The 70,610-nt window shown below is 47.9% G+C and overlaps 2 protein-coding genes across 2 annotated transcripts; one reads left to right on the top strand and one right to left on the bottom strand.

Moving 5' to 3' along the window:
- Positions 1–10,695: 10,695 nt before the first annotated feature.
- RBPJL (recombination signal binding protein for immunoglobulin kappa J region like) lies at positions 10,696–38,690 on the bottom strand. Its single transcript, XM_077832506.1, has 12 exons — positions 38,570–38,690; positions 37,829–37,943; positions 26,842–26,967; positions 24,194–24,264; positions 21,349–21,464; positions 17,245–17,419; positions 16,090–16,227; positions 14,494–14,603; positions 13,090–13,230; positions 12,239–12,394; positions 11,690–11,793; positions 10,696–10,969 (listed from the first exon to the last, which is right to left on the bottom strand). Exons 1-12 carry the CDS (start codon positions 38,688–38,690, stop codon positions 10,696–10,698), a joined length of 1,647 nt encoding a protein of 548 aa, XP_077688632.1.
- Positions 38,691–53,153: 14,463 nt separating this feature from the next.
- MATN4 (matrilin 4) lies at positions 53,154–64,928 on the top strand. Its single transcript, XM_077832191.1, has 10 exons — positions 53,154–53,229; positions 55,062–55,631; positions 57,623–57,745; positions 58,152–58,274; positions 58,964–59,086; positions 59,716–59,838; positions 60,872–61,285; positions 61,783–61,935; positions 64,028–64,132; positions 64,870–64,928. The coding sequence occupies exons 1-10, from the start codon at positions 53,154–53,156 to the stop codon at positions 64,926–64,928; spliced, it is 1,869 nt and encodes a 622-aa protein (XP_077688317.1).
- Positions 64,929–70,610: the final 5,682 nt, after the last annotated feature.

The raw sequence follows: 70,610 nt of genomic DNA, 5'->3' as shown, positions 1-70,610 counted from the left end.
TGCCTTAGTGATAGCCTAACAGCCTGGCCATTTTCCTTTGTGTAAAATCCTCATCACTGGGACAGCCAGGTGGCAGCATTTGCTGACTCTCATGATTTTATCACAAGTCTCGTGGTAGCTGATTATTTTGAAGCTCCAGCTCATGGAGTCATGTGATTAGGTGAGACTCTCAGCTTTTATTTTTAATAAAACTGAGTTTTTAGCCTTCGCTGTTGTGGACAAAAGCTTAAAAAATACATCCTGGGTGTGACACAGTGGCTCAGGCACACCAAGATGAATACCAGGAGCCCCAGCAGGTTTCTTAGCTTTAAAAAATTCCTCATGATTATTAAGCTGATCCCATGATTTTTGAAGAAGGAGGTGTGATTCTTTATGAATGTGGGGGGCTGGCAATACTGGGGGCAGCATGTGCAAGACAGGCCATGGGCATCTGAAGTGCAGGCCTGAGAGGAGGAGTTTGCTTTGAGCTTTCAACGCCTGCCATGGGATTAGCCCTCCAGCGCTGCAGAACGTACAGTGCTGGCTTCAGCTTCAGAGGCAGGAGTCCTGAGAGCTGCAGAGAGGTGGGCTGAGAACTAGGGAAGCCAGATGGGCACACTCTGTGCTCATGCTGCCTAACACTTGCAGCTTTATGTTACATTCCAGCAGGAAACTGGGGGCTGCTGATTTACAGTTTGGGAGTGAGACTTTATGACTCGAGGGCAGGCATCCATCAGAACCCGTCTGTGTTCATCAGCGAGTATGCTAATAAACAGTGTACAGGGCCTTGCCAGCGCCTCCGCTGAGAGGCCGAACACACAGTCCCCCCAGTGGCAGGGAAGGAGCCGCCCCTTTAAGAGTGGTGGACTTCTGTTTACAAATGGCTTGCAGGGCTTGGTGGGAAAGGCAGAGGGCAAAAACGCACCCAGGCTGTTGGCTGGTTTAAGGGAGGATGAAATCGATCCTGCCTCGATGCAGGAGGACAGGCTGGGCAACCCACTCTAGGTTCCTTCCAACCCAAAGGAGCTGCTGAGTTTTCCATTTTGCCATGTGATTCAAATTACTGCAGCTGTTTGCTTAATCCATTGGGGTTTAAGAATGTGCCGCTTTTCTGACGGCTCCAGCGAAGTGCTTTGCAGTAAACAAAACTAAACAAAACTCTCTATTGTTCAAACCCCTTGATGTCTAGTAAAAAGTGTCACTTCTTCCCCACAGAACACAGAATACTGCTAAATATAGTGGCGGGCTCTTTCCATTCACAAAATCTGAATGGCACCCCATTCTGTAGGGAAGCTTCAAAGGGAAGGGGGAAGTGGCTCCAGCAGATTGTTTATTCCGTCTCTCCCATTGATAGAACCAGAGAATTAAGACATCAACTTAAAAGAATCTCCCGTCCTTTCATGCAATTCCAGCTCTTCTCGTAGCAGATCTGGGTAGGAAATAGTTTCAGGAGGGGATTACAGGAAGAATCCTTAAAGCAGGGACTTTGTCACGTGGTCATCGATTTAAGGGGTTGTCTTGGGCCTGATGCCTGTTTACACTAAGGCCCCTTTTCACCACTCTGGTGCTCTGTAAAGCACCCTTCAAGTGGGTATAAATACAACTCTAATATCAGTAAAGCTCCGCTGGTTTACACCAGCTGAGAATCTGGTGCTGATATCCCCTGAAGAATAGGTCCAGTGCCCATATGGAAAAGCCCTACATAATTTACAGGGGATTGTAAAATGTAACCGGGTTCTACCTCAGTTACATTAAACACCTAGTAACTGGAAATGTAACTGGGTTCTACCTCAGTTACATTAAACACCTAGAGAAATTAAGGGGAATCCCATTCTCTTTCTACAGACGTTTTCTCTCTACATCAGTGATACTCTGACCTCAGTGGTTCAGGAGCCAAATTAGCAATCAACATTACCCAAAAGAGCCACAGTCGTGTGAATTTATTGTTTCATTTACTATAGTACTATTCATATTTAAACAGTATGGCAGGGGAAATACTTAGTATTTGAATAATAAGTATTATTATTTTATCAACCACAATTGTAGTGACAGAACTCTTAATGCTTATTCAGAATCATGTGTTATCCAAACTTCAAATGATGATCCTTACCTGTGTGGCTGTCACCGAGGCACTCTTATAAAACCAGCGCTGTGAAGTTGGGCTCTATGCTGGAGACAGCAGTTCAAAGGCACTCTTTCGTGTGTTGGAGACTGATTAATTGGTTAATAACACAGTAAAAGCTTCCCAATTGGTTAATAACTTAGATTGGTTAATAATTAAATCACACAGTGTCTTAATATCATCTGCTGCAAAGAGCCGCAGGAGACACATTAAAGAGCCACTTGCAGCTCCCCAGCTTCAGTCTGAGTATCACTGGTCTAAATCATCCTGTACAATTCCTCAGCAGGGGTATTATTATCTCTTAAAGTCTATAGGATGGTTCCAAAAAATCTACAGAAAAGTATAGTTTTCTATGATACTGACCAAGGCTCTTCCACCAGGCTGTCACACCATTGGAAGTACAGGTTAAGGTGCCTGCTTGTCCCTGCCAATGGGCCTGAGCTCTGCCCTGGAAGGAACCTTCCTTTGGGTGAGAGGGGTGTTCTGGCTCCACGATGTTCTGCTGGTGGCTAGGCAAGTAGTTCTGGTGCGGTCTAGTAGCTGGAGCACTGGATTAGGATTCAGGAGACCTAAGGATTTATCCCTGGTTCTACTATTAAGTTGCTTTGTGACTGTGGGCAAGTCATTTCACTGCTTTGTGCCTCAGTTTCCCTATCTGTAAAATATAGGTAATGATCCTGCCATTCCTTTATACATAGTTTTGTCTTCTGATAAAACGTGCTGTATAAATGCTAGGTATTATTATTACTCTGGAATCTCCACAAGCTAGTTCCAATTATTTTGCAATGCCAGCGGAGCCTGGAAATCCTGGAGAACTAAGCTCCTTTGTGTTATCATTTTGATTCCATCTGTTTTCTTCTTTAAAAAAGAAGAAGAAGAAAAGAAACTAGGAAACTGCACACGCAAACGATGTTAACAGAAAGTTAAAGTTACATAGTTAAACACTCGAAAGTTAGGAAATGCTAAACTCTCTGCCTCCTTCTGCACGACTGTCATAATGTAGCCCTTAATGAGGAAAAGCACTTACTATTTCTAAAACAATGCAATGGAATATCACACCAATTTCCCCAATTACCTGAAAAGAAGATTTGTAGCATTTATTTTTGTCATTCTTTTCTATTTATGCTAATTTCAGTGACAGAGTAACCCAGTACATCTTCATCAAATTCTCTCTAGGTCTGTATTGGAATAATTTTGTCAGCATCCATGTACTACATATTTTATTTTCAACCAGAAACAAACCTGCAGTTAACGTATCTGTGCAGTTAGGAGGCCAAGAGTAGGGCTGCCAGGAAGGTTTCACTATTACTCTGTTGTCTACTTACTCTGGGATATGTTGTGCAATACCTAGGTCTTTTCATCACTAGATCTCAAAGCACTTTACAAAGGAGTTTCATTACCCCCATTTTACAGATGGGGAAACTGAGGCAGGGAGCAATGACGTGACTTGCCCATGATCACCCACAAAGTTGGGGCAGAGCTGGGAATAGGATCTAGGTCCCCTGACTACCCAATCTAGTGCTCTATGCACTATGCCACACTGCTCCATAGCTAATAAGGTTTAAAGTTTATTTTTCATAAGAATTCCAGAGAGTTACTTTGTCTGGCTTATCATGTACTGTTTGGTGCAGCACAAGCAAGGCTAACATAAGAATATACGAATGGCCCTACTGAGTCAAACCAATGGTCCATCTAGCCCAGTATCCTGTCTTCAGACAGCAACCAGTGCCAGATGCTTCAGAGAGAATGAACAGAACAGGGCAGTTAGCTAGAGTGATCCACTCACTTTTGCCCAGTCCCAGCATCTGGTAGTCAGCGACTTAGGGACACCCGGGTTAACGTGATAGAAAAAGACCCTATGCTACACTGTATTTGAGAGCTAATATGTGATCATGGAATTAAGGAGTGTTCTGTAACGCAAGTGGACAAGGTATAGTTAGATTGAACAGGAAACCTTAATGTTGGCATTTCCTGGCTTCTCTCTGCTGAATTGTGCAATCTTTAATGTTCCTGTAACATAGTTTATTATTGGAATATATATATATATTTTCAAATGTCGTAAATATTTCTTTAGCTCTCTTTGGCATTAGAGTTTATCTCTGAAACTTCTCTTTTAACTCGGTACTCCCTGAAATCCTGGGAAACTTTGCTGCTACTGCCTCTCTCTCCAAAAACCTTTCCCATATCAAAAAGAAAAGGAGTACTTGTGGCACCTTAGAGACTAACCAATTTATCTGAGCATGAGCTTTCGTGAGCTACAGCTCACTTCATCGGATGCATACCGTGGAAACTGCAGCAGACTTTATATATACACAGAGAATATGAAACAATACCTCCTCCCACCCCACTGTCCTGCTGGTAATATCTATGATCACTTTGACCACTATTATACCAGGAGGACAGGGGGGTGAGGGAGTGAGAGAACCTGGATTTGTGCAGGAAATGGCCTAACTTGATTATCATGCACATTGTGTAAAGAGTTGTCACTTTGGATGGGCTATCACCAGCAGGAGAGTGAATTTGTGTGGGGGGGTGGAGGGTGAGAAAACCTGGATTTGTGCTGGAAATGGCCTAACCTGATGATCACTTTAGATAAGCTATTACCAGCAGGACAGTGGGGTGGGAGGAGGTATTGTTTCATATTCTCTGTGTATATATAAAGTCTGCTGCAGTTTCCACGGTATGCATCCGATGAAGTGAGCTGTAGCTCACGAAAGCTCATGCTCAAATAAATTGGTTAGTCTCTAAGGTGCCACAAGTACTCCTTTCCATTCACACATTGGTGCTATGCAAGCTACACCAGTTGAGGATCTGCCCCTGTATTATTGCATTAAAAACACAGGTTATATGTATTTCCTTCGGCAGCTAGCCCTGGGATGTATTTTTAGCCTCTGTGCATTGCTCTGCCCTGCCTGTAAAAATCAATTCCTGCAGCGTTGCCAGCGCAGACCTGGTCTCCATAAAGTAGAAATAGACTCGACCCCAAGTCCGTTCAGCACGGCTGTTGGCCTCACCTGCCTGCGACTGGAGCCAGCAGAGCCAATCAAATGTATTTTTCTTCTCACCACTCTTGCTGGAATGATCTAGGGCTACACATTGTGCCATTCATGCCTAATGCCCCGGGGACCGTGAAGCTGCCAGAGCTGCCTGGAGTTCCACTGTGCAATATATCTGCCCCGAGTCAACAGAGAGCTCTGTTGAAGCGATGGCGAGTTGCCGTCTTGAAAACAGAATGGCTCTTTTTTTCTTTATGTGCTAAAATTAGAATTAACCGACGAGCTGAGCGGAATACAGGAAACTATACCATGGGGAGCAGGCTTTTGACTCATGCCCATGAGTCACGTGGCTGGGACCACAGACGCTGCTCTCTGCTGATCCCTCTGCTGGACACTAGAGGTGGGGGGCCAGCAGGGGTGGAAAGGCAGAACAATGTCGCTAAGTGGGGGGTTTAATAGCCTTCTGCCCTTCCTTAGCCACCTTCCCCCTTCTCCAGGTGCTTTGCAAACTGTAATGAATTCCACATGAGCCAGTAGGCAAGTCAGAATCACTGATTTCAGGATTCTAAGGAAAGGAAGGAATGAGAGCTGCAGAATAAGGACAATGAACTTCAAACAAGCAGAGAACTGGTGGTAAGGTCCCATTTTATTAAAGTCACAACTGCAAACTAGCCTGATGTGAAGAAGAATAAGAAGAGATCATTGGGATAGCTGACAGTTGTGCCTCTAACATTCTCTCCTTAAGAAACTGCCAGCTCTTCTGAACTCCTTTATCCATTAGATTTTCTTCCCAGTGGACCTTATCTACCAGTTCTCCGGAACAAAAGCAGAAAGGCTAAGGCACACAGTGAGTTACACCTAGCAGGGGACATAAAAGGCAGTAATAAGAGGGTTTTTAAATACATTAGGAACCAGAGAAAGATGAAGAAAAGTTACATCTTCGGCTCAGCAGGGAAGGAGAGCTAATAACTGATGACATCAAGAAGGCAGAGGTGTTTAGTGCTTATTTTGCTTCAGTCTTCACTAAAAAGGCTAACGATGACCAGATACTCAAGACAATTAATATTAATAACAAGGAGGAAGGAAGGCAAGCCAAAACAGGGAAAGAACAGGTTTAAGAATATTGAGATAAGGTAAATGTATTCAAGCTGGCAGGGCCTGATGAAAATCATTGTTGGGTACTTAAGGAACAGGCTGATACAATCTCGGAACCATTAGCAATTATCTTTGAGAACTCATGTGGGTCCCAGAGGACTGGAGAAAAGCTAATTTTAAAAATGGGAACAAAGAGGACCTGGGGAATTATAGACCAGTCAGCCTAGCTTCCAAACCTGGAAAGATACAGGAACAAATTATTCAGTGATCAGTTTGTAAGCACCTAGATGATAATAGGATTTTAAGGAATAGCTAGCATGGATTTCTCAAGAACAAATTATATCAAACCAATTTAACTTCCTTCTTTGACAGGGTCACTGGCCTAGTGTGTGTGTGTGTAGAGAGAATGGAAGCAGCAGATGTTGGTATAACTTGATTTTAGCAAGGCTTTTGACAAAGTCCCACATGACATTCTCACAAGCAAACTAGGGAAATATGGTCTAGATTAAATTATTATAGGGTGGGTACACAACAAGTTGAAAGACTGTATTCAAAGAGTAGTTTTCAATGATTCATCAGAGGAGATATTTAGTGGGGTCCTGCAGGGATCAATCCTGGGTCCAATGCTGTTCAATATTTTCATTAATGACTTGGATAATGGAGTGGAGAGTATGTTTGTTTATAAATGTTGCAGATGACACTAAGCCGGGAGGAGCTGGTAGCACTTTGGAGGACAGGATTGGAATTCATATCAACCTTGACAAATTAGAGAATTGGTCTGAAATCAACAAGATGAAATTCAATAACAACAAGTGCAAAGTACTACACGTAGGTAATAAAAATCAAATGCACAACTACAAAATGGGGAATAACCGGCCACACGGTACTACTGCTCCTGAAAAGCATCTGCGGGTTAGAGTGGATCACAAATTGAATATGAGTCAACACTCTGATGCAGTTGTGAAAAAGGCAAATATCAATCTGGGATGTGTTAACAGGAGCGTCGTATGTCAGACACGGGAGGTAATTGTTAGGCTCTGATGAGGCCTCAGCTGGAGCACTGTGTCCAGTTCTGGGCACCACACTTCAGGTAAGATGTGGACAAACTGGAGAGAGGGTTCAGAGAAGAGCAATAAAAATGATAAAACATTTAGAAAACCCGACCTATGAGGAAAGGTTAAAAAAACTGGGCATGTTTAGTCTTGAGAAAAGAAGACTTGGCGGGGGGGGGGGGGGCTGACAAAAGTCTTCAAATACGTTAAGGGCTGTTATAAAGAGGATGGTGATCAATTCTTCTCCACGTCCAGAGAATAAAGGACAAGAAGTAAGGGGCTGAATCTGTAGCTCAGGAGATTTAGGTGGGATATTCAGAAAAACTTTCTAACTCTAAGGGCAGTTAAGCTCTGGAACAGGCTTCCAAGGGAGGTTGTGGAATCCCCAGCCCTGGAGGTTTTTAAGAACAGGATGAACCAACACCTATCAGGGATCGTCTAGGTTTACTTGGTCCTGCCTCCGTGCAGGGGGCTGGACTTGCCTCCTGAATGTCCCTCCCAGCCCTACATTCCTACAGTTCCATGACTAACCCCTTTTTACCAGTGGGGAAACTGAGGCCCAGAGAGGTTGCAACTTGCCCATGGTCATGCAATGAGCTGTGAATAGAACCCAGCTATCCTGCCTCTCAGCCCTTGCTCTGACCTCTAGGCAACACTAGTCCTGAAGCCCCTAAGGGACAGATTTTTGAAGGAATTTAGGCACCTAAAGATGCAGGTAGGCACCTAGTAGGATTTTCAAGAGCACTGAAGCATCGAACTCCCATTGATTTCAATGGGACTCCCATTAGGTGCCTACCTCCCTCTTTAGACACCTAAATGCATTTAAAAAGCTGGCCCTAAATGATTCTTGCTGCTGATCCAACCTCTCCCATGCTTGTTGTCTCATCAGAGCCATTTCTAGGCACAGGAGGAGGTAGGAGAATGAGATGTTGTCAAGGTTCCTCCCCCACTCTGAACGCTAGGGTACAGATGTGGGGACCTGCATGAAAAACCTCCTAAGCGTCTCTTTACCAGCTTAGGTCAAAACTTCCCCAAGGTACAAAATATTCCACCCTTTGTCCTTGGATTGGCCGCTACCACCACCAAACAAATACTGGTTACTGGGGAAGAGCTGTTTGGACACGTCTTTCCCCCCAAAATACTTCCCTAAAACCTTGCACCCCACTTTCTGGACAAGGTTTGGTAAAAAGCCTCACCAGTTTGCCTAGGTGACTACAGACCCAGACCCTTGGATCTTAAGAACAATGAACAATCCTCCCAACACTTGCACCCCCCCTTTCCTGGGAAATGTTGGATAAAAAGCCTCACCAATTTGCATAGGTGACCACAGACCCAAACCCTTGGATCTGAGAACAATGAAAAAGCATTCAGTTTTCTTACAAGAAGACTTTTAATAGAAAATAGAAATAAAGAAATCCCCCCTGTAAAATCAGGATGGTAGATACCTTACAGGGTAATTAGATTCAAAACATAGAGAACCCCTCTAGGCAAAACCTTAAGTTACAAAAAAGATACACAGACAGAAATAGTTATTCTATTCAGCACAATTCTTTTCTCAGCCATTTAAAGAAATCATAATCTAACACATACCTAGCTAGATTACTTACTAAAAGTTCTAAGACTCCATTCCTGGTCTATCCCCGGCAGAAACCAGCATATAGACAGACACACAGACCCTTTGTTTCTCTCCCTCCTCCCAGCTTTTGAAAGCATCTTGTCTCCTCATGGGTCATTTTGGTCAGGTGCCAGCGAGGTTACCTTTAGCTTCTTAACCCTTTACAGGTGAGAGGAGCTTTCCCCTGGCCAGGAGGGATTTCAAAGGGGTTTACCCTTCCCTTTATATTTATGACAGATGTACTGGGGATAGTGATGGGGATGGGACAAAGAGCTTGCCTCATCCCTCTGCCCCAGCAGGTTAGTTTGAGCCAGTTCCAGCAGAGGGGTGCAGAGCAGCTGGATTTGGGGTTCTCTCACCCCGTGGCACACTGCATGGATGCCATGATCACAGACCTGCCCAGAGGTGGGGCAAAAACTGTGCCAGGCCAAGCAAGTCTTTCAGTGAATATGACTATAGCGTATATAAAAAGGGCAAAGGCTCCCGTGTGTTTGCTGCATGGTGCCTGGATGAGCTCTGTTTGCGGTACGTTTGCTGCGTGAGGCAAGGATGAGCTACAGAGGACCGAACCAAAGCCTGGGGGGCTGGGGCTCCCATGGAGTTAGCAGGGGTTGTGCAGGTCTGGACAAGAGCAGGATTTGGTCCAGTGTCTTGAAAACAATGAGCTGCCCCTTAGACAGGCATGGAACGTGGACCTTGAGAAACATGAAAATCCATCTCCCAAACCACTGGAAATAAAGTAACCTGAGCAGCATAATCCTAAACACGCCAGCCACAAGCCTGCACATGCCCGCAAGACACAGGCGTAAACAGACGGATCCTCCAGGAGCAGCGACGCAATTAGACGAGCGAAAGAAAGAGCCGTCTGTTGCAAAGCCCGCCCAGGATTCTGAAGTTCGCTTGGCAGCAGCCTGTTTCTTCCGGGCCTCCTGGTATACCTTCAAGGGTTCAGGTGTAGGTTAAAAGCCAGTGTGGCTTTGGCAATTAAGTCATTTCTAAATCAGCCTGAACTGCCAAAACAGCATGTTTCAAAATATACTATCGGCCTTTTGATGGCGTGTTGATCTGAAGACTCTAAATAGAACTTTAAAGCCCACTTGTGCGTAGCACTCAGAGCTCCAGATCCATGAAACATGGATTCTTCTTAAGGCAACTTTAACTCAGCAACTTGCTACCGAGCCATAGACTGCAGCGTGCGTTAGATGACAGGGCTAGTAATGGCCCAGAAAGCTCAGACTGTGCTACTTTTGACTCAAGTTTCTCTTTGTTTAAAGCCAAAATTTTCTTTTAAAGAAACAACCCCATTAGGGGCCGCAAATAAAAGCACATTTGGGCTCAGATTCTCAGCTGCCATAAATCAATATCGCTCCACTGAAAGCAGTGGCCCCAGTGCAGGAATTACTGGGTGAAAAGCTCTTTGAGGTCAGACTAGGTGATCACAATGGAACTTGGTGGCCTTAAGGTCTATGACTCCATGAAATCAATGGCACCACTTGACACCAGCTAAAGAGCCAAACCATGACATCTGCAAAACGTCTAGTAAAAAGATCATTTGAACCAGTTAAACGCTCCTTGATGCATGGATTTATTGTTCATTTGTTAATAAATTTCACAAAGGGGTGATGCTTCCTTTTGAAACAATTCTCAACAAATCAAAAAAGAATAGACTGGGTATTTTATGCACAGATAGAGCACTTGGAAGGGGGCTAACCCCACGTCTTACAGACCACAGGGATGTTTGTACCAATCTCTCAGTGTTAATGTCAGTTTCAGGGATGCTGGCAGACCTTGTTCCAAGCCCTGTTTCTATGAAGATCCTCCACCATTCCAGGCTTGCTAGCTCTGCATGAAGAGGTGAAAATTGGTCCGAGTGAATTCCTGATGGATGCTGTTGAGTAAGGAATCAGAGTCCTGTGTCAGCTCTGGAAGGACCTGTAGGGCAGGGAGGAAGCTCTGCTCTGGGGTGTAAGTAAATGTGAACGAGCTGGAGTAGATCAGCCCATCGTTCCTTATGAGCGAGAGTGGGACGGTGATGGGGTATCTCAGCCATCGCCAGTCGCTGCCAAATGCCGAGACATCAGGGACCACACACACTAAGGACTTGGGGGTCCTGGGAACAGAGCGCAAAAAAAAAGAAACCACATATATTACTGTAGCCTTTCCAGAGAGGAGCCTCTGACCTATCCTACTCACAACCCTAATGCAGCCTTTCTCCCATAGTGCCTTTGAATAGAGCAAATTCTATTTTGCCACCTCGTGGCAGGCATTTAGTGTTAGGATTAATGGCAGCTCCTCATTTGTCCAGTCTCCTTCCTTCTCTCTTTTGTCACTTTCTCCCTTTCCCCTCTGTTTTGGTGGGGTTCCTGTTCCAGGCTTTGGCCCTTTGGGCCCAGACTCTCACGCTCTTTTATTTTTGCCTCATGCCCATGCTGCAGATGGAGCAGACACATACCTCCTGAAGTGGCCTCATGGAGGACCCATTCTCCCAGCCAGAGATCCCTTGCTGTAAATGCTGGCGTACTAGCCAATGTCCATCAAGCGCAATCCCGAGCTGGCGCAGGCATGGATCAGATGCCCTAAGAAGCCTTTTCCATCTCTAATTACGATGCTTGTGTACGTGTGTGTTATTTCCAGACTCGTCTTACTTTGTCTTGTGGGAAACCCAGCACAAAACTCCTACATAAAGCAAAGCTCTTTGGGACCATAATAATGACAAAAAAAAGCCTGCCAGATGTAGCCTTTAGGGATGGTGCCATTTATGCCACACACCACCACCATCACCTCCGCCTGTGTCTAAACATCAGCTCACCAGACTGGTTCACTGCTTTACCTGTACATAGTCTCAGCTTCCACATCTCCAAACCAGACCTTCAGATTTGCATGGAAATACTCGCCCTGCACCTCCAGCATCGCTACGTCCCCTCCACCAGTCAGCTGTCACAACCAGAGCACAGGAGAGGGGGTTATATACCTTGCACCATGATGTACTGCCGTCCCAATAAGTTTCTGCAGGCGGCGACGTTCCAAGCTGGAGAGCTTGCTGTCCTCCCTGCAGAAGAGTGGGCAGTGCCCTACCCCAGGGGAGGAGAGCTGGGCCCTGAGCTGTGGGTGGGCACAAGCAGAGGGAGTTGAGGAGACAATAGAACCAGTTATTGAGCAGAATGGAAAAGATCAAAACTTATCGATTCCTCAAATCATCTGTGAAAAGTCTGCCCCTTCATTTGCACAGAGGGCAGAGTGTGGCAAGAGGCCTGGGGGTGCAGGGGAGGTGATTCAGAGGCACATGCAGAGCTAGGAGACAGGATTTGCAGCCTTAGCTTCGCTAAGCTAGGTTAATAAAAGCTGCGCACAGGATGACAAGATGGAAAGCCCTCCATACCTCCAGCATGGTTATAAGTGGGACTGGGCTCACGGGATCCTGAATGCAGGCCAGGCGGTCACTGAACGTGTACTCCACAGTCTCTGTTCCAATTATTGTCCAGCAGGAGCCATCGTTCAGCAGCTCACGGTTCGCTTCCTTTGGGCACGGAGATGCCTGCGTGGAATTTTACTGTCATGGAGGCCATGCGCCACGGTGGTGAGAGCCAGGGACTGAGACCCAGGACTCCTGGGTTCTATTCCTGACTCTGCCATGGTCTGCTTGACTTTTGGCAAGTCACTCCACCTTTCTGTGCTGCTGTCTCAGCATCAAAGGGGATTAATAATATCTCTCGATCTTTGTAAAGGGGTCTGAGAGCCCTGAATGGAAGGTGCTGGACCACCACATTGCTATTGTTATTATTAGCCAGCCGCCGTGGCTCCGTGTTCAGGGATAGGGAGATGAACTCTGTGCTGACCCGAAGAAGAGGTCAAGATCAGTGACTTCACCCTGAAATGCTTCTGGCTTAACAAAATCACATGGAAGCTTGGCTATGTGATGCTGTGGGAGGTTGCCAAAGAGGCAGCACCAAGTGGATAGGAAGAGAGGTCTGTGTTGCTGTGGGGTGACAGGTAAAATTAGAGCAAGGCCCAGCATAGGCAGATCAGATTGGAGGGGTCTCCATGCATGGGTTCTCTCCCTGTTCTCACATCGCATAAAGGACTGAATTTTATTTGGGGATTGCACGGGGGTGGGCTTTAAAGTAAGGACCCCCCAAGTGATGGACTCAACAGCAAAGAACAGGAGGGAGGAGCTGGAGGGAGTTTGCTCTCGCTAGCAGCTGGACAGTTTCCCAGTTCGTGCTGCATTACCTGGAACTGGATCACTTTCTCAGTTGAGAGACACAGGTACATCCGGTTGCTGCCCTGGAACTGGAAAGCGCACTTGTGGAGCTGGGAGATGGGCTCATCCACATCCAGCATGGCGTACTGCTTGGTAACTTTCCGAATGATCTGTGGGGAGGGACACACAGGCGGGCTGACCGGCTGCGAAGGAGAGCAGCTCAGTGGCTGCTCAGTGAACCGTCACCTCCAGAAAGTTCAGCATTTTTATCCTTCAAAGATTTTCTCAGCCCCAAACCTCCTCTGGGGCTGGTTGTGGGAATTCCCTGCTTCCTCCCCTATTGTCTGACATGGAACAAAATCAGCCCCCATCATTCTAGCCTGTCTCCTGCCACTGCCCTCCCATTTGCTACACCTGCACGGCTTGCAGAGCTGGATCATTTCCCAGCAGGCAGTGCTCCATCCTCATGACCTGAAGCACCAGGCCATATTGCATGCTGGGATCTGTTGTCTCCACAGGCCACACTTTGTTAATAAAGGTCAGGATGGCTGCAACCTGCTCCGTGTTATGCCACTGCTGCCTGCTGCTGGCTGAGCAAAGTTGAGGCATGGAGCCAGGGTTGCCAATTTGCTAATTGCAGGAAACTGAACACCCTTGCCCCGCCCCTTCTCCAAGGCCCCGCCCCCTGTTCACTTCATCCCCCCTCCCTCTGTTGCTTGCTCTCCCCCACCCTCACTCACTCGCTCATTTTCACCAGGTTGGGGCACGGGGTTGGGTGCGGGAGGGTGTGAGGACTCCAGCTGGGGGTGCGGGCTCTGGGGTGGGGGCAGGGATGAGGGGTTTGGGGTGCAGGAGCTGGCTCCAGGCTGGGGCCAAGGGGTTCAGAGTACAGGAGGGGGCTCAGGACTGGGGTAGGGGTGCGGGAGGGGCTGTGGGGTACGGACTCTGGGAGGAAGTTTGGGTGTGGGAGGGGGTTCCAAGCTGGAGCAGGGGCTTGGGGCACAGGAGGGGGTTTGGGGTACAGGCGCTGACCTCAGGTGGCTCCCAGGAAGCAATGACATGCCCCTCCAGCTCCTAGGCGGCAGCGGGGGGTGGGTGGTCAGGGGGCTCCGTGTGCTGCCCCCACCTGCAGGTACTACCCCCGCAGCTCCCATTAGCTCCAATGGGAGCTGCGGAGCCAGCCTAGGAGCCGGAGGGACATGCTGGCTGCTTCCCGGGAGCTGCGCAGAGCCAGCCATGGAGCCTGCCCACCCTGCTGGCACTGTGGTCAACTGGACTTTTAGTGGCCAGGTCAGCTGTGCTGACCGGAGCTGCCAGGGTCCCTGTTCGACCAGCGTTCCGGTCAAAAACCGGACGCCTGGCAACCCTACATGGAGCTGAAGCCGGAAGCATTCCCCATCCTATCCAGTGTCTGAGTTTCCTGGGAGCCTTACCAGGGGAGGCAGGGTAATGCCGGTGGCTGTGCAGATGAGCTGGACTACAGAGCCGTAGCGAATGTACCCTTCCCGCAGTGGGAACTCACCCCGGATGCAGTGCTCATCAGCTTCCCATGGAAAGGAAAAGAGATGGAGAGTTACCAACCTGGAGCGAGAAGGAGGGAGCAGCTCCCTCTGGCTGTAGCTGCAGGACCAGGGTAGAGGAAAACTCTCTCTCATCACAAAGCCTGGCAGCAGGATGGATAAGGGGCTCCCTGGAGACTCTCCAGGCAACTGGTACCTTTCTTAGTATGAAGCTCGCTCCAATTTGTGCATCTTGAAGACGCGGGGTAAATGCAGCCTGCAGAGGGCAGTGCTCCCCGCAGGCAGTTCTCCACTGCAACTGGAGTAGGCAGGCCGGCACAATGGGAGCTGTAATCTCTGCAGGTGACACCTCCAGATTCACAACGGGGAGGGAGGCAGCCGAGATCACATTTCATACAAAGCGGGCCTGGCCATCAAGCTCCAGGCACATGCCAACGTGGACCTTGGACAGGCACAGCCTGAGCTGCCCTTGCTCAAGACCAGTAGGCTTTTAGGGCCTGATCCAAAACCTACTGCAGTTAATGGAAGTCTTTCCACTGACTTCAAAGGTCACTGGATCAGGCCCTTAGTGAGGAAAGGGCGTTGGGAGTCAGGGATGAGTTTAAACTGCTCCCAGCCCTTTCCCCTGCTGTCTCCTTCCTGGAGAATGACATACCAGCGCAGGAGAAGGGAATCGGATTGTTACTGAGTCTGGGCAACACACTGGGACTCCAGGAGGCAGACATGGTGGCAAAGGGAAGTTAAGGCAGCTTGGAGACCCCAGCAACTGAGGGTTGGGGGGAATGGGGGACAGGAGGGGCATTCACAGGGAGGATAATTTCACACTGCCTGGGAGTACTGGTAGCAGGTATCAAAGAAAACAATGTGGTCAAAAGAGGTTCCATCTTCTATCTATTCTTGGGACCTATATAGCCCCATCCTTGTAGTATCGGAACGGGTGCTGCTCTTTGATGTAGCTATTCTCACAACACCCCTGGGAGGCAGGGCAGGGCTAGTACCGATGGGGGCTGAGGTCCAGACCCTCAACATATGTAGGCTTCTAACTTCCATTGACATCTGAGCATCTGGGCCTAAATGACTTACTGAAGATCACGTAGGAAGCCAGAACTGGAGTAGAGAATGGAATCCAGGTGTCTGAAATCCTGGACTAGCCATCTAATCAACGGACCATCCTTCTAGCCCCCTCAGAGCTCTGTCTGCAGGCAGGGAGGAGCAATGTGCTGCAAAGAGACACAGGCCTCCTGCTGGAAGCTGGCCTCAGGGGTTCCTGACATTTTTGAGAAAGATACTTCTGGTGACCTGTGATTATGACTCGTTAGAATCAATAAGCCCCATCGGTCAGATTGGATTTGACTGCCCTGTTTGTCTGTCACTATTGCTATGCTTGGGTGGCCAAAGCTACCCCTGCTGTTAATGGACGCTGCTCATGGGACTTCACCAGGGGCGTGCCAGCAGTGAATTTGGCCCCGTGTGGACTGCTGGGGTTGGCGGAACATGTGGGGTCCTCACCCAGGTGCAGTGTGAACGCTGCCCATTGCCTGGCACTAGCAATGAAGGTGCCACCCTCTACGGATAGATAACGGGTGCTGACTGTCTGGGAGCGGAGGCGGTTGAAGAGGGAAACCTTGGACCCAGACGAGATGCACACTGCAAAAGACAGACAGATGCCAGCGTTAGCACTGATGGAAACTCACTGTCATCAGTATCAGCTTGCCCGAATACCGGAGCATGGCTGAGCGATTTGATAGCTGCCCAGGCCAGTTACTGCTTTGCGTAGAGTCAGGATAAAGAATGCAGTGAACCATCATGTTACAAAATCTCGTTCTTCTATGTCCTTGTCCACGTGGATCCCACGGGTGGTGTGCACACACCTGCAGGTGTGTGAGTGGGATCCAGGCAGACAAAACACCTCCAAGAACCTGTGACTGTGAGGTAAGTAACCGTTCTTCTGCGCTGCCAACACTTCGTAATATCTTCAAAATCAGTGACTGAAAAGACCTATTAAGTCCTATCTTGTGCAGTCTGGGGTTGCTTTCCCCTGCTCTACAGGTCATTCGCTAATGCTCCATGTGTTCTCATTGCCATATCAGCATGTTGGCTGAAAGCACTTCTCTGCCTCTCTGACTCCCCAGTGCTGTCACACTGGGGCTGGGGCACACAGCATAATGAACACTAGCCCTTTCTGGCTGGCTTTCCCTTTATCTGAGTACCAGCTGAGATGGCCTTTTATAAAGGGTGGGTGATGCCTTTGTCTGTATATGGAGATCTTTGAACAGAAACCCTGACAAAGGTTCTGCATTAGATCTTTACACAGCATGGTAGGATATATTTTTGAGAAAGTGGACATAAATATGCCCTGGTCCATTCTTCCTTCTGTTGACTTCATCGGGCTTTGGATCAGGCAGCCTATAGCACATAAGCCTGTCACGCGTAAGGACTTGGCTTGTATTCAATCCGCCATCTGTGATAGTTTCTTGTTTGCTTTATATCAGTGCCCCATTCTGATAAAACATCTGAAAAACCTGTTCAGGTATTAGCTACTCAGACAGCTGAAATGGGGCATGCTACTGAAGCAACGGAGAACAGAGAGTATCCCAGAGATTGCTGTTAAAAACCCTTCAGCGATCAGCTCCCATTGATGAGGCTGGCTCCCCTGCTACTTACAGTCTGTGTTCTTCAGGGACTGCTTCTTCTGCGAGGGTTTGGAAATCACTTTGATCAGCTTGCTATGGAAAGTGCCAATCTCCTGCCCATTGCTGAAGAAGAGCTTCAGAACCAGCCGGAAATGCTTCCTCTTCTCCGTGTCTGAGATGTAGAGCGCTTTGGCACAGCTGAACTCCTGTAAGTAACAAGGGGCTATTGTCATAGGCTGGAGATCGTGTCTGGAGTCTTTGGGTGCATCTTCACTGAAGAACTCCAGTGAGGGGACATACCGATATCTGCCTACCTAGATACCTAGAGAGATACCTGCTCACTTGTTCATTTCCTTTGCAGCTGGGGGGCTTTATCTGCTGTGAAAGTGAGAGGCTGGCCAACTGCACTGGCTAATGGTCGCTTAGTGCAGGCAAAATCCCCTGATAAATTCACCTCTGCTCATATACTGTTGTCCCCTGGCAGGAGACTTGACTGAGCAGAGAGTGATGAGCATTGCAGGGTACGGTTAAAGGGACAAATGGCCATGGAGACTGGGGAACTCCTAACTATCACAATGATGGGGCACTACTGTTGGCAGTGTTTATTATTTGTATTGCAGGAGGAGCTAGGAGCCCCAATCAGGGACCAGGACTCCATTGTGCACCAACTCTGTACAAAGACAGACCAAAAACACAATCCCTGCCCCTAGATGCTTTCAGTCTGTGTAAAGATGCTCATGGTGCTTTCCAGACAACAAACAAAAGACACAGGTCAAAGGAACTTGCCTTTTAGTTTAGATTGTATAAAAGAGTAAATAAAAAGAAGCCAGCAGCCCCTAGAGGCTGGGACCATGGCCCCACCAGCCCTTCTACCATATCAAGTTTTGCCTAATTAGTTGGTCAGGTATTTTAGGCAAAAGAACTTTAAAACTAGTGCATGTGTGAAAAAGGAAAAAAAATCACTGCCAAATTTTGCATGAAAATTTTCGCTCTTTTGTTACAAACTAACTTTGTTTCCTGGAACTTTTTGCTTTTATTTGAAATGTTGATGGTGAGACATTTTGGGTCCACAAAATGTCATAGGAAAACCCAGAAATCAACTTCCTCATGAAACTTCCCACTGAAGCAGAAGTGCTGGAAAGTGGAAGTGGCTATTTTTGAAACTATTCCTGCATGGGAGAAGAGACTGAGAGCTGACAGAAACTTTTCCATGTGTGTTTGTTTCTATCTACCCACCTATCGGAGATGGTTAGCATAGGCCCTGATCCTGAAAACTCTTACTCACATGCTGAACTTTACACACGATTGGTCCCGCTTGGCTCAATGTAAATGAGCATGGCCAGGTTAGTAGGGTGGGACCTTAGACTGTAAGCTCTTTGGGGCAAGAACTATATCTTCATATGTGTTTACAATGCACCCAGTCCAAGGAGGCCCTGATCCTGGCTGGGGCCTCTGGGTACTATAATAAGGAGTACTGCAGAAAGGGAGCGGGGGGTCATAGTGAACCACAAGCTAAATATGAGTCAACAGTGTAACGCTGTTCCAAAAAAAGCGAACATCATTCTGGGATGTATTAACAGAAGTGTTGTAAGCAAGACACGAGAAGTAATTCTTCCACTCTATTCTATGCTGTGTGACAAAGTTCCTGCTCTACCTTGGTGGGTCTTGTGCTTATTGGCGGATTTGCTCGCCTTGGAGCTTCACGGCAGCCCTCAGCTTGGCCGTTTTTCTGAACCCACAGTCCAGGTCGATTCCTCCTGTGTCTGACCAGGAGTTGGGAGGATCTGGGGGGAACCTGGGCCCGCCCTCTACTCTGGGTTCCAGCCCAGGGCCCTGTAGAATGCAGCTGTCTAGAGTGCCTCCTGGAACAGCTGTGCGACAGCTACAACTCCCTGGGCTCCCCATGGCCTCCTCCCAACACCTTCTTTATCCTCACCATAGGACCTTCCTCCTGGTGTCTGATAATGCTTGTACTCCTCAATCCTCCAACAGTCCCCATTCTCACTCTCAGCTCCTAGTGCCTCTTGCTTCCAGCTCCTCACACGCACACCCACAAATTGAAGTGACCTCCTTTTTAAAACCCAGGTGCCCTGATTAGCCTGCCTTAATTGATTCTAGCAGCTTCTTGATTGGCTGCAGGTGTTCTAATCAGCCTGTCTTAATGGTCTCCAGAAGGTTCCTGATTGTTCTGGAACCTTCCCTGTTACCTTACTCAGGAAAAAGGGACCTACTTAGCCTGGGGCTAATATATCTGCCTTCTATTACTCTCCTGTAGACATCTGGCCCGACCCTGTCATAGCTGATTAGGCCTCAACTGGAGTATTGTGTCCAGTTCTGGGTGCCACATTTCAGGAAAGATGTGGGCAAATTGGAAAAAGTCCAGAGAAGAGCAACAAAAAGGATTAAAGGTCTAGAAAACATGACCTATGAGGGAAGACTGAAAAAATTGGGTTTGTTTAGTCTGGAAAAGAGAATACTGAGAGGGGACATGAGAACAGTTTTCAAGTATATAAAATGTTGTTACAAGGAGGAGGGAGAAAAATTTTCTCCTTAACCTCTGAGGATAGGACAAGAAGCAATGGGCTTAAATTGCAGCAAGGGTGGTTTAGGTTGGACATTAGGAAAAAATTCCTAACTGTCAGGGTGGTTAAGCACTGGAATAAATTGCTTAGGGAGGTTGTGGAATCTCCACCATTGAAGATTTTTAAGAGCAGGTTAGACAAACACCTGTCAGGGATGGTCTAGATAATACTTAGTCCTGCCATGAGTGCAGGGGACTGGACTAGATGATCTCTCGAGGTCCCTTCCAGTCCTACAGTTCTATGATAAACAGCAATACAGAGAGGGAGAGAGCAACAACAAGGCTCCCTTTCACTTGCAACACTAGGCAAAGGTGTAAGACAGTCATTTAATCCAGCAACTCAACCTGCACGAGATTCCTGCCCAACCTGAGCACGATGACATGTGCAGAAGAGAATCCCGGCACCATCAGTGTACAGCATGGTGCTACCAACTGGCTCCTATTAGTCACGTGGCTGAACATACAGCTCTCCAAACTACGATGCCTGGGCCTCGTAGAAGGGGTATCTTCAGTAATGCTCTCCCTCTAACTAGTTTCAGTGTCCACCTTATAACAACAAAGACTTCAGTTGAAAGGATGCCCTTCATGCTGGTGTGGGGATGGGAGAGCCGCAGGGGGCTGCAGGAGCCAGATGGCTGTTCGTCTCTGTCCTTCCTTAAGTGCTTTGGGTTTTCAGAAAGGAAACTGCCCACCTTGCACTGTGCTGTGTGTATTAACGATGTTTCTTAAGCACCACCGCATGAAGGGCCCAGGAGACAAGACCCCCTTCACCAGAGCCACCATCACCTTGCTCTCTACACCCAAGAAAATGCACTGCAGGATAAAGCAGCTCCCACTAGGACATAATGGGGTCCATTCAGAGGAGCTATAGGTTCATTTAAAGGGGGAAATGATTAGAGATGTTATTTCAGGTGGAGCGAAGAGCTGAGGAATGGCAGAGGCTTTATTTACACTGGGGCTAGAGAATTCCAAATGGAAATTAATGTTCACATGTGATTTACCCAACATAACACAAGAAATCTCCCTAGGTTTACAGTTTCCCAGTCACCTTGGCGCTTCAGCTGCACTGATATGCCTAGCTGTAGATGTGAGGGAAGCACTGCAAACACAAAGGTCCTTTTTGTTATATTTCTGGCCAACCCCAGACCCCACATTCTTCAGAGCCCCAAGATAATACTTGATAGATTTCTTTCCCTATAGGAAGATGCCAAGTTATAGCTCCAGCCCATGACGTTTGTGACAGGTTGGTGTTTTCGTTAGCAGTTTATCTGTAAAAGAAAGACCACGCTCTCATTTTGTGATGAGTGGCATTGCCATTTGTCAGGAGAATACTGTGGGCTGGGGAAATTGCGTAATCCCTGGCCATCCTCCAGCCACAAGGGTCAGGAAGTTGAAAAGATGGTGACAAAGAAAGATCGGTTTCCTGGCAAGCCGTGAGTGAAGAGCACTCAGAATGCTGCAGGGAGATGCCAGGTCACATGTGACTAGGGGGCGGGGGAGCCTAGAGAGGTGTTGTGTGAGTGCGTGTCGGGGGAGTCACTTTACTCAGCTTACCTTGGAGTCTGGCTGCTCCTCAAAGTTGAGTTTCTGGGTCTCCATGTGGCTGCTGCCCATGCTGTCCAGGCCCATGTACCCGCACACCCTGAAACCAGCCTCTCCCAAATCCCTCGCTGGAAAAGAGGAGGAGAAACATTTCCCAGACACAGAAACCTGGACACTGGGTGAAACCAATGGAGCTGGGACCGTAGAGCTGGAGCGAGAGGGTTGGGGCTGCTGCTGCTGCTCAGACTGCTGGTGGCAATGGAGAAAGTGGGAGGGCTGAGCTGTTGTTGTCTCCCATGCCCTCGCTAGAGAGAGAAAGAGGGGTACTGACCCCCATGAGAGGGCACAAGCAGGGGAACCTCCCCAGAAGCATCTTTGGGACACTTGGACACTTCTGGTCTCCAGCCGCCCTGATATAAGATGCTGCTTTCCTGCATCTCACCCTCCCTACCCTGCACCCCTAGACACCTTCGACAACAGGCTCGGAAGCTTATCCCGATTGCCCTGCTTCACCATCTCCCCCCGCCCCCAATCCTGGTCTCCATCCCCCTTCTGTTCCTCCTGGCTCTGATCTTCCTGCTTCCCTTCTCCCACATCCCTGTCTCTCCACCCCTCCAACATCTTACCTTCCCGTATCCTCCCCCACCTGGGCTGCGCATTCCCCTCCCCAGAGCACATTCCAGAAGCCCCTTGTTCTGCTAAGTATGTAGGATGTCTTCACCTGTGCACAAACACAACACCCAGCGGGGACGGAGGGGGGCACGTGTCAAGAGATGGAGAGCTATATCAAGCTGCGATTGTAACGACCTTAAATACCCAGGACAGGACATTTGTCACCCTTGTCCTCTCCACTGCTATCCCCAATCCAGTGTTTGCTGCTACCACTTGTAGGTCTTTGTCTGTCATTTAGGTTGTAAGCTCTTTGGGACAGGGACCTGGGGTGAAAGCCTTACTCCACTGAAATCAATGGCAAAACTCCCCTTGACTTCAGTGGGGCCAGGATTTCACTGTGTCTTTATTTATTCACCTGCACGGTGCTTTGCATGCTTTGGGGCACTCAGTGAGTGAATAATGAAAATAACGGGGCAGAGCTGCATGGGGGCAATGGGAAACATTTTCTTTTTCTGGGGACCCACGGAAGTGAAATTTTCTGCATGTTTTACCAGCACTGAGAACCTTTTCACCCCGTTCTGCTGGCCACCAAGTGCAGCATTTCCTACCCTTACGGGCACCCACGCCACTCAGATGCTAATTATGTCGGTACTGTTTTTGCAGTCATTGTTTCACAGTGATCATAACTAACGACTGAAGCAATGAAGCCCCCTGTGCTATCTGAAATGAGTGTGCCCACTGCCATCCCGACATGACCCTGCACACAGCACCCCTTTCAGCAGAGCCAGGTTTTGCCTGACCACCACTCTGAGCCCCTGCTGTGTCAATGAATCTGGAGGCTGTCAAACCCTCTCTGTGGTCAGGACACATTTCCTGCAGCTGGCAGCCTGACCTAGAGCACTGCTGCAGGCATTGTGGTGTTTTCTCAGGCTCTCGGCTGCCTGGCGGGCCCCTTGAATCCCTCACAATGATTAATTCCCTGGTCTGTGGCTCTTAGGGTGTGTCTACCCTGCCGTCGGAGGTGTGATGGCAGCTCATGTAGCATATCCCTGGTGTGGACTGTACAAGCCCCCCTGGAACCCTGGCTACGTACTCGCGTTGCTAGCACGTGCTGGGTTCTGTGTTACCCTCACTTCACTGCTATTTTAGCCTTGCTAGCTAGACTAAAGTTAGCCCAGGTATGCCTATGAGCTGCAGTCACTCCTCCCCCTGCAGTATAGATATACCCTTCATTTTGGTTGGATACCTTAGGCCAAACTCAGTCCTGACAAATGGGGGAACCTCGCTTCTTGATTTCTGTGGGAGCGACACGGGCTCAGAACCTCTCAGGTTCTGGTCCAGAGCTAGGAACTGGCTGTGGTGTTTAAGGGGATGGTTGACTAGAAGGTTTTGTGTAGGGCTCAAGTCAAGGGCTCAATAACTCCATCCACACAGAGAGCTAGGAAACTACTCCCTGGCAAAGGCCTTGATTCACCAGCATTTACGAAGGGTAAAGTCCTTGGCCCAATTACAGAAGTTCTTACTCAGTTGACACTCCCATTGCCTTTTTTAAAAAAAAAACAAAAAAACAACCTTTTGTTATTTTGGCTGAAAACCTGAATATTTTTGATGAAAAATTCCATTTGATAGAAAAGCCATTTTTCACGGATAAAAGATTTTCATGAAAAATTTTAGACAATCTCCTGGTCCCAACCTCCTTTGCCTCCCTGCATAATCCCCTTCCCCTCAGGTCCTGATCCTCACGTCTTGTCCCCATTCTCCTCAGCAGATCACATGTGGTGCCTTCAGACGCTCCTTAGAGGAAGTGCCTCTGATCTTTGGCATTTTTAATGGCCTCTTTTCAGATTCTCTCCAGTGGATCAGTCCTGCGGATGGAACATGCACTGCTTCTTCCCATCAGCTCAAGCCTAGTTCCATCTCTTCCTTTGCTGCTTTTCATCACCCCCACTCCACACTTTCCTGTGAACTTGAGCTAATAGAGCTGAACAAATACATAATTTGATGAATTTAACCTTGTGATCTGTTTGAGTACATGAACTACGTATTCATTTGTCATGGGTAGTCGCTCTGTTAAAGCTCAAGAACTCAAACACTAATAGGTCAAATATACACACAAACTGAAAACCACTTGCATGTCTGAGTGAATATTTGCAGACAGCTTTTCCCACTGTGCTCAGTTCTGCTTATCGGAAGTGGATGAGTGGCAGGACTTCCTCAGGCATATGTGGCTTTCTTCTGCTCTTACCTTTCATCTGTTCCTGCTTCAGTTTCCATCCTGGTCCAGTCAGATAAACACAAGGTGGGGGGCAGAAAAACCTGACAAAACAAAATAGCATCTTTGTTAAGTGAACAGTACCGTAAGGAACTTCACCAAGAAGGGTTGTTTCTTTGTATGATTGTGAATCCAGAGTCTTCTTCATTGCTTAACCAAGTGAGAGATGCTTAGACATGACCTGCTTCGGGGTCACTAATGCCAGCATATACCTGGAGCAGGTCTAGGGTACAGATCAAGTACTCTGAATTGCTATCTCTGTAGTGACCGTTGGATGGAGCCCAGTACTGCAGGGTATTAGTCTGGCAAGCAGCTTAGATTGAAAACACTGGTAAGACAGTTATAAAAATTGGAAGAGCTACATCAGCTGGGGCAAAAATCTTAACAGTTAGCTCATCTGTTGTTTTGCCACCCAGGGCATGTTTTCACAGGAGATGCACCCACAAAAATGTGGATGCCTGCGTCGCAACTGTATTTGCACGTGTAGATATGTGCAAAGTGCGCAGTCATGCCATCTGCGTGACCAATGGTGGGTCTTTGCAGGCACCGAATCATAGAACCGTAGGGCTGGCAGGTGCCTCAAGAGGTGACGTATCCATTTCCCGGCGCCCAGGCAGGATGACGAATACCTAGACCATCCTGGACAGGTGTTGGGGCCACGATGGGAGGGAGCTCAGTGCACTCGTTATTCCTGTCTCTCTTTGGCCTAAATAGTCTGCCATGTTGCGAACATCTTCCCATCTGTTCTCGTGCGAGCCCCGCCCCGGGTTCCTCAGGCAGAGGATGGATGCGGTTGCACAATTAAACCTGTTTCTGGCTATAAGACTCTGGTGACCTGCAGACCTATCAGGCTGTAACGGTTTTACCTGTCTCGGTGTGTGAAGACCCAGAGCACGCCCCTAACTTGAAGCACCTGAGGAGGATGTGAAGACAGCAGCTGTTCAACCATGTAGAGTGCCATTAGCAAGGGGTCAGCGTGAGTTAGGTCATGCCGAGACAGTTCTTTTAGCTTCTCCTTGCATGACAAACCAACCACATCCAGTACCCTGCGCAGCACCGGAGAGACGAGACTGCCTCTCGCCACAATGTCCATCCCCCTGCCCCAGATGCCCGCATGTGCGGCCACATCTATCAGGTGCTCTATTATTGGAACATGCCAGCCCTACCCAAGGGCAGATGGCTGAGAGGGCGCATAGGGAAAGCCGATTTCAGATCTTCGCTCCTTGAGTCAAGGGAGAATTTGTCATAGAGAATTTTTCAGCTTGGAATGTGGAAGTTTGAGCAGGTTGAGAACACAGTTTGTATTCACAGCCAGCTCCTGAGACCAGTGCAAACAAATCTATAGCCAAAGTTTTGGAAACACATTTTCCTGTGTTTTATTTGGGTTTCCACTGTCTTTGCATTCATGTGAATGGTGCAGATTCATCCCATATTGATACTGTGTAAAACGTTAGCAATGAAAACACAAGTCTGGGCTGGTTCCATATTTCTGGGTCCTAATCTTCTTGGATAGGTGTTTATTTAAACAAGTTAGCTACAGTATAGGACCCTGAATTCCCATATCCAGGAAAAATAGCATTAGCTTATTTAAACTTTAACCTAGAAGCTTTGTGCCAGCTCGTAATCACTTTTTAGATTTCGCTTCTGTTTTCCTTGCCAAACCCACAAAAATCTGCTTCCCAGCATCCTTTGCACCACGCCTCAACCAGGGTGCGCCAGGGCTATGTCTTTGGTTAGCCCCAGTGACGCAGCAGCTCCACTCGCTGGCTCAGCGCCCCAAGAGAATAACAATCTCAGGGCTGTTTGAAATGGGCCTGAACCAAAATCCCAGATCCAAACACCCGTAAACTCTGGCAAAGGCTGGATCTGGATCTGCATTTTGCAGCTAGCTGCAATCTCTACAGCGGATCAAACTCGGAGCTCACAGCCGCCCTCTGGGGAAGGTTGGATCTCAACTATACAGCCAGGGCCCACCTCTGTGAAAAGTATCTTCCATTGATCCAGTGACCGAAGAGGGAGGGGAAAAAAAGCAAAACCCCACCCTCAGTACAATTGGGTCTCTCTCAACCTCCTACAGAGAGATGACATGACTAGAGGGGAGAGAAAAGCATGAGAGTGAAGTGCAGAGGAAAGGAGAGAATGGCAAAGCGGAAAGGAAGGAAGGAATCTAACGGACCTAGACAATGACTGTTAAACAGAGTGAGGATGGGCTGCAGCAAAGATTAATTGCTGAGGGCACTCCAGCGAGCTGCGTGAGGGAGGTGAAATGGCCAGTGGTGTCCCACAGGGGTCAGTGTTCAGCCCTTCCCACCATTTCATTAATCCAGGACAGAGTGTTTGGGGCAGGGACTGCCTTTTTGTTATCTGTCTGGGCACTGCCTAGCGCAGGGGGCCCTGAGCGGGACGCTTCAGTGCTACCATCATAATCATCATGAATGACTGTATTGTTCTGAGGCTGTGTGAAGGTTGAAAGGTGAATATAATTGGTTATGTTAGCTCACCTGCTTCATCAGACTAGATAACGAAACTCTAGGGAGTTTTAAAGGGAGTTGTAAGAGTCTGGTTTTTGGAAGGTGATATCTAAAGGCAGGGCTGTATAAGAAGCCAGGCAAATCTCCTACCTTTTTTCACTGCCGTATGATTTCTGTGCGACTTTTGCATGCAGTATAAGCACAGTCTGGTCAGCTGGGAGCTGCAGATATCTACGCACTCCGTCCCGGAGAAGGTCAAGTTGATCTGGATTGGATCTAAAAGAGAGTCCCGAGTAGTACCCTAGCAAAGGGGACACAACGCTTGGCTTCCTACCATCCCCCTACTGCTTGATACCGTCCCGGACCCAGAGCCACCCTGAGGAGTATTTAACATGGAGACAGCCAGCACAGGCACCTTACCTGGAGGTGATAGCCTTCTGTCCCTCATTCCCCTGCACCGGACCTTGGCAATAGAACTACTTATGGCCAGGTGCTGCAAACCCCACTCTGCTTACTGCGCCGGTATGATATTGCATAAAACACCACCAGGAACAGTCACAGGTTTGAGACACCCCCCTCCCCTGCATCACTATCTGCAATCAAGGCGTCTGGTGCCTCTCTCTGTAAGAGCTGCTGTTTTAATAATACTTCCCAGCAGGAGCCCAGTTTAATGATGCGAACTAGGACAAGAGGAATCCCGTTAGAACGCACTGGGAATGGGAAAGTTTCAAAGCTGCTGTAAGACAAGTGCTATCATTAAAATTGTTTGGTTAGTTTACCCGCTACTTTCTCCAGCCTTCAGTAAAAGACAGACAGGGAAAGCTTACCTTAACAGCTTGGAAACATTCCCATTGCTTCCTAATGGGAAAGCGCATCCTTTCACTCCTCCTCTCAGTCCCATGTTATAAAGATAGTGACATTCTGATTGTTCATGATGTTCTTGTCTCATACACATGGCCCTTAACGGCACCGAGGCCAGCTTCTCAGATGCTCTGCATCTTGGGCAGTTGCATGCTACTGAACTGGAGTGGTGGCATTTTACACCCAGTCTCCATTCTCTGTGCACTGGTGTAAATGAATGCACATGGTGCTGGGCAATGGGAAATCAGGTAATGTTATCTATAGTGATCCCCTCCTCCTTGTAACTGACAATAGTTACAGTCTCATTTATACCGCACTGGAGTTTTCCACCATCTAACGTGCTATCTTTACATGCGTTCTGTTTAACGTGTATTTATTTTTATATCGCCCCTCAGTACATTATGAATGTTTATGGAAGGTAATAATGAACATGGCTGGGGAGCTATTATTCTTGGGATCGGGAGCTGTTATTTTGTTACTGCCAGTGATTGTTCCGTGGAAATGTCCCCATTTTGCTTCACTGCGAACTAAAAACCAAGGGCCAGATTCTCAGCTGGTGGAAATTGGTGTAGCTCCATTGACTTCAGTGGAATTACCCATGCTGAGGATCTGGCCCTTAGACTTTGTTAACATGGTAGGTTATGTTTCCACTGACTGTAGGCAGATAAGCCCAGTCGAAATCACACAGGGCCTTCGCTGTGTTGTGCTGGAACCTGACCACAGGATGCTTGTTTTAAAGGGACGTCAGGCATAGAGAAGCTAGAAAGTTAAGTAGTTCACGGGCACGGTGGAGATGCACTGTACTGCTGCCTCACCTTTGCAGGAAGTGAAATTCACTCCATGCAGAGCACTAGTACAGCGCCTGCAAAACGTTCCACAAAACTAGGAAAGTGTGGGTTAGGTGGGGGCATGGGCCTTGCGCTTCAGTTGGGCCTAGGAGCTACTTCCTTAATGGAAGGAAACCTGCGAGGGAGGAAGTAGAAGCTGTTTGGACAGGCCTCTTCTCATTCCCACACTTAGGGAAGACACTTCTTTGGTGCAGGGCAGTCAGTGAAGCCAGTGAAAATGTACCCATCATCTTAGGGCATCACTAGCCAAATATGGCAAGGACATCACTTAAACTGAGCTCACTTGTTTCTTGGCTCCATGTCCAGTGACACACATACACACACACACTCACAGGGTGTTCATACACACAGGACCAGGCACCACCTGGACATCTTTGGCTTGCTCATGATTGATAAACCTACATGAAAACTGGATGGAAATTGGTCTCCAGCCTCTGGCATGGGGCCCCCCTTCACGGCTGGGGTCATGCATGATGTTAGTTCCCTCAGAGGAATGGTGGCCTCATGATGGAGGCTCAGAACTATCAGCTGTGATAAAAAACACACGTCTCCCCAGTGGCTTCCTAGTGCAAAGAGCTTCTTCTCACTGCTCAAACTTTCAAGCTGCATGGCTGTGAAAAATGGGGATGTTTGCCTTTAAGAACACAAAAGAACCTTAGATGTAAAAAGGATTAGTGGAAGCTAGAAGCTCCAAATCGCAGCCACATACACAGTGCTGTACCACTGGTGAGACAATGCCAGGTCACGGGCAGCCCTTGGTGACTTGCTCAAAGGACAAGCTGGCTATTGGAGACTTCAGGGCTGCGTCCGCTATGGCACAGGGAAAATCCTGCAATATAGACTCAACTGAGTTTTCACTGAAAAAATAATCATCCCAGCTCTCAAATACACGTCACACTAGCCAGAAACTGCAAGGAGCAAAGAACATAAAATACGAACGATTTGGGAGCAACTACAAATCTGATCCTGTCCCAGGATTTCAGGCCAGCTTAAACTGATCTCCTGATGGACTCAGAATAACGTGGCACCTGGACTTCTTATAAAAAATGAAAGAGAAACAGCAGCAAACAATCTTCACCTCAGTGACAACCTGAGAAACCCTTTAAGACATTTTACCTGCCAACGCTGCACTTTTCAGTAAAGTGCAAACCTGCTGGAAAAGGGCAGCGCCCTTAACAGCTTCTAGTAACAATCCTATGCAACGGCTCCTCAAGCTTGGGCCCTCTTGTACAAAGATTCATTGTCTGGTACTATGTTGCTGATGGCTCTGTCTTCAGAGTATCCTGGAGACTAGAACAGGCAACGGCGTTGACATGGCAGACGTGTCCAGCAAAAGAACGTAACAACCTAGAGTCTTCTTTATCTGCAGCTGTCCTCCCATAATCATTGGCTGCATTTTCACTACACAATCTTTTCCACCACTGTTTTCCCTGGTTTTTAGATGGATGCTCTTGATCCCCTGCTCTCCTTGTTTCCAGTGTCTTCTGCACAGACACTAAGCTCTCCAATGTGTGACTCAGATCCTCAGCTGGTGTAAATTGGCAGAGCTCCATTTAAGTCAATATGGGGATGCTGATTTATAGAGCTGATGATCTGGCCTTGGGTCACCTTATAACATTAGCTGCTGCTTTGTATCTGAGAAGTGAGGGGTTTATGGCTGCTGAGTCTATTCATAACTGCTGAGTATGAACTGTAACTGATTTTCACTGGCAACCAGATGTGTTGTTTTTACTGATGAGACCGATACATGGGCTGCATTGTTAGCGCAAAGGCAGTGGGTGCTTTATTTTGTGGTCAGTGACAGTTCTCTGCAGACAACTTCACTTCATTATTTACTGCCGGTCGCCAATTAGCTTCTTTGCCAGAGCCCCCTGCCAGTACTAATCATCAGATGTTCTTCAAAACATTTAAAGATGTTTGCTTCTGATCCAGTTGTAGAATTTTGTCCACAACTTTGCCCCTGGCTACCAATCAACACACTCTATTACATTAATATTAGTTATTTAATCCTGGCACGTAACTTAATTCAATCTTTTATATCTATTTAATGGTTTATACCCAGGCCTGGCCAAAGCTAACTGATATGGAAGCGAGCTAGCAAATTGACATAACATTGGCATCCAGTCCATGTCATCATATGCCTCATATGTAATGCTGAAAAACCATACTGCAATGTGCAGTTTGAGCCTCAATTTGCCTTTGCAAGTATTTTCCTCATTTAACCCTGCAAAAGAAAGGCCTGCCCCTGGTGAAGAACATTCTTTGCCCCTTGGGATAGAACTGCACCCAGTTTTGGCTAGGAAACATCTTGAAATGTACTGCACGCTGAGGGTCTGTGTCATTGGGCAGTGGGTCTCAATCTTTCCAGACTACTGTACCCCTTTCAGGAGTCTGATTTGTCTTGCATACCCACAAGTTTCACCTCACTTAAAAACTACTTGCTTACAAAATCAGACATAAAAATACAAAAGTGTCACAGCACACTGTTACTGACAAATTGCTGACTTTCTCCTATATAATTATAAAATAACTCATAAATGATAAAATAAATCAATTGGAATACAAATATTTTACTTACATTTCAGTGTCTAATATCTAGAGCAGTACAAACAAGTCATTGTCTGTAGGAAATTTTAGTTTGCACTAACTGCCCTAGTGCTTTTTATGTAAAACTAGGCAAATATCGAGATGAGTTGATGTACCCCCAGAAGACTTCTGCGTACCCCCAGGGATACGTGTACCTCTGGTTGAGAACCACTGTCATAGGGCATGACCACCCTGTAGTGCCTCCTGCTGGCCAAACATGGTGCTGACAGCACTTCCTAACTCTGTTTCTTTCCTCAAGGTGGGTCTCCTCAGCTTTCCATACACTGTACTGGAGACGCATCTTACCTCTCTGGCTAAGTCGCAAACAAAACTTATACCATCCTAGGGTGGCACAAACATGAACTAAAAAGTTTCTTCTACCCTTCATGGGCTTCTCTTCGACCCACCCTCTGCGCCCTGTTCCCGCCCCTTTCTTGGCTACTTTTCTGGCTCTGGGATAAAGCACTTAGACCCCAGGCTGGTTCCCCTGGAGTCCCCAGCCTCCTAAATACCCTGGCTCAGGGCCTTCCAGAGGAGTCTGACCATTTCCTGCAATTCCACTCTCAGACTGATCTCTCACTGACCTTCTGTAAGGTCCAGGTGTCCACTAAGCTATCACCTGATCCTTCTTAGTTCCACCACCTCAGGCTAGGAAGCAGCTAATTAATTATGGTTACAAGCATGACTGGTTCTCCGTTGCCCTGCACCTTGTATATTCATTTATGCCAGTGCAAATGAGTGAATAGTGGATGAAATCGTTGCTATTTCCATTTGATAGCATTGTATACTCACTTTGCACTGGTGCAAATGAAAACAAGGAGAATTAGGCCCAAAGGCTCTGATTTTTTATTTATTTATTTATTTTCAGAGTCTCAGCCTGACCTTCAGTACTGTGGGTGCACTTGTGGGTCCCAGTTCAACTCTCAGCTGTGACAATGTGCATGGTTCATTCACAGAGAGTCTAGCCCCAGATGAAGGACTCTGCTGAGGGGTTCAGCTGGCTCTAGTGTTGGACCACCAGCACTGAAGCTCTTTAAGTTTTCTATCCATGTGGTTCTGTGTCTGCCTAATAAGCTTTGATCAGAGACCAGCTTCAGAGGTACACATTCCTCCTTGATTAAGGTCAAAAAGGATTGTCTGGACATGGAGGCAAATGCTGAAGAAACAACAACAAAGGGGAGTATTATTCTCTGGAGCTATCTTGATTTAAGAGGAAGGAGCTGCTTCAGAGACAAAGGCTAGATTTGTGCAGCATAAATCAGTGGGGAAAAACATGCTGCTCTGATTTCTGTTTAGCCCTTTTTACTCTTCTGTCTCAAAACACTTAAGCAGCAGAAGAGGCAAAGCTCCCATCAGTCATCCCTTCCTCTCCAGAGCTGCAGGATTCTGTTTGCACACAATTCCCATTCACCGGCATAGGGATCAGATAGCTCCAGATTTGCACTGTGAAACAGGATCATTGCCAGAGCTTGTTGGGAGGAAGGGAACTGGGGTGAGGTCTGTAAACCCTTTGTAGAGGTGGATTCCACTTTGGGAGAGTCCCTGAAATGCCAATGGCAGGTGGAGGCAGAAAGGAAGGCTGTGACCAAGGCCAACTGCTAACTGTAAAAATAACCAAGGCAATTACAGAATAGGGAACAGCTACAAAATGAGTAGGAGGCAGCAGCAGGGAGTACTGTTTAGGTGGAATTAACCACAAGGTTTTCAGTCAGACACATTGAGCTGATAGTCACTGTATGACTCCTGCTTCACAGGTTTTCATGTGAGGATATTTTTGCATAGGGATATTAATATGCATTCAGAGGGCTATTGAATGTGATGTTATTTAACATTTGCAAACAGAACCATGGGTATGTGGGTGATTGCACAGGGCTTACTGAAGTGCATAGTAGGATAATTGTCCATGTGTGGTTATTTACTGCATAGGACTGGCAAAGCAGTTACATGCCAGATAGAGACAAGCAGACTTTCTCCAACTGTGCGGATCTGATATCTGACAACAGAGTCTGAGAATCAGCGACAATGATCACTTGGGAAACTGAGGTGCTATCCCTCTGTCTTTTCTCTGCAGCCATTGCTGTCTAAACATTGGAACTAAATTGTTTCAGTGATGCACTTTTAAACAGTGTTCACCATTCCGAATGCCGTGGCGACCACCCAGAGTTCATCATCTGGTTTAAATTTACCTCATGAAAGTCAAAGGGCCTTTGCCAGAGGAGCTTAACAGACCTGCTCTGCAGTTTTCTGGCACCTACTAACTGTTATGGGTTATAGGGAATTATTCACGCTGTATGACATTTATTATATGGACTTCTTAAAATGCTTTGATTACAGTATTGTGTTATTACAGCATCACATTTACAGCGCTGCAAGGGCTGGGTTCTTGGAGCTCTTTCTAAAACCCCCTTTTCTAGCTGGAAATCAAATGTCTTTGCACAGAGTGAAGTATTGTTTGGAAGCAAAATAACGTGGAGGATTTCTCCCCCAAAGACCTTTTTCTGGTTGGCTGATATTTGTAACCCCCGCGCTCCCAAATATAGGATGTACAGCACTCAGGCTAGCATGGCTTGCCCCTTGAAATAGATACCATCTCTTTCAAAATGACTTTGGAGAGGGCTAAATTGTAGTTTATTATCAGATGTGGTTTGAGCTGTGACAAGGAACTAGAGTTGTCAACATTGTATTTCAAAAATAAGGGTCTGTTTTCTTAGTATCCCTTTCTTACCCCTCCTGATATTTATTAATTATTAATAATGAACAGTACTCACCTACATTCATTTCTTGCTGCTTTTTGCAGCGCTCAGCAACTCCTGATCTTCTTGTACAGAGATGAAAAAATAAGGGACTGTTGGCAACCCTACTAGGAACTGAAGTTTATAGGTAGCAATAAACTATTGGGTAACTAACAATCTGCTCCATGAGATCATATCAATCAATACTCTGTATTGGTTTCAGAGTAACAGCCGTGTTAGTCTGTATTCGCAAAAAGAAAAGGAGTACTTGTGGCACCTTAGAGACTAACCAATTTATTTGAGCATAAGCTTTCGTGAGCCGATGAAGTGAGCTGTAGCTCATGAAAGCTCATGCTCAAATAAATTGGTTAGTCTCTAAGGTGCCACAAGTACTTCTTTTCTTTTTACTCTGTATTGGTTCCACAATTCAAATGGGCCCTTCTTCCTTTCCTTCTCCCACCTCTCCCCACTAGATAAGGTGATACCATACATTTGCCATGCACATGCTGCCTTGAAGCTCACCTTCCATTTTATTCTTACATGCAAACGGATTCTTGTGCTAGCTGCTATCACAGACATGACTCCTAGGTTTATATTATGCAAATAAAGATTGTTGTGTTTTAATTAAACAAAACAAAGGGACTCATTCAGCTCAGACATCACTCCTGATGCCTAACCTTCCCTGCCATTAAATCACATGCCCCCTAGTGATTCAGCAAGAATTGCAATTTATTGTTTAATAAGCATTCCCTCAGGAATGCGTTTCAGCTGTGCCCCAGCCTACCCTTCCACTTGTGGGGGCAAATCAGGTATCTGTCCTACAACTCCTATTCGTACCCACAATTGATGGTAGGTGCAGAAAAATATGGGTGCAGTTTTACAGGCACAAATTGTACTTTCTGGGTCTTAGAAATTGTTATTCTTTGTCTGTAACCATAGCAGTAATGTTTATATGTGCTGTCTGTGTACATTAACAGATTTAACACTCACTCATTTCTGCTAAGGTAATGATCCAGCTATTCTGGTCTCTCTGTAACTAAAGTAGAAGTCTATGAAGATCAAAGTATGTTCCACACATTTAGGGCCTGATCTTTCAAGCCTTTAGTCATGGACATCTACTCGTGAGAAAGATTTGCAGGGCTGGGTCCTTAGATTATATTTTCACCTTCTCCCAGTTGAAGGAATTGATGGTTTTGCTTCTCTGCCTTCTGAATCCAGCTGCATTGCAGCTTGCCTGGGAGTAACTGTTACAATGAGTTATTATAGTTTCATACAGTTATGGAAACTGAACGACTCAGTAAAAAGAAACCCATTTTACATGTCCGTGTTACGCCTTTTACTAAGTGTTTGCGATAGCTGCCAACTGCATTGCTCCTTTGTATGGCATCAATGCTATATTTTGTGTGAACGGAAAAGTCGTTAGAAATCACGTTGATGGGCAACCTGCAGTAACTGGGAGCCCTAACTTTTCAATACCTCTTTTAATCCAGAAGAAGCAGACCTTGATGAGTTGTGTGAGCATGTGTATTTATAAATGATATATTTTGGTTGCTTCACCCACAAATGAAATTACAGCCTTTTTTGGGGTTGAGGAATGTACTGCCCAGGTACAGCAGCACCAACATTACACAACAGTTGAGAAGAGGGAGTGAAAAAAATGTGGCCACTTGAAATTCACCAGGGAACTTAGGTCAGCCAGGGGGTTAATTACCCAAGGCAGAATGTAGCCAGTTACTTAAGTCATATACCACCTGCCCAGTGCTGAGGGGCTCATGAAAATCTACTGTAATACAATATTAACCTGTTTCCTTGAGCAGTGGAGGGAGGAACTGATCTAGTGAATTAGGCCAGATTCTCCACTGCCCTGCATCTCTGGCAGTTATTTATAGCAGTTCAAAATGTGTATAAAAGGCAGCTAAATCAGAATGGTAATGGTTTACTTCCCCCTTTGCACTGCTGTAAATGATTGCATAAGGTGCAGGGCAATGGAGAATTTGGCCCAATCTGTCTAACTGGTCAATGCCTAATTTCTCCGTAGCCAGAGGTCCCAATATTGTATGTGAATTAACCTGTGCTGTGTTATGCAGAAGGTCAGGCCAGATGATTGTAATGGTCAATTCTGTCCTTAAAATCTATGAATCTATGACCTCCAAAACACTCTCAAATCCGCAAACGTTGCCTACTGGGATCCCCAAGCCGCCAAGTCAATGCAATTTGTATATCTGGTCAGGCACACTCACTCATTCTCCTCTGGGACCTTCACAGTTAAAGGGTTTTGCAAACACATGCCAATGCTGGAATAGGGAAGAAAAACAAAACCACTCCCAGGCTGTTTAAGCTGAGTGCTGATAAAGACAGAAGAGGTATGAATAATTTTTCAATTATATAAAGTTTGAATACTATGGACATTTTTTATGATTGAAATTTCCACTAGCACACACCTTTGCTTGACACCCTATTCTGTACATGCACGGACATGAAAAACTCAAGACAAATTAAATGGATATATGATTATTACCTGTCAAGGAAATTCCATACAATTAACCACATCACTACATAAAGTAGTGAAACTCTATAGCTATGAAAGTCCAGTTCATGTACTGGGCAACACAGTACTCTCAGAACCTTACACTTTAACTTGTGCCAAGTTTATTCCTGTTTAGATTTGTAGGAATCATGTGTACTTCAACATGCTCTGGGCTTGAGTCCCCTCTTGTTTATACTCATGTAACTTCATTAACTTCAGTGGAGTCACTCCTGATTTACCTCAGCATGAGTAAGAAGGAAGTTAGACTCAAATCTGGGCCAGATTCTGTGATAATCTAAATTCATTCAATATAGCTATGCTGCTGTAAATCAGGAGTAACTCTTTACACCAATGGAGTTATAGCCATTTACAGTAGGATTTGGACCTACTGATTTGGACCAGATTTGGACCTGACTCTCCTCTCATCCATGCTAGTGTAGATGAGGAGTAATGCCATTCAAGTCAATGAAGTAACACAACTGTATAATTGGTGTAAATGAGAGTGGGGGTCAGGCTCAATGCCTGTTGATATGGACCTGAATGCTGCGAATTTAAACAGGCACAAAAAAACTCAGCACATTAGGGTTGTGGTATTTCTACCAGCTGAGGCTTGGTGTCTATTTACAAATACAGAGAATATAAATGTGTGTCACACTACTGGATGGTTAATTGTATGCAGTATATTTTATCTTTGAAATTACAACTACAATTAAAATCCAAAGAAATCTTTTGTACATTTCCCACAGAAATAAACCAATGCTCTGAAACCAAGAAATAATTCTAAATCTGAACTACCAATGGGCTAATAATACATAACAGTAGGTGCACCACATGTGTGGGTATGTGCAGATGTGTACTGGTGTCTCTGTGTTTAGATCTGCTCCTGCTCCCTCTCTCTGTGTGTGTGTGTGTATTCGGTGAGTGTTAGCTCCAAATCCCAGCGTGTGGCACAGTTAGACGCTGCACTCTGTAGCGTTTTGTACGAGACAAGGGGAAACAAACCCCAGCTTCCTTAGGCAGCAGCGGTGAGCGTTTTCAAGGAGCGCCCGATGGGCACCCAGTGCAGTTCCCTCTTCTCTCCAGCCTCTGTCCGTCTTTCAGGTGCCGCCGGACTCCTTGTTGTTTTTGTGGCTACAGACTAACAGGGCTACCCCCTGGTACTTGTCTCCAGCCTCTGACGCTCACTCTCCCGCTCCCAGCCTTTTCGCTGTCACGTCCATGTGGACTCTGGCTTCACCCCCAGCTCTGCGAGCGGGCAGGTGCGCGGCTGGGTCCGGGCAGCTATTTCTAGCCACGCTCTGTCTCCGACGGCGCCCGGCCACGCTGGAAAGCCGCTGATGAGCCCCGGCTCCAGCAGCCCGATGCCCGGGTGGGTGTGACCTGGCCGGCTGGCCCCCCGCCCTGTGCCAGCCCCTCTCCCCGCAGCAGCCCCGCTTGCTGCAGTGTCGAAGGGGGAGGGGTCGGCTCCTTCCCCCGGGCCCCGCGCCCGCGATGCCGGATTAAATGCGGCTGACGCTGCCCCAGCCCCTCTCAGTCCAGCACAGGCCAGCGGCTGGAGCGGGGTCCCCGGGCGCAGCACCCACCTGTACCAGCAGCACGGGGGTGTCCTCCGCCCGCCTTCCGCTCGGCTCCGCAGCCGCCCCTCCGCGCTCTCCAGCCGGCCGAGGTGAGTGAGGGGCTCCGGGGGCAGCAGGGCACCTGCAGGGCAATGCGCAGCGGTGGGCGCAGGGGTGACAGCTCCGCAACCAACCGGCTGGGCGGCGGGTCACCCCGTGGCTTTCGCTCTGTGCCCCAGCGGAGGGGGGGGGCGATCCCAGGGCTCCCCACCCAGTGCCCCCCCCCCGCCAGCCAGAGGGAAATGATCCTAAAACCCCTGCGGCTCTCCAACCCAGGGCCCCTTGAATGATCCTGAATCCCCTAGGAGCTCCCCACCCCAATGCCCCTTGCCAGCCAGAGGGGAATGATCTTGACTTCCCTAGGGACTCCCCCCCCAGTGGCCTTTGCCAGCCAGAGGGGATCAATCCTGCTACCGCCTCCCTGTGCCCAAAGTTCCCCACACCTTTGGCCCCTTCCAGTGTGGAACCCTCCTTGCCCCCTAGGAGCTGCCCACTCCAAGTGGCCCTGCCTCCTGCTCCAGCCAGAAGGGAACAACTAGACTGTAAGTTCTTTGGGGCAGCAACTGTCTTTTCGTTCTGTGTTTGTACAGCACCTAGCACAAAGGGGGTCCTGGTCCATGTCTGGGACTCGCAGGTGCTACCACAAGGGTTCTCAATCCAGCATGTTCCCTACTACCCCATTTCCCACCTCCCTGCTTGTCAGGGTACACGAGCTGTCCATGTCTGTGCCCTGTTGGTAGGTGTTGGATGTAATGGACTGGGCTAAGAACCAGGCCGGACACAGAGAGGATGGTGTGATGATGAGTTGTTTGTATAGCACCAGCCGCATAGTGGGCACTTGTACATGGTGTTCATGGTGTCAGGGGAATGGTATGGGGGAGGGAATAGAGGTGTATGCCTTAGGAAGAAAAGTTGCTTTTAGCTCCGTCCTCTCCACTCCCCCATGTGTGCCTGCAAAATGTAGGAACTGCTGTCTGCCTGATCAGAGACCCTAGCCGTTGCAACCTTTCTGCTCAGTCTGACACCCAGGAAAGCTGGGGAGTTTATAAAGAGTTAGTCCAAGTTAATTCTCAGGGGAGCTGAGCCCCAAAATGATGCTTGGAGGAGCAGAAGCCCTCGGGAGCCAAGACATGGCATGGTACTCAGAGGGAGTGGGAGCTCACAGGGGCTGAGACTTGGCATGCCACTGGGAGGGTGCAGGAGCCCACGGGAGCCAAGCTCAAGCAGAGGCTTATAGGAAGCTGGAGCTCCCAGGAGCAAAGACCTGACATGGTGTTCAGAGGTAGCAGGAGCTCATGGGATCTGAGATCTAACACCATGGTCAAAAGGAGCAGGAGCTCCCAAGGGACAGGTCTGGAGGCATCACCGAGAAGGGGTGAGAGGTGAGTTCCCAGGAACCAAGTCCTGGCCCCAGAGCTCAGGAGCAGAGTCCCAGCATCTCTCCTGCATTAAAAACTGCTTGAGTGAGAAGAAAGAAATGATGCAAAGATCCAAAGAATGAAGTACCCAGTCAGTGGGAATACAGTGTGAAGGAAAACCAGAGAGAAGGAAGGAAGGGTCCAATGGGACATGACCTGCACAGATTTTTCCTGTTTCCCCTGAGACCTGGGCATGCCCAGAATCAACTTTCTCCTCTGCCTCCCCACCCTATGCTCTGCACCCAGATTCAGATCTAAACTGCAGCAGTCCAGGGCCCCCTCTTTCCTTCCTGTGTGGAGTGCTCTGCGCTGGGGATGTGGTGCTGGAAATAACGGAGCATGCTCAAAAATCTGTATGTTGCAATTTAAGAATAATGTGGGGCCCACTCTGTCTCTGAAAAACTTTTCAGCTCTTTTTATATTCATATTGGAGATTATGCTCCAGTAAGCTGTTCCCAGTTGTATGGGTGACTGATCTTACACTGTACATGTTCACCATCAGCCTGTATTAGGAAGTTTCCTGCAGATACTATCCAGAATCTGATTTGACAATGAGGTATACAAACTGATATACATGCCTTGATGTAGCATACCAAGCATTAGAATGTCTGGATTGTCTAACAAGATATGCACATAATTGTGCTCTTAATTTGTTTGCACTGTTACTGCAGTCATAATGCAAACTGGATAATTGCATAGGCAGATGATAATTATTTATATTTGCATAAGCATGCAATCATGATAATTATGCAGGAAAATTAGGCATTCAGTTGTGTGCACATTTCACACAGGCAATTATGCAGCTAACTCGTTTGGAAAATTAGACTGTTATACCTTTGTAATATCTGTACTAACATGCAATAATCTGAACTAAACCAAATTAAGCAGATGTGGAAGATGAAGTTATTTGCTTTTTCCCATTGTGCAGGATGGAGCAAGGGCAGTATTTGTGATGGTGCAGAGAATCATTGGGGATTCATCAGGAGGCTAGCGTGCAAAGGAACACTGTAAATAAAGCGACATGGGGGAAGAGCTCCTGGGACTAATACAGGTTTACTTGGGCCACAGCTGCCAGGAAATGTATCAGTTTAATATTGAGAATGTAGGGCCTATTCGCACTAAGGAAGCCAGTGGGACTTCTGCCTCATTTGAGCCCCAACTGCACGTGGGCTAAACTTGTTACACTAAAATTCCCTGCAAAAGCTTCTCCTCACCTTACAGAGGAGCCTTTGATATATTTTGTAATAATAATAAGAATTAATAATAGGCACTGAACATGTAGTTCAGAACTACCGTTACAAATTGAGTTTCAGAAACAGGTCCGAGTGGTTTATTCTGGGATGCCATTAGATTTGCCTTTGACTTGTGCAAAAACCCAGAGCAAAATCCTGCTCGCAGATCTACCTGGTAACTCTCAACTCTGATATTCTTCTCTCAGAGCATGGCTCAGTGAAGTGAATGGATCTTCTGCATCTGGAAGGCATGCAGAAGATCTTGGTATTTTTGGTAAAATGACACTTTGTGTCTAAGCAGCCAGGCCCTTACTGCATTCAGCTGGAAATGTTATTCAAACACTTCCATAAATTCCATGAAAAGGAAGAATTAAAAAACATTTAATCAGATTAGACAGGCTGGATCTTGGGAGTTGCCTTTAAAGATGCTTTTGGAGCTAACTAGGCTGCACTTGCAGGCAGTTTGTGGTCCTAGATGGGGCTAGTGCTGTGATTGCTCCTATCGCGCTATTTCCCTGGAGGTTTGCAGCAGGGGTTGAAGGTTTTCAAGGGAAGTCTTTGCTTAAATCGTTTAAAAGTTTCCAATAGGGGCCCCTTTGTTAGATTTCTGAACAATGAGTCTCCCTTGTTAAAACCTGGAAAAAAATCATAAAATGAAATTTACAAATGTTTGAATGAACAGGGCTGAAACATATGAAGGACGAGGTGCAATGTAGTGCGTGTGTGAGTGAATGACGGCCAGATGCTAGTCTGCGTAATTAAGAGGGAAAAAATGTTTACGAAAATAATTCAGTTGTGTTTTTAGGGAAACTTGTTGGACATCTGCTGTTTCCAGAGAAACTGACTAACCCCTTTATATCAAAAGTCAAACACAAGCATCACCTGGGAATGGTACAGGGCTGAGCTGCCCATTTGACTTGTTGACAGTAATAATTAACTAATGTAATAACTTGATCTCCACCTCTGGCCCATATGGTAGCAGCTGGAACATCTGGGTTCAATCCACTTAATGTGAACTTGCCCAGATTTTAATCATAGCTGGTATAAGGATTTCATTCAGAGGTCAGTTACTGAAACCCAGCGTTCACGCTTCTTTGTTACCTGCTGCTGGAAGAATTGGCCCTCTGTAGATATTTGCAACACAAACATAGCTTTCAGTGTTATGTAACATTTTTAGCGGTTAGAAGCGTTCTTTTCCCTTTCCAGTCTTGGCAAGATAAGGTTCTAAATATAGCCCGGTTAAAACAGGGAATGGTATAGAAATGTGCATAGAATACACTACACAGGCTACATGGGTTTTTTTGTTTGTTTTTTTTGCGGGGGGGGGGCAGGATAAAATTGTAGAGCATCTTGTTTCAGTTTTAACTTTAATAAGTTCACAATAAAATGACAAAATATTGTATTCCATCTCTAAATGCAGTATTGTAGGAGCAGGCAAAAATCATGCTTCTGTTCTTGGGTTTCTATTTCCCTGGGGTCTGGTGAGCCTCTTCTGTCAAGCAGAGGTGTGTGTGATGGGAGAAAATTGCTAAAATGCCCCTATAAGTAAATACATATATGGACCACTCTTTCCACAAGAAATTCAAGCACCTTATAATCTGGAATCCTTTTATCCTCATAATACCTCTCGCAAGATGGAGAAGTGCGATTACTCCAATATACAGATGGTAAACTGAGGCACAGAGATGCTAAGTGACTTGGCCAAGCTCACATGGGAAGTCTGTGGCAGAGCAGGGAATTGAATGCTGCTCTTCCTAGACTCAGGCTACTACTGGGCTGTCACTGGACTACCACAGGACTCTTTCCCCTGTTCAGTGGTGGGATTTTGGTGTGCTTGATGTGCTGTCTAAATCCATTAGTGGAGTACATTGGTCTTTCTTCCCCACCCCGAATAAATGTGTAGAATCTATCTATCATATTGTAAGGCACCTCATATCTTAATATCTAAACTCCTTTCTCTTCTTTTGACTTCAGTGACCTATCTTTCAAGGGTATATTCTCTTAAACACTGTACATGATCAGTCTAAAATATCCAAGTCTGTATGTACTTCAGATTCACTATTTAAAAGCATGAGGCCATTTTTCATGTTTTTGCATTTAGAAATAAGGACTTGGAGGAGAAGACTAATTTGTACCTTCAGGAGACTGAAGGCAGGGTGAGGTGTAAGTGCTTGACTGGTGACACAGGAGCTACAGTTCATGGAAGAGTTGCTGTTCCTAACTAAGGATTTTATTTTAAAGGTGGGATGTGGTGGAGCTGCAAGATTGTCCCATTGGGTTGCAGAGAAGCTGGTATCACGGGTGGGAGATAACTGGATCTTTCAGACCCAAACTTTACATACTTCCCTAGATGTTCATGTGAACTGTTTTGTTCAGGTCTGCAGGGTCTCACACCTGGGCATGTGAGGAACCTTGGTCATTTTCCAATGAGCTCCTTAGCAGAAGTCAAGATGCCATTCTGTATGGCAGAAGCATTTCACATAGATTTGCAGGTCCTGATATTTGGAAAGTCTTGGGCTCAAGAGAACCCTTTTCCCAATTGTAAACTAAGAGGAGAGGTTCAAGTTTACTATGGGTTTGCACAAACCAGATAGAGGACTTGTGGTTATATTGGAATAATTATATGACTTTTCCTGGAGAACCCAGTTTGGTGTCAAAACTCTCTGGAGAACATGAGGAGCAGCCTCAGAATATTCCTGGATCTCCAGATGCAGCAGAAAACTTTGCATGCAGCTCTGACGAGAACTTTGTGAACACAAGCCGAGTTAGCACAAATTGCAGCTGGTTCACACATGCAGATCAGACTCAAACCAGGGCTGATTTCAAATGCATCTGAGGTTCAAGTCAAATGCTTCTCAGCAGGGATCTAAATCCTGCTTTGTGGAATTGTAGAGACATCTGCTGAATGTTTCCATTATGTACCTCTGTGGCACATCTACTCTTCAGCTGGGAGTATGCTTCACAGCTTGAGTAGACAAACATGTTCTAGTTAGATGGAGCAGTAATGCAGGCTACAGGAGCCTAGTTTCTAATGTGCACTAAGCTGTTGCACATAAATTGGTCCATATAGGTCCTGCTGGTGTGCACTCAAGGTTCCCAAGCTCGTTGTTTGAAACAGCACTACATTAAAGTGCTCTGAGTCTAGGGAGCGCTGCAAAGAGATTATTCATTACGTTATATACTACCATACTGAGCTATATACATTATTCATTACAGCAGAGGTGGGCAAACTACGGCCCGCGGGCCCGTCCTGCCCGGCCCTTGAGCTTCCCGGCCGGGGAGGCTAGTCCCCGGCCCCTCCCCTGCTGTCCCCCTGCCCTGCAGCCTGAACGCGCCCTGCCGCCGGCGTGGGAGGGGGCTGCACGGCGGGGGCAGGGGAGAGCGGGAAGGGAGGCTCATCTGCAGCCACAGGGGAGCAGGCGGGCGGGTGGCGGGAGCACGGCAAACGCGGGCGGAGGACTCAGGAGGAGCAGCGGGCGGCCGCGCAGCCGGCCGGAGAAAAGCGGCGCTTTGAAGGGGAAACTGCCGCTTCTCTCTGGCGGCGCAGCTGCCCCTGCTTCCTCTGAGTCCTCTGCCCATATTCGCAGGGCCGCATTCTGAAAGGGGCTTTAGAGGGGGGCCTGTTGGGGGGCGGGGGTGTGGGTAGGGGGCGGGGCAGTCAGGGAGCAGGGGGCATTGGATAGGGGGTGGGGTCCCCGGGGACGGTTAGGGGCAGAGGGTCCCAGGATGGAGGAGTAGGGGGGGTTGGAAGGGTCAGGAGTTCTGAGGGGGGCAGTGAGGGGCAGATAGGGTTAGGGTTTGGGGGGGGCACAGACTTCCCTACCTGGCCCTCCATACAGTTTTGGAACCCCGATGTGGCCCTCAGGCCAAAAAGTTTGCCCACCCCTGCATTACAGTATATACAAAGAGAAAGCCTTGAAACTCCCGATTTTTGGATACCTACATAAAGTGCAAAAATTGCTAAAAATAAACCCGAAAAATGAAATTAATAACCCTGCAAAACAGAAGCAGATTATATGAATGTTAATGTGCTATATTACATTTAACATTATATTTAGTATTATATTTCACTATATTGACATCATCAGAATGAAATGATTTAACATGATTGAAATGAAACATTTTGATGTTTCCAGATGGATATGTCTCAGAATTTCAGTTCTGTGCTAAGTTCAGAATTTTGCCATTTTGTTCCTAATTTGGAATGAAAACAGCTTTTGAAATGTTGGAATTTCCTGCAGGACAGAAATTCCCTTTTCCAGCCAGCTCTAGTGTTCAGTTTCTTCCTTGTCATCCTCCATGTCTGAAAGTACCAGGGGAAGCTGCGGATACTGCACTGCAGGGCAGGTGCTTTTGTATGTACAAACAGGAAACATCCAACCCTTTGGGTGCTGCTCGTCCTCTTTACATTCCACTATAATGTCAGAAAGTACCTGGAATGTCTGGCAACAGGGCAGGTGCAATCTCTATAGATATACCTGAAATGCCTGGAAGCACTTCTTACTATAAAAAGTCCTTTGCAGAGACTTGTCTGGTTTGGGATGGGGTGTCCAGCCAGAGGATATGGAAGAATAATCACGGACCTAGTGAGAACCATTTGCCGATCTCATCTTTGCTCCTCTCTGTTGTGCTGTGAGTGTCTGAGAGCAGACACCTGCTGTCACTACTATTCTGGCTTTCTCTTTCTGTTGGTTTACATAACATCTCCAGCTGTGTGAACTAAGCACAGCCGGTGGGGAAGGCAACATTAAACCCCCGCCTCTTTTACCATGCTACTGGAAAGGGATCCTGCAAAGCTGTGTGTCACTGTTACACATAAGATGCGAGTGTGTGACAATTTGGGTCTTGGAGGATAAAAATGACTCCCAAAACATTAGAAAGAACTGGGATTTGCTTCCCCACTAGTGAAAAGGAGTGGAATTTAATGCAACATAGAAAAGTGTCACCCCTCCATTAAACCAGGACTGGTCCATTATTATTGTATTGTGGTAGCATCTAGGGACCCCAGTCACAGACTAGGGTCCCATTACGCTAGGTGCTGTACAAACACAGAACAACAAGAAGTCACTGCCCCGAGGAGTCTACAATTCCAGCGCCTTTGTGGGAAGTTAGCATTACCAAAGGCACAGTACAATGGTGCTGTGCTAATCCTGCCTAGCAGCTCTACGCAATGCGTAACTGATCTCTCGTCATGAGAATGTTCACCCCTCAGCCAGCTGCTTAAATTGCCTCTCCCCTGCCTCCTCCCAGGATCCTCAGGAACAGGAGCTGCCCCTTTTCAGTTTCGCACATGGCACGTATTTGTATGTAGGGTTATTAGGCCAAAGCGGGAAGGAAATAGCTGAATAATAATGTGTGTTTCAGGAGGCAGAGCCCTAATTTCCACTAAGAAAGGGGTTAACCCCTTGCTCACACTCATGCAGGGGCTCAGGGGAAGTGATGAAGCAGGGCTGGGGAGAAATGGCTCCATCAGACTTGGGGGCTTGAAGGGAAGAGGCAGGGAACTCTATTAGAACAGCTTCTTGCAAAGCAGAAGGAGAAACTGCTTGAGAAAGGCCAGGTGTCTGCACCCAGGAAATATAGGGTTTTCCACAGGGGAAGGGTGTTGTGTGACTGTTTGGTTTTCCCTTTCCTTTGTGCAATGAGCAAAACTGAAAGCCACTGAAGAATGAAGATGCTTGTGACTTGTTTTGGTTGGTACCTACACCAGCTTCCATGCTCAGTGTGCTGTTAGTATTGCTAAGTGTGGGCATAATGTAGCCAACCAGGGAGGAGTTCAGATACAAAGCCCACCTTGGCATAGGGTGACCAGACAGCAAATGTGAAAAATCAGGACAGGGGGTGGAGGGTAATAGGAGCCTGTCTAAGAAAAAGACCCCAAACTTGGGACTGTCCCTATAAAATCTGGACATCTGGTCACCCTACCCTGGCATGAGTCAAAAATCAGCTGAGTAGTTTGCCTGCCCCGGCTCTGCAGCCTGACTAATCTAAATACTGATCAGCTAGAGGTTGCTCTGTGGGAACCAGGAGACCTGGCTTTCAGGCTTTGCCACGGACCTGCTCTGTGACCTTGGCAAATCACCTCTGTGGCATAGTTTCCCTCTCTGTGTAATGGGGAGAATGGTACCGAGCCACCCTGCTTTCAGATCTGTGGATACAATGCTTTGTAAAAGACCCCGGTATTATTATTTCTACTAGAGCTGGGCGCAGACAGGCAGTTTTCTCGCACGGAGGATTTAGATAGGCCACAAGTTGGTTTTGTTCTGATTAGGAACGAAAACCAAATATTTCAAAATTCTTCACGAAGGGAATGGAATCCTGGCTCTGGGGCAGTCCACTTGGTGGTTTGCTATAGACTCTAGGAGGCCCTCCCCACCCCTGTGACAGTCCAAAGAGCTGGCTGCCCCAGAGCTGCGGACCCTAGACGCTTGGGCTCTCCAGCAAAACCTGCCTAGCAGCCAGGCCTCCATCAGACCCCTGCCTGGGTTCCATCAGAACGTCGGCAAAATCAGACGGTGTCTGCAGCACATTTCAGTTTCTCCAAATGGGCAAATTCTGACAAAATGCTGTTTAGTTGGAATTTTTCCAACCAGCTGTAATTATTATTCTTGTCCTGTGTCCACACCAGGTACTACTGGAGCAGCTCATGAAACTTTCTGGCAATTGTCCTTCCTTGTCCTCCACCAACTCTCCAAAAAGTCTCTTTCTCATGGATACTTTAAGAGTGACTGGCACCCAACCAAAGACCCTTGGGGATATGCCCCACTCTCCTCTGGCCCTTGATCTCAATCTGGCCATCTTTGCTATTGCCATTTTAGCAGGTGGAACACGCCGTTCTGAGTCTGAGACTTGTTTGCTCCTGAGGTGTTGAGTAAAGCAGCAGAAATCCCAGAAATGCAGACAAGCTGTGTGAGTCACAGGAACACCATCGCAAGTCCAAGTGAAATGGCTGTGATTCCTGGGGTGTAATCCAGAATCCATTTCTCTGCCTAAGACACAGGGGTCAGAGATTTTTCTGTCTGCAAAAGTGCTTCAGCCCCCTGCGACTTCCATCCCCTCTCTCATCCACCCACTCACTCTCTCATAGAGTCCAATAGGCAAAACCCTCCCAGCCTATGATAGCAACTGGAATACAGAGCTGATCTGCATCCCCAGGGCTTTCAGATCCCTGACCTGTGATTATGGGTCAGAAGTGGAATATTCCAAACATTTATATTAACCTGTAGCTAGGAAACAAATCGCCAAGGAGGCCACACTGAAATCTGAAGCTGCTGTTTTCCCTGAGAGTCAGGATTTGGCAGATAATCCAGACAGACAGACAGAGGCAATCTGAGCAGAGAGCAATGCAGGAGAGTTGGCACTGTGCTCGGATGTGCCCGCGTGTGTGGAAGCAGCGACACACACATGGTGTTGAGCTGACATACCTGTTTGCCCCGGGGGATCCATCGTGAAGTGGGGGAGGCTTCCTAGCCTGTGATCGCTCTGTGAGTTGAGAGGAGTCTGTAGCCACCATCTACCCTTCTGTTGCGTACTGTCCCTGTGCTGCCCTCTTTTGCTCACGTATCAACAACCAGGTGAGGCATCCTTCTGCCCAGTGCAAAGCAGCTGATTATTTATGTCCTTGTTCCACTCTGAAAGTCAAAGAACTTCTATCTTGGCATCCCTCTTGTTTTGGAAACCTTTTTGTCTCCTTAGCCTGAGCCGAGGTCCCTATCGCCCAGTGGTGCTGGAACGGCTCCCAGCAGCCTTTACCTTGAGCAATCACACCCTGATGGTATCTCTTTCGCTTTATAGCTGAGTTGTTATCTCCAAGGTCTCCTGGTTATTTCCTAATTTTTCAGTCCCGCCCAGTATTTGCTCTTCCTTTCAGCACCTGTTTTCCAGCTGTGTGCTTCCCACACGTCTCCCGTCTCTGCCAGACAAAGAGGAGCGGCGGCAGAGGGAGACAGGGCAAAGCAGAGAAGGGGGAGAGCGTCAAACAGGCATAGCCCAGTGGGCAAATCCCAGCTCTCCCATGGGAGGGAGGAATGAAGAAATGACCGGGGTCACCCCGTGGGCTGTCATAGGGGCATGGCATGTCAACAGCTGGGACAGATGCACCGTCTCTGAACAGGCACTGCTATCCTAATCACAGCATCGGGCATTATAGCCTGTGCTGGACGGCCAGTATGCTGTCATTCCTGATGTCATGACTGGGATGTGGCATGCATTATTATTACACAGACCTACCCCAGGCAGACATTAACCTCTTCCAGCCCAATGGAACTTTAAGAATTATCAAAGAATTAAGAAGATATAAAATAATCCCCAACTGTTGTTTCTTGTTAGTTTCTCTCCCTTACAGTTCATTCTACTGTCTGTGCTGGCTTTGAAGATACCCGGATACAGACAAATCCAGGCTCCAGGCCAGCCTGCCACTGGAGTAAGGCTTGGTCTCTAGAAACCTACATGGCACAGCTGCCTAGAAATATTTTGTGGTTAGCAACTGCTTTTTCCCAGAAAAATATAGTTTGGAAAAAAAATCTGTTAAAAAAGGGGTGAAACAAAACAGATTTTGTTGGGGAGCAAGTGTTTCCTGCAAACTATTTCACTTGCAGATATTTAGCTGTGTCAGAGCAAATGCCACTAAACTGGGTCAGCCTATGTCAAAGCAGGCGGGTGACTAGCGTGGTATGATCATTTAATACCTTCATACTGCACATTTCAGGAATATGCTTTCCAAGCTGCAAGAAAACTTGCATTGTTCAGAAAGATTCATCACGTCATAGATTTTAAGGGCAGGAAGAATCATTATGAACTTCTAATCTCATGTCTTGCATAACACAAGACAGAGAACCTCACCAATTAATTCCTCCGTCAAGCCCATAACTACTGATTGATCTATAGCGTCTCTTTTAGATAGGTATCTAATCTTGATTTAGAGACTTCAAGTGGTGGAGAATCCACTACATCCCTAGGTACATTGTTCGAGTTGTTAAGTATGCTCACTGCTGAAAACTTGTGCCTTGTTTCTAGTCTGAATTTGTCGAGCTTCAGCTTCCAGCCATTGGATCTCATTGTGCCCTTTTCGATAGATTAAAGAGCCTGCTACTATCAGAACTTTCTTCCCTGTGTAGGTGCTTATAGACCGTGATCAAGTCAACTCGACTGTTTCTTGGTTAAACTAAACAGATTGAGACTCTTAAGTGTCTCTCTACACAGTATATTTTCCTGATCTCAAATCATTCTTGTAGTTCTTTTCTGACTTTGTCCTTTCCAGTTTTTCAACACCCTGAAGTGTGGAGACCAGAGTTGGAGACAATATTAAGGATACAGCTGTTTCTTGGTTAAACTAAACAGATTGAGACTCTTAAGTGCCTCTCTACACAGTATATTTTCCAGATCTCAAATCATTCTTGTAGTTCTTTTCTGACTTTGTCCTTTCCAGTTTTTCAACACTCTGAAGTGTGGACACCAGAGTTGGAGACAGTATTAAGGATACAGCTTTAAATCTGCTAATTGGGCCTGCTTCCTTAAAAGAGATTGATTCAGGGCTTGTATGTTACCAGTTGGTGGTTAAATGAACACTCAAGTGGTTATTTATGACTGCAACCTTAGAGCGCTAAATAAATATTTACCGATAATTATACTTAAAATGACTTTCTAAAAAAGCAATTTTTTCAGTATCTCGACTCAGTAAATATTGCTGCCTCTCTCACAGGGAGATAGCTTGTTAACAATATTTTCCAGCCTCGGGCCATAAATCTAGCTTGGCCCTCAACAATTTGAAGAGACTGATTTCCAAGGTGTAGGAGAATAGGAACTGCCCTACAGAATGAAACCAATGGTCCACCTATTCTGATACCCTGTCTCCAACAGAGGCCAGAGCCAAATGATTCAGAGGAAGGTATAAAACAGTAAAAAGGTGTCCTCATAAACAAGAATTATGACGTAACATAAGTAGGAAGAATCTTCATAGCTGCAGGAAGTTTGTGGTTGGTTTTTGTCCTGGGGGTGTGGACTGGTCTAGGAACCATGAGGGCTCTAAAGGGAAAGACAGCTCTCTCAGTCCTACTCTTCACTGGCTGACTCTAAGAATATTTGCATGGCCAGTTATTGCAACTGGAATTATGATCCAGGTAAATGTCTGCAGAAATTAGGCATGCAAATACACACTTATTTTGCATACTTGAAAGTATTCCGGCATTCCTGAAAATCTAGGCCCTAAATATTTTTGTAGTGATTTTGTTTTCTTGGTAGTTAGATGAAGAAAATAGAGTCTCACCCTTACCGTAATGAAGTTTTCTTTTAATCATAAAGCAGGGAGATCATCTCCCAGATAACAGCTTCATCGCCCGACTTACAGATTGACCGAGACCAACAACACCTTTGGCATGGTCCATGTCTTTGGAAGCCTGTCATTTCTGAAGTGCCCTAGTTCAATACCATGTTGTAGTTCGACATTCTGTGACTCCAGATGACACCAGTCTTGGAGTGTGGTCCTCTAGTGCCATGGCTGTAGCTCCAGGCAATGCCATATTTGCCTCTGCTGGCAACAAATTACAGGTCTAAATGATCTTTAAAACTTATTCTGACCGATCTTCCTCTCTCTAAAGCAATTGCATAATAGGGGTTTATCCCAAATCTGAGCAAAAGACAGAGAGACTCCTGGTTCAGCTTCAGGGACTGATGTGACTTACACAATCAATTTGTTTGTATTCCAAAGAGGTGGTTCCTTAAAACCTCTATTTTATCTCCTTAAAGTGATATTTCCTGAGACGTGCCTGTTATTTCCTTTCCCTGGCTCCGAATCGGATAACACGCAAACAAACCGCACCAGACCTGGCACCGTCCAGACCCTTTGCTGTGGTACCTTTCTCCCTCCCATTGCTTTGCTCTGGCTGCATTCCTTGCTTTGAGTTGTGCTTCAATTTGCATTTTAATGGCCATTTGCAGCACTCCTGTGGACATGTCTGGGATATGAGCTGCTCTCCCATATTGGCCTGTTTGTTTGGGAATGTGGGGTGTCCTCGCTTCCTCTTAGATGGAATGTCCTGCCCGCAGAGACCTCAGCACAAAGAGCTCCATTGTGCATTTAAAGATTCAGGGCTAGAGCAGAGTTTGAGTTTCACTGTGCAAATCCATAAAGGGCGAGTGGGAGAATCAAGTTATTCTGAGGGTATCTAGATAATTGCTCCCTATTTAGCTTTCACCCAGCATAAAGCTCTATTGTTTGGCCATTAGTATTATTCATTTATTTTACTCACACTGAACCATGATTGGTGCCTAGTCATTGATTGGTGCATTAATAAAAGCAAACAAATAAATAAAAAGAAAGGGAGTACTTGTGGCACCTTAGAGACTAACCAATTTATTTGAGCATGAGCTTTCGTGAGCTACAGCTCATGCTCAAATAAATTGGTTAGTCTCTAAGGTGCCACAAGTACTCCTTTTCTTTTTGCGAATACAGACCAACACGGCTGTTACTCTGAAACAAATAAATAAGTATCCCCAAAAGGAGACAGGCAAATGCAGTGAAGAACTCATAACTGGGAAGGGGAGAAGTGGGGGTGGATGTGACATCCTGAGGTTATGAAAAAACAAACCAAATGTCTTTCCCCATAAGAGCCCAAACACGCAGCTGCATCAGACAAATAAAATAAATATTGGAGGGTGCAACCAAGGAATTATCTCAGGAAGAAACAGCTGCAAAACACTAGAAGTTCAATAAGGTAACATCTCCCTGCAGACAGGTCTGCTGGATTCTGTGGGGAAGGATTGCAGGCACAAACTGGTGGCCATTGCTCTTCAAGGCAGGGAGTGTGATTTACTCTATGTTTCTAAAGCACCTAGCACATGGGGCCCTGTCCTGGCTGGGCTGGCATTTCATTCATGAGTGCTCAGTACACAGCCAGTATCCCTGAGTCCTGTCTGATGATCTATTGCAAGAGAAGGTGACTAGATAACTGTGGTCTCATTTTCCCTGCTACAGACATCCTGCTCCTCTGTTGGCTAAAGAGGGCTGTGGTGCAGCCAGTTATGAGAATGTTCGGCAATAAATCAGATCTGCCCAGTTTGTACAATAAGGCTTGTCTGAGCGCCAGCTCAGCCCACTGTTTGCAAATCAAACTGAGCTCTTTCTGTTCGGTGCGTCATCACCAACTGTAATGAAATTTAACTGCAATGATGTTGCTAAACCACAAAAGGGAAAACTCACCATTAGGGTGCTGGTTTGCCACTACTGGTGCTCTAGGCTGAGGTTTTCAAAGCTGACCAAGGGATTTGGACACCCAGTTCCCATTAAAATGAACTGGAATTGGGTGTCTGAATCACCTAGTCTTTGGAAATCTCATCCTTAAGTTTTGTCGTTGGTCTTTGGCTGGCTCTCCCTTCCCCATCTCTGTCACTGGCTTGAATTCCCACCTTCTCCCATAATTACCATTCAGAGATCTTTATGAAATGCTGGTGCATCCATTTAGACTCCCCTGGGTTGGTATTTTGGATCATTCACCCTGGAGCGGGACAGTGACTATTGCTGACTTTCTGGTTCCTAGGATATGTTCATATTGGCCTTATAAACATCCCAGAGTAGCATTGTAATTTCCTGTCTTCTCCTTGCAGTGAACCTTCTAACCTCCAGAGGCTGCGTGTTCTTAGAGCTGAATGATGAAGCTGCTACTTGCTGTTCCTCTCCTGCTGCTCATCTTAACGACCTTAGAAGCCAGACCAAAGCCTGCAGGTGAGCAGCTGGCCAAAGATGTGCAAATTATAAGCAAGCAGCCAAAGCCCTGGCTGATGTGCAAGGGTGTAAGCCAGAGTAATAGATAACCCCTACAGTTAGCTAGAGTCTATGGTTACCATAAATCGTTAGCTCTTGCTTCCAAACCTAGCTGATTAAACTGTCAGGTAGGGAATCCCCAATGGTGAGGGAATCCCTGGGAGGCATAAAGCCAGGGTAGCCTGCCCTGTGACACCTCCCTCTCCTCACAGCCACAGGCACTGGGAGCTGAGGGCAGGAAGGGGTGTGTCTGGACCCTGCTGTGCTCCTGCAAAGCCCAGCTGGCGGAAGGCCTCTGGAGGCTGTACCTGCCAGGCGTAGTTTCGAGCAGCCCGGGTGCAGGGGAGGGTTGAGCTTAAAGTGTGTGAGCGGCAGAATGGGCCTCGGAGGAGCTGGGGTGGAAGTCAGCTGCCAGGACCAAGAAGGCCACTTCCACATAGTCAGAATCGCCATCACCAAAGCGGCTGAGCAGCCCTGCCTGCCTGAGGCTCTCCCGGCGCAGCTGCCTGCAAGATCCGTCAGGCGTGTTGTCAGAGCTGATTTGCTGCGGCGCATTAACAGGGCTTGAATCAGCCAAACATTCCCCCATTGGTGTTTGCCCAGGGCTAATCAAAAAATCAGAGACAGTTAATCCTCACCACTTTACAGGGGAAAGCAGCAGGCCCAGAGGACTCAGCTGGGGGGAGCTGAAATTTGAAGAGGGGGGGCGCGCGAGTTCTGTGCGACCTACAGGGACCCTAGTAGCTGCAGGTTGGTCTCCCTGTTTCCGGCTGTCTCTAGAATAGGCAGGGCTTGGGTGCTAGGAGAGGGCCTGTGAGCATCTTCTGTGTGTGTGAGTCGCCTCGTCGGTGCCAGTCCATCTGGGCTGCCCAAGCCTGCGCCCTTGTGTCGGCTCTGCTGAGCCTGTCTCATTTACATTCCTCTGCTAGCCCAAATCACAGCCCTCAGGCTGTTGGCTGCAAATGCTGGGAGGAGAGTTTGGGGCCTTGGATGGAGGGACGGAAACTTCTCTGCGAGCTCAGCCAGGAAAGCTTAGAGCTTCCTTCAGAAATGAGGGTCTGTCCCGGAGGGCTGCATTGGGGAGACCCCCAGCCATCAGGAGAGAGTGAAACACTGAGCAGAAGGATTTCAGGTGTCTCTGTCAATATTGTGGCCCCCGCCCACCTGCCATGCTGCCATGAGCAGTGGGTGTTGTTGTTAACACCTGAATGTCCATCCTGTTCAGGATGCAGCAAGAGAGCCGCTGCTGGGAATCCGTCATTCCCTGAGCTCATTCAGGGCCCCCCATGGCATTGGGGCAGTCGAGGACGCTGTGTCATCCCTGGGGTGGGGGTGGGGGGCTCAGTGAGCCAAAGGCAAGTTTTAACCTTCCTAGGGCCACAGATAATGGGACAGACGGCATGTCTTGCCCTCTTTTTAATCCCAGTCTGGCACATCCATCTCCAGCCTCTGCCGAGGTTCCCTCTCACCCAGCTCTGTGGTAATGGAGCTCAGAGGAGTTCCAGACTCGGTCTGTATTTTGATCCAGTTCTTCTGTGACTCCTGCTGTCTCCATGGAACCGTTACCCCCTCCCAGAGATAAGAGGAGCTGCACCAGGCCTCATCTTTCATCCCCTCCCCTTGTCACACCTGCTGAGGCTCTCGCTATGCAGCCTGGCCCACTTGCGGTGACTGTAAAGTTGCCTGAAGGAGAAGGAAAAAATCGTGTTACCTCCACCTCTGTCTCCCACTCACTTCCCCAAACACAGAAAGGCAGGGAGATCCAACCAGCTCTTTGCTTTCTCCTCCTCCAGCGGTGAAATGTAAGACCGGACCCCTGGACATTGTGTTTGTGATCGACAGCTCACGCAGCGTGCGCCCCTTCGAGTTCGAGACCATGCGGCGGTTCCTGATCGACATCATCCAGAATCTGGAGGTGGGGCCCAACGCCACACGGGTGGGGGTGATCCAGTACTCCAGCCAGGTGCAGAACATCTTCTCCCTCAAGACCTTCTTCAAGCGGGCTGACATGGAGAAGGCCATCAACAGCATTGTACCACTGGCCCAGGGCACCATGACAGGGCTAGCCATCCAGTATGCCATGAACTTGGCCTTCACCATCCAGGAAGGAGCGCGCCCGCTGCACAAGAAGATCCCCCGTGTGGCCGTCATCGTGACAGACGGGCGGCCCCAGGACCGCGTGACGGAGGTGGCGGCCCAGGCACGGGATGCTGGCATTGAGATCTACGCCGTGGGCGTCCAGCGGGCAGACATGAACTCTTTGCGGGCCATGGCCTCCCACCCACTGAAGGAGCATGTCTTCCTGGTGGAGTCTTTCGATCTCATCCAGCAGTTTGGCAAACAGTTCCAGGACAAGCTGTGTGGTGAGTGAAGGGGGCAGAACCCAAGGCACAGCCTGCTGTGGGACCAGACAGGCCCTGGGTTTAACCACCCAGATGTGGAGGGACGGAATGAAACATGAGCTGGGTGGTAGTGGGGAGTGGCAGCTGCTCCTGCCTTTCGCCTCTGGAGCCTTGCTGAGATCGTGGGTGCAGTGAGCCTGGGGTGTCTCCCCCACTCACAAAACCATGGCACAATTCAGAGCAGCTCTTATTCTGTGCTCAGGAGAAACCCAGTTCTGGAGGAGCAGAGAGAACTCTAAGGGTGGGGTTAAAGAACTGAGTGTTGGTGCCCAGGACTGGGATAGCTGGAGGCACTGCAGTGTCAGGACTAAGGTGCATTGGCCATGCAGTTGAGGGGAACGCGACAGGAAGAGCAGGCACTGATGCCAGGTCAGCATTGGCGGATCTGTGTGCAGGAAGCTCACAGAGCATCTGTCTGCACGACACCTGTTCGTACAAAGGCTTGAGTGAAGACCTGTGTCTTTCAGGTGTGAATATATGCACAGACCTGGACTCTGGCTGCTAGCACACCTGTGTCAGCATCCCGGACTCCTTCTGTTGACTTCAGTGGCCTTCAAACCATGTCCTAAGAGAACAAAACCCACCATTGCTAAGTCAGCTTCAGCTGTATAAGAACTGAGCTGTTGGGGAGCAACATTTGCCAAGGGTAGCGCGCAGAAGGGGAAATGTTGCAATGCTCCTGAGAAGCTGCTACAGACAATGAGGAGATAATGCTCATGCCAGACTGCTTGACAATGACCCTTTCAGGAGCGTCTCTCTTTTTCTCACCCTTTCCCCTTATTGTTTCCAAACAGTTTATAAGCCAGCACATTTGCTTACCTAGATCTGCCCTGTGTAGTATGTCTGAGCTGCATTTGCTGAGGCTGGGGGAAAGCGGCACAAATCGAGTGATAATATGGACGTGAGATCACAGAAACACAGAGCAGGCTTCCCCCAAATTGAAGGGATGGGAGGGGTCAGAGAGCTCAGAAATGTGAGAGGCCTTTGGCAAGGTTTGGAATCTTGCTTGCCTCATGTTGTTCTGGATGGGCAGATTTCCTGCCCAGCTACCTGGTGTGTACACGCAGTGCAGTAACTCTGAACATTTGCCATATGCCACTGTCTGTGCATCTGTATTTAATAAAGCCTGGCCTGGTATCACTTGCAATCACCTTATTGGCCTTGGCGTGAAGAGGGGAGACCTGTTTCCACTGCAAGCTGCTTTGCACTGTGGCAGCTCAGAATTGTAAAGGCTGGTGCCTGCTTGCCCGTCCTGTGCCGACAGACGATACTGAGCCTTGGGGACTTTTTCCAGGAGCTTGTGTTGCAGCCAGTTGCTGTGACCTTGATTGCAACTTCTGAGGTGACTGTTCAGTGAAAGGACAAAAGGACACAGTCAGCTTTTCTTTGGGGGAAACTTGAAGCCTCTGTGAACTAGTGTCCGGCCCCCATAGCTTGCTGTCCCATCCATGGCCAAATCTGAAGCCTTGTCCATGCACAAACATGCACTGGTTAAATTAAACTGGTGCAAATGCTCATGTCGACGCTCATTTTGAATGAAGAGTAGCATATTGCAGTTTAGTTGAAGCCGTTATCTACTCAGCTTAAACTGCTACTGCTAATAATACCCAGCTCTTACACAGCCCTACCATCAGTACATCTCAAAGCACTTCACAAAGAAGCTGACTTGCCCATGTTCATCTAGTAGGCCAGTGGCAGAATCAGGAATAGAAACCAGACTTCTGTTCACTGGTGCTTTATCTGCTAGGCCACACTGCCTCCCTAAACCAAAGTAAGCCTGGTTTAAGGAAGTACTTCTTCACACAAGGCACAGTCAACCTGTGGAACACATTGCCAGGGGATGTTCTGAAGGCCAAATCTGCAGTGATAGAGGCAATATAAGAACTTAGATAGATCACCTGACGCGTGTTCTGAGTCAGTGAATCCCCAACATGGCCAACTGTCTCTTTCAGGTGTGGATATGTGCACAGAGATGGACCATGGCTGCCAGCACACCTGTGTCAGTGTCCCAGGCTCCTTCTATTGTGAATGTAACCCTGGATATAAGCTCAGCACAGATGGAAAGACATGTTCCCGTAAGAGCATATTTTATTTGATCTACATTTATAAAGGAGACTGGTATCATTATCCTTGCTTTACAAATGGGGAATCTGAGGCACGGGGTTAGAGAGACTTGCCGAAGGTCACCATGGAGACCAGGGGCAGAGCAGGGAATAGAATGCAGGTCTCCTGAGTCCCAGTCTAGTGTTCTACCCACCAGGCCACACTGCCTCCCATTTTGACTAACTTTCTGGTGTTGTGCTGGACATAGATACTAGTGCTAATTAGTTATTAGTACTTTTTGACGATAGGCCTAGGTCTGCGTTAAGAGTTAAGACAACAATAGGAACAGCCAGCACATTGGCCTTCATTCTGTTGCGAAGTGATAATTGTGTTGCTGAGATGGGAATGGGTAAGAAGGTGGTTCCTTTTTCTCTGCAGCCATTGATGCCTGCGCTGATGGGAAGCATGGCTGTGAGCACCAGTGTGTCAGCTCCCATGGGTCCTACGCCTGCCGCTGCCGGACAGGTTACGATCTCAACCAGGACAAAAAGACCTGTACCAGTATGTGACTGTCTCCTCTGTGCCTCCTCCTCTTGTTTCTCATTCTCTGTCCTTTGCCCTTCATCGCCCCAGACATTCCCCTCCTTCTCACCATGTCCTCTGTCTATGTCCCGCTGCCCTCAGACCTTGTGGAGAGCCCAGCCATCGCTCTCTCCAGCATCTGTGATCTCTTACTTCTCCCAGACCCACAGAGCTCTGTTCCCTTAGGCTCCTTCATGACAGGAGATGGGCAAAAGAGAGTCTGGAACCTGGAACAGGCCTCTAGTCCCAACAGTGCCCACCTGCTCCTAGCACCCACTGTCCACAAGGAGAGATTTAACTCAGAGTGGTGGCCCACACATGCTTTATCCAGACTGAAAGGCCAGCAGATGCCCCATTAGTGATGAGAAGGGAGCTCCATGGCTTCTGTGTGCTATCAGTAGACCCCTCTCCTGTCCCAACTGTGCTCTGAGCTAATTCACCATCCTGAGGCAGGGCCTTGGCATCGAGCCATCTGTGGGAGCCCTGTATTTCCAGAGCCTTGTAGGGCCTAAGGACAAGTGGCAGCAAGGAGCTGATAAAAGACCAGTGCAGCCTACCTCGGGGACAGGGCCAGCTGGCCAGTTAGCCCTCGAGCTCTTTGCAAGGGTCACGGGTGAGCTGTGAATGGCTGATGTCCCTCACTCCTGTGTGTCGTCTCCTCTTTCCAGTGATTAATTACTGCAACTTTGGAAACCACAGCTGCCAGCACACGTGCGTGAGCATCCCGAACGGATATTACTGCCGCTGTAACGATGGCTTCACTCTGCAGGCCGACGGCAAGGCATGCCAGGGTGAGTGCTGCGTCAGCATCTCTGCTGCAGAGGGCACCATCACTCCAGAGAGCACAGGCAGGCCACAGTGTACTATACAGCTCCGGGTTTGGCTGCTAGCCTTAGAATCCAAGCACGTCTCACCATAATGATGTCCTTTGGGTTGATGTGCTCATTTGCATGTCAGGACCCAGAATGCCCTTCCAGCGCATTAGAGGGCACACTGGGAGAATTGGGGAGGTTTTACCAGGGCGTTCCCTGAGGTCACACCAGGAGGTATAGATGTGTTGCTGGTGGCACTTCTGATTCCTTTACAGCCCTAAGAGGAATGAATTCCTTCAAACTTCGGTCCCACTTCTGAATGCCCCAAGGTGTGGGGTGCACAAACCCAAGTGCCACTGGGTTGAACAAGTGCAGACCATGCAGCTGAACAGCCCAGGATCTGCAAAGAGGGACAGACCTCACGGCAAGTTAGTGATTGCTCATGCATCTCCCATTGGTGCGTGTGGGTGTATCAGCCTCATCTCTACAGCTCCACTGAGTTCCCATCTGAGAAAGGGATGTTCTGTGCATGGCACTTCCTTGGTAATCACAAAGGAAATGACATGCCCTGTAACATGGTGTGTTTGTCCCTTTGGTTTGTGTTTTAGCCAGTGACATTTGCAATGGGATAGATCATGGCTGTGAGTTTAAATGTGTCAGCACCCCTGGCTCTTACCACTGCATTTGCCCAGAGGGACAGCAGCTCCATGCTGATGGAAAGACATGCAATAGTGAGTATCTGGGACACGGCCTGCAGGCAGTGCCCTTAATGTATGGACTTCAGTCTGTAGCAACTGGCACCTAGATCCTAGGTGCTCCCAATGAGAGCTGAGCAGCTCGAGATGTGAAACTGAATCTGGATCCAGGTGGGAATTTCAAACCACCCTAAGGTTCAGGAGTGCTTGATCTTGGGATTTTGTTCCAGATCTCTCTTGGCTACTGGCACATCCAAAACCCAAACAGAGACAGGAGTTCCAGGGGGTCCTCTGGTTAGAAAATACAGTAGGCGGCTCACCACTAAGTAAACTGCTGTGTAACAATACAGCCCTGTGACTGGCAGGGTTGGTCATGGACCAGGAGAGGACTGGGGGATGTGAGGCACAAGGGGGTGAATGTGCTAGAGAACCTAAGGCGGACCCCTGGGAGGAGAGAAGGCAGGTCCTGCTGCACTCAGTAGAGTGGCCTCTGGCTGATTAAGGAGAAGTGATGACCAGCTGTGAATGGAAGCATTAGGGTACCATCTGGTCCTCCTTGGCCAGAGGAACAGAAGAAACAGTGCAAGGTGTGCGTGTGAGAGATTGGCAAGGGATGTGAAAGGGAAGCACAGGGCCCTCAGAGGGAGTTCTTGGGGGTGGGAATTTGGGGGGCTTTGAGAAGGGTGCCCAAGAATGTCTGGGGTCAGGGCGGAGGGTCGGAGTGGAATTCTCAGCCCTGTGTGCAGTGTTGTAGCTGTCTCAGGATATTAGAGAGACAAGGGGGGGCGAGGTGATATCTTTTACTGGGCCAACTTCTGTTGGTTAGAGAGACAAGCTTTCCAGCTTACCCAGACCTGAAGAAGAGCTCTGTGTCCTGCTTTCTTGCATCAGCTACAGCCAGCACATATAGCTCAGCAGTGAATGCAGGGGGAAGAATCCCTATTGAGTCCCAGAGGCCATTGACTCTGCTCCCCCGGCCCCTGGCATCTGCTCGCTGCAAGCTCCCCCTTGGTGTCCTCGGGAGGCAGGGCTGGTGCGGTCTAACCTTTCACCTCTTCCTTTGGTGCAGAGTGCAAGAGCGGCCATGTCGACCTGGTGTTGGTGATTGATGGCTCCAAGAGCGTCCGGCCTCAGAACTTTGAGCTGGTGAAGCAGTTTGTGAACCAGATTGTGGATTTCCTGGATGTGTCACCCCACGGCACGCGGGTGGGGCTGGTCCAGTATTCCAGCCGTGTGCGCACCGAGTTCCCACTCAACCAGTACAAGACGGCAGAAGACATCAAGAAGGCGGTGTTGAAGGTGGAGTATATGGAGAAGGGCACCATGACCGGCCTGGCCCTCAAGCACATGCTAGAGCACAGCTTCTCAGAGGCCGAAGGTGCCAGGCCCCTCTCCCAGAACATTCCCAGAATTGGGCTGGTCTTCACCGATGGGCGCTCTCAGGATGATATCTCCGAATGGGCCAGGAAAGCAAAGGAATCAGGTGAGCGTGCAATGGGAAAGAGGTGATTCAGGGGATGCTCTTCATGCACCCAGCATTCCAGGCCAGTTTTCCACATTTGCCCCTCACTGCGCACAGCTGGTGATCCCTGGGTGCCTGCAGCATGCAGAAGCTCATGGCCTCTCGCCGTCTGGCACATTGACCCTTCCGGTCCCTGATAAATATAGCCTGCTGACTCTCAACAGGATAATACACTTATTAGCTTATAACTGAGGCAGAGAAAGTGAGGAGCTGGACACCCTGACCAAGCCCTTGCATTTAGCCCCAGTTACCTGGCCCATCCATGTGGCTGCAACATTCAACGGATGCTTCTAGAAGCACTCAGGGCACTACGGTTACTAGCATCGTGGCAGCACTGGCCCACCTGATGTCATTCTAGGATGGTCCTGCCTTGTGGGCATGTTCTGGGGCGATCGAGTCCAGGATGCCCGTTGAGCATGTTCAGCTTGTACAGAACCACCCTTCACTCCATTGTGCAGGGATCACCATGTTCGCGGTTGGGGTTGGAAAAGCTGTTGAAGAGGAGCTGAGAGAAATTGCCTCTGAGCCGGTGGAACAACATTTCTCGTACTCTGCGGATTTTAGCACCATGACTCATATAGTCGACAACCTCAAAGTTAACATCTGCCCAGGTAGGTGCTGGCAGGGCCTGTGTAGTGGCTTCACCCAGGCTGGGCCTAGGGTTGCCACCTTTCTAATGGCTGGTAACTGGAACCCCAAGGCCCCGCCCCTTCTCCACTTCTTCCCTCGAGACTCCGCCCCTTCTTTGCCTCTTCCCCCAAGGCCCTGCCACTGTTCGCCCCCAGATCAAAAAAACTGGACATCAGGACTTGTCAAATGGCACCTGGACACACCAGCTAAAACCCCGACTGTCTGGGTAAAAACCAGACTGGTGGCAACTCTAGCTGGGCCAGGCCCTTCGGCCTTGTTTTCCTGTCTGATCTTGATTATTACTTAATATTTATATTGCAGAAAAGCTCAGACACTCCTCCTCTGCTGCCTCTAGTTGGGATAAAAAGAGACAACTCAGTTTATTCTGTACAGACCTGTCTGTAGCCAAGCAACAAAATATGTGACTGATTGAGTTAGGGAGGCTTCATGAAAGTGCCTGTAACATAGGGTGTCTCTCCTTAATGCAAAGCACTTGCAGGCAGGAATTCAGAGGCAGAATGGTGGCGTCTGTGACATTCAGGATCCAAGTCGTCCCTAGTTAGCAACAGAGCAATGTGCCCCGACCGGTGCGTTTTTATGTTTATCTGCTGCGGATGCTCTGCCCGGAAGCTTGCAGAATCTGGAGAATCTGAAAATAGGAGCCGTGTTGTCCAGGACTGTTTGACGTTACATGTTCCCTGTGATAAGCCTGTCGGGTTTTTATTAGATAAGCAGAGATACAGTGTTAGGAGAATTATCTGGGACTTAGAAATGCCTGGCTCGAGAGCTTACTGCAGAGAGTGATGTGATAAAATCACAGGGCAGAAGGGCAGTGAGGGGCTCTGCTGGGCATTTTAAAAGAAGAGTGAACTGTGATGTCAAAACCAAAGAGATCTATTCCCGCATCACTGCACATGGGTAGCCCTTGTTAACATGCTTTGTTCCCTTCATTAGCCAATGTAGCCCCCATCGATGTGCATGGGAGGTGTACGTGGGGATCAGCAAGAATAACACCCCCACGGGTTGGTGTTTTCTCCCAATATGGAATATTCCATCCAAACTGATTGGTCTGAGGAAAGCGGAAGGCTGGCTTAGTGGGTAAAGCAGAGAGCTGAGAGTCAGGACTTTTGGGTTCTGCTACATTTTCTCTCCTATTCATAGAATCCTAGAATATCAGGACTGGAAGGGACCTCAGGAGGTCATCTAGTCCAAACCCCTGCTCAAATCAGGACCTAATCCCCAACTAAATCATCCCAGCCAGGGCTTTGTTAAGCCTGACCTTAAAAACTCTAAGGAAGGATATTCCACCACCTCCCGAGGTAACCCATTCCAGTGCTTTACCACCTTCCTAGTGGAAAAGTTTTTCCTAATATCCAACCTAAACCTCCCCCACTGCAACTTGAGACCATTACTCCTTGTTCTATCATCTGGTACCACTGAGAACAACAGTCTAGATCCATCCTCTTTGGAACCCCCTTTCAGGTAGTTGAAAGCAGCTATCAAATCCCCCCTCATTCTTCTCTTCTGCAGACTAAATAATCCCAGTTCCCTCAGCCTCTCCTCATAAGTCATGTGCTCCAGCCCCCTAATCATTTTTGTTGCCCTTCGCTGGACTCTTTCCAATTTTTCCACATCCTTCTTGTAGTATGGGGCCCTAAACTGGACACAGTACTCCAGATGAGGTCTCACCAATGCCAAATAGAAGAGAATGATCACATCCCTTGATCTGCTGGCAATGCTCCTACTTATACAGCCCAAAATGCCATTAGCCTTCTTGGCAACAAGGATACACTGACTCATGTCCAGCTTCTTGTCCACCGTAACCCCCTAGGTCCTTTTCTGCAGAACTGCTGCCTAGCCACTTGGTCCCTAGTCTGAAGCAGTGCATGGTCCTGTTGCTGAGTGCCTGAATATCTTTGGGCACGTCACTTCCAAACTCCCCCATCTATAACACGGGGAGAGTAGCTGCCTATCTCCTGGAAGAGCTGTGGGTAATGCTCATCAAGGACTTTCAGAAGGTGCCATAGAAGGACAGCGGGTTCCTGATGCTGTTTAAACTCTTTTGTTTTTCAGAGGAGGGCAAAGGGGAGACTGAGATCCGGAGCCCGTGTGAGTGTGAGGCCCTTGTGCAGTTCCAGTCAAACACCGTGGCCATCCTGGAAAACCTGACGGAGAAACATATCCTTTTGGGTCACCAGAGGGGCCTGTATTGAGCGGCAGTCAGTGCAGGATCCAAATGGAGCTTGGTTTGTTCCAGCTCCTCTAAGGATTGTGTCTGCCTTGATTTTTCCTCTGTGTAATTCAGCCAGTGGAGTTTTGTGGGCTGCACTGCCTGCCATAGCAGAGTTGGCCCATGGCGTTTATGATGTTGACCAGGCAGTGACGGCTAGCAGAGCTGAGTTCCACTTCACTTGTGCTCCTGTTGTCCTTTAGGAAGAGCAAGGGGCTCCCAAGTACCTTAGCAATTGAATAGTAACGAGTGCCAAATGCTTGCCCTAAATGGCAGTTGTGTCTGTGTCAATGAGATTACCAGAGCTGTATCCAGCTTCCTCCTGCTGGAGGGACAGGTTACTGCAACGCGGGGTGAACGGAAGAGTAAAGGGGATCCTTGGGTCTGTTTGGTGCCTATAGGAAGGGGGAAAAGAGTGCAAAGCCAGGGCAGGCTCATGTTTGTGGCTGTCCAAAAGCTGTTTTGGGGAAGATTATCCCAGCTCTCTGTCCCAGGAAAGTGGTGTCTCCAGCAGACACACAGGGGATTCTCTTCATTTAGTGTGGGTGAAATATTCACGCAGTTAGTTATAAGCCCTATGTTGTTGGGCTGAAACCCTCTTCACCTGATGTTAAGCCCCCCAGCCCTCTTCTCACCAGCAGGCCACGCGGTCTCGTTTCTGCGTCAGCTTCCTTAACACAACCACTCGCTCAGATGACGGCCCGACTTGAAGACTTGGAAAACCAGATCGCCAACAAGAAATGATCCCTGCAGATGGCCAGGCACCACTTGGACTCGGGAGGCGGAACCGTACCGTAGTTACACGTCATTGTTATTCCTAGAGTATTGTAAAGGGTCGTTGTTTGTTCTTATATCGCAAAACCCTGATGGGGACTCAGAGTAAAAAAAAAACCCTGTTCCGAAAATGAATGCGTGCAGCCTTCGAGGCTGTTCCATTCCTCTGGCCTAACGGGGTCGGGCTGAGGTGTGACGAATGGGGTCAGTTTGGAGCTTCAGAAAGGAGATGGGCATCGGGACAATCAGCATCTTCTAACACACTTGCCATTAATCGACAGTAGCTGGCCACTGGTTTCTCCAATGAGGCCCATGTGCACAGCTGAGAGCTTCCATCAGGCAGCGAGATGCTTTGCAAAGCAGGTGATTCCATCCTGAATGCTTCAAGCAGCTCAGCTCTGGCTCAGCTGTAACTAGACTCTGTGTAGGTGGGGGAAGGCACTATGGCAATCTTCCAATATACTTCCAATATACAGTACTTTCTACCCCCATCCCATGTGAGATACTTCCTCAGCTGCCCTGCTAATCCTGACTGTGAAATGAGAGCACCTGCAGCAACCTCTTTGTCTCTGAAATTTTTTGCTTTAATTGCACAGGAATTTAAATGTAATATTTGATTTCAATTAGAGGGGGAGGGGGAAAAAGGCCAGGATAAATCATCAGACAGAAAAGAGGATCAAACACAACTGGGATATTCCTCATCAAACCCCCTTTCACCCTGATTTTGGCAGAATAGTTGCAGAATTTGTCGTTATCTTTTTTTATCAAATAGCAAAAAAAATCTATGAATATATATGTGTATATATCTTTAATTATGAAAGCAGGATAGTACTATTTTTAAACACCTTTATACATACATATATATATAAATCCCTATCCTGACAATAAACACGCTGAAGATTTTTTATGACATTTCTCTCTCCTCTTCACTGGGAACCTTGGAAAATAAAGTCTGCACAGGCATCTCTGCATCAAGTCACATTCAGTTCATGCGACTCCAGCTTTCACAAAGCCAGGACAACCTGCTCCCAGCCAACCAGTCATTGGGCCATTATTACTCCTCTCCCAGGAGAAAGAACTGGCTGGTGTAAAATCTCTGCTTTAAAGGTTACACGTGATATGTTGCAGAAAGTGCCTCAAGTGATGGCAGCTCCATTTGATGGAAAATCACCATGGGATTGCGACAGTGCCATTATCCCTGACTCCTTTCTTTTTGATGCCTGTCCCCTCCTTGAAATGGACTCCTCCATCCGTTAATATTGCATAATGGATCCAGGCCCTCAAGGACAGCTCATCACCCATGTTATATGTCACCGGAGTCAGCTGGTATAAATCAGCTACGTCAATGGAACTATGCCAGTTAACCCCCAGCGGAAGATGTGGTCCACGGGCTCTTAACTCTGGGCCCAATAAATAATAATTGGGGTGCAGCCTTGCAAGCTGACCCTGTGGAAAAGTCCTGCTCCGAAGTCTGTGCAGGAATGCACCACAGATGTAACAGCATTAAAGGTTGTCTTCCTTACTAGATTGTCCTGTAGTAGCTCCTTGCGATGAGACTGGTGATCTAGTAGGTCTTTTCCATCTCCAACGGCTGTGACAGCCAGGGATTGTTGTGCTTGAAGTGTGTTATAATGAAGGCTGAATTTTATATGGGGGTCAGAGAGGAGATTGGAGAATCTGTCCCCCATTAGTCCCTATCCATTGTGATGCAATGAAAGCCGTATTTATATGTGACAAGGGGTGTGACCCTGATCTCCCAAACCCTAGCCCCATCCCACACTTTCAGCACAGCAGCACTGTCTCCCTGTAATCTGGGGAGTGTGCTCTGCCAGTCGAACAGTGGGGTGTGGTCAGTGGAGTGCTGGGCATGAAAATGGGCCTGGACCCTCCCATTCCCGACTGAGCCTTATTTAAATGGCCACCACATACCAAGGCACTCACGGCCCCAGAGCACCTATGCTGCCGTCTGTTCTGCAGCGTGAGTGCATCAAAGCCTCCTCTTTCTTGGGGGATCTGAATCTGTTATGGAGGCTACTATTACCTGGCACTGACTCCCATCAATAAAGAGACATTTTCCAGATCCCGTCAGGCTTTGAATGTTGTCTTAGTCTCTCGAGCGTTTTGTTACAAGCGTCGGCCCCGTGAGCTGACACTAAATGCACAGGCAGAGCAACACAGGGTGCAAATCCCAGCACAAAGCATGACACCAACCTTCCGCCGCTTTCTCCCCAGAGGTCTGACTTGGCCCTGATGTGCACGCAGCTCCAGATACTGTGCGTGTGAGCGAGGGGTCCGCTGTGCTGCTGACTCACTAGGGCTTGGGAAGGGGGTGTTCCTGATACAGCCGTACGTGCACTTCCAGGGGAAGGACTGAGTGGGACTGGAGTTCATGTGCCGAACCGGCAGGGAGTTTCCATACAGCACTGGCAGTGATGGGGTGAGCTGCCCACATGCAGCCAGTCCTGCAGGGCCCCCCAGCTGGAACGAGTGGATATAAGAATCAAAGCTGGGTCACTAGTGCAGACGATAGCCAGTGCTCAGAAGGAAGGCTGTATCAGTGCAAAGTCTCCTTATTAAAATAATAACCAGTGCTCTGCACTCATGGTGAGTGTTTCAGCAGCACCCAGCACTGTGCTAGTGACTTCATGGAACAAGCTGAAGGACACAGACCCTGCCCTAAAGATCTTACCCAGGCCACGCCAGGCCAGGCGGAGTAACAAACAACAGGGAGGGCGAACTCGACACAGCAATGCCAGTGACGCCCGTTAAGCACACGTGCACGTTGCAGGGCTCCTCTCCCCCTAGCAATAATAACACTGCTGATGGACTCACCCCTGTGGGCACAGGGGAAGATGGAGTTTTCCTTGGCCATAAATGCTACTTGCAGCAGTTTGAGCTCCTCAGGAGAAATAAATGCTTACTGGTGAGTGTCACTGCTGCCCTGACTCAGAGCTAGTGCCTCCTTACTGCGGAGACATCAAAGGAACAACTTGTGGAGTAAGTCTGAGTGAGCAGGACTGGCAGCATCTAGCCCCCTCTCATCAGCAGTGGTGGATTGTAAGTAGTAAAGGGCCTGATTCGGATATGCTTACACCGAGCAGTACCTTACTCCAGAAGCAGTGACGCACTCTGCCACCAGGGGGGTGATTGCAGCAGGAGCAGGCATACCCCCGCTAGCTTCCGTCGAGTGAGTGTGGTTAAAAGGAGCAGCGAAGACACAGCGACATGGGCTTCAGCACTGGCTGCACAAACCCGCTTAGGACCCTGAGTGTGGCCTCCTATTGCCAGCCTATGCTGAAGTCTATGCCACTGTGTCTTCCCTGCTCTTTTTAGCCATGCTAGCTAGATTAAAGCGGTAGTAGAGAGACAGCCTGGAGCATGGGGCCTTGTGCAAGGCCTGGAGCCTGAACCAAAGTCAGCAAGAGCCATGCTATGAACCAAAGTCAGGCCCTGTCATAATGCAGATGCTTGCCTACACGTTCACTGACCGGTACAGGAACTTGGCAAAAAACACAGCTAGCATTGGTAAACCACAGGCACACTTAAGTCCTAGGCACTGGCTGTTCATGTAAACACATTCCTGGGAGATGGTACAGGAACACATCAACCCCGAATCAGGACAAGGATGGAAGCAGGGCCGTCTTTAGGTATAGGTAGGATACAAGGCTGCGTAGGGCACCTGTAAATTTGGGGCAACCCTGGGTCTGAGTGTCCACCCTTCGGCCCCTTCCTATCCCTGTTCTAACCCTTCCTGCAGACTCCCAAAGCTGGCTGCTGCAGTCTGGTGACTTTTACTCCGGAGGGGATCCGATGAAGTGAGCTGTAGCTCATGAAAGCTTATGCTCAAATAAATTTGTTAGTCTCTAAGGTGCCACAAGTACTCCTTTTCTTTTTGCGAATACAGAGTAACATGGCTGCTACTCTTAAAAGTGAAAGAGGCTTGCAGCCTGCCAGACTGGCACAACACTGAAACTGTTAAAGAGCCATTCAAGTGGTAATGAAGCCATTTAACAGGCATTTGCCAACCCCCAGGTATATACTGTCAGTTTCTGAATTTACTGACAAAAGGCAGTTGTGCATTACTGTAATATTTACACAGAACGTGTCAGTCTACAGGACCTTAACTTAAAATTTGCTTTAAAAATATTTCATTAGTGTGTTGCTGCAGATGATAAAAATCACATCTCTAAAAAATCCTTGGAGAGCCCTTAAAGGGACAACACCCCTTTCCTGCCAGATAGCTGGACAGACGAGTTTCCCTTTCTTTACTTCTGACTATTTGATGAACGAGTTTTAAGAGAAACCTCTAACAATATCAGTACCGTAGTAAGATATAACATCCTTTGTTATGCCTAAAATCTTTGGAAACAGATTTTTTGAAGTTGGTGAAGTTTCATGAACATGTCTATTGTTATGGAGTTCACACAAAGTAATCTTACTGTTCCCTTTTTCTAGAAGCAGTGAACATTGTTATGAACACACTAAACCTCCGTGACTGATTAATTTAAAATAATGTCTTTGTTTCAGTGAGTTAAATATGTAGTAATCTGGAATGATTACTTTATGAAGGCTTAAGAGTACATTTAAAATATAAAATCAGCTCAGGTTTCAGAGTAACAGCCGTGTTAGTCTGTATTCGCAGAAAGAAAAGGAGTACTTGTGGCACCTTAGAGACTAACCAATTTATTTGAGCACAAGCTTTCGTGAGCTACAGCTCACTTCATTGGATGCTCAGGAATTCTGATTAAGGAAATGTAAAACAGAGAAGAGCTGCACCATGTATTCCATAACATTTAATGTTGTAGTCAGCAGGGCAGCTGACTTGCCCTTACTACAAAGTTTTTGCAAATAAATCTCTAACAAACTTCAGGGCATATCAAAAAACCCATGCCTGACATTTTTTATTCCCAAGTTTAGTGCTTTTAATTAGGTACCTTCTGCATGTCCAGTCTTCACCTTCTGGCATCCAGTGGAAAACATGCTCCATTTTCTTTAGAAAGAAATTGCAGAAGAGTGTTTTTTTCAAATGTCATTTGCTTCATTTGGGTTCAGGGATTTGGCTGGTAGGGGGTGATCAGGGAGGGGGAGGGAAGAGAGGAGGGAGACAGTGGAGAGAGGGCGGGGCCTGGGCAGAGTGGGGGTGGGGCCTGGGGCAGAGCAGGGGTGGAGTATGGGCGGAGCCACAGGCAGAAGAGGTGGGCTGGGGAGCTAGCCTCCCCAAGCGGCAGCTTCACCCACTGCCCATGACAGCAGGTAATAGCGGGTCGGTTCCCGCACACCCAGTGAGCACTGCAGTGTCCTTAGGCAGGGGCCGTATTCACAGAGCCGAATGCACCAGCGCCGCGCATTCTGCGTGAGGGAGAGGGTATGGGGGTCTCTGCAGGGAACTGTGACTCTCTGCCACCGTGAGGCAGGCCGAGCGGCTCGGTATCCTTTGCTGCCTCGTCCCTTCCCCCTGGGCTGTGAGTCCAGGCTGCTGTCGGGCACAGGGGCACCAGGGAATGGCCACAATGACCTCAGCTGGCCATGAACATGGGGCCTCGCTCTGGGACCCTGCAGCCTAGGATCTCAAAGCACTTTGCAGCCATTATTGAATCTGTTCTCACAAGCCCGCTGTCTAGGCGGTCAATATCATTACCCCATTTTACAGAT

This window comes from Eretmochelys imbricata, chromosome 13, assembly GCF_965152235.1.
Source record: "Eretmochelys imbricata isolate rEreImb1 chromosome 13, rEreImb1.hap1, whole genome shotgun sequence".
In the NCBI taxonomy this organism is placed as follows: Eukaryota; Metazoa; Chordata; order Testudines; family Cheloniidae; genus Eretmochelys; species Eretmochelys imbricata.
Note: the sequence above shows the minus strand (reverse complement) of the source record. Positions and strands in the feature narration are given on the sequence as shown.

What these genes read in the sequence shown, in the direction of transcription:
- MATN4 (XM_077832191.1), top strand. Translation starts at nt 53,154, where the DNA reads ATGATGAAGCTGCTACTTGCTGTTCCTCTCCTGCTGCTCATCTTAACG. An exon ending in AGATGGAAAGACATGTTCCC is followed by an intron (nt 57,746 to 58,151) that starts GTAAGAGCATAT and finishes TTTTCTCTGCAG; the next exon opens with CCATTGATGCCTGCGCTGAT. An exon ending in CAAAGTTAACATCTGCCCAG is followed by an intron (nt 61,936 to 64,027) that starts GTAGGTGCTGGC and finishes TTTGTTTTTCAG; the next exon opens with AGGAGGGCAAAGGGGAGACT.
- RBPJL (XM_077832506.1), bottom strand. Translation starts at nt 38,690, where the DNA reads ATGCGGCTGGTGCTATACAAACAACTCATCATCACACCATCCTCTCTG. An exon ending in GAAGCAGGAACAGATGAAAG is followed by an intron (nt 21,465 to 24,193) that starts GTAAGAGCAGAA and finishes CCTCTTTTCCAG; the next exon opens with CGAGGGATTTGGGAGAGGCT. An exon ending in AGCGTTCACACTGCACCTGG is followed by an intron (nt 14,604 to 16,089) that starts GTGAGGACCCCA and finishes TTCCATGGGAAG; the next exon opens with CTGATGAGCACTGCATCCGG.